Consider the following 72,089-nt stretch of genomic DNA (forward strand, 5'->3'; position numbering starts at 1 on the left):
AAGCATATTATACAGGAACAAGAGTTTTGGGTAAAAACGCCGATTTCGAGACTTTGTAAAAACAATTCTGTTAAGGGTACAAACATGAAATTTAGAATGTAAGGAGATGTCCCACAGATGTACTCATATGCCAAATCTCACATTCTTACCTTCAACCATATTTGAGTACTGGACCCCCAAAATATGCAGTTTTCAGGCTCACTGACTCACTGACTCACTCATCAAATTGATTAGGTACTTCCCAATGAGATAGAAACGTGACACTTTGCATAAAGATACCCTATAACAATTGGAGTATGGAAAAAGTCCAAAATCTGAGGAATGTGCTATGGGAAATATTTTATGGGCAAAAAACTGTCCTTAGCCAGGAAAAAAATCGTTTCACTCACTCACTTATCAAATTGATTAGGTACTTCCCAATGAGATGGAAACCTGAAACTTTGCATAAAGGTACTCAATAACGACCTGAGTACGGAAAAAGTCCGAAATCTGAAAAATGTGCTATGGGAAATCTTTTATGGGCTAAAAACTGTCCTTAGGCAGGAAAAAAATCGTTTCACTCACTCACTCATCAAATTGATTAGGTACTTCCCAATGAGATGGAAACCTGAAACTTTGCATAAAGGTACTCAATAACGACCTGAGTACGGAAAAAGTCCGAAATCTGAGGAATGTGCTATGGGAAATCTTTTATGGGCTAAAAACTGTCCTTAGCCAGGAAAAAAATCGTTTCACTCACTCACTCATCAAATTGATTAGGTACTTCCCAATGAGATGGAAACCTGAAACTTTACATAAAGGTACCCTATAACGACCTGAGTATGGAAAAAGTCCAAAATCTGAGGAATGTGCTATGGGAAATCTTTTATGGGCAAAAAACTGTCCTTAGCCAGAAAAAAATCGTTTCATTCACTCACTCATCAAATTGATTAGGTACTTCCCAATGAGATAGAAACTTGCAACTTTGCATAAAGGTACCCTACAATAACCTGAGGATGGAAAAAGTCCGAAATATGAGAAATGTGCTATGGGAAATTTTTTATGGGCAAAAAACTGTAATTAGCCAGGAAAAAAATCATTTCACTCACTCACTCATCAAATTGATTAGGTACTTCCCAATGAGATGGAAACGTGAAACTTTGCATAAAGGTACCCTATAACAATTGGAGTATGGAAAAGGTCCAAAATATGAGGAATGTGCTATAGGAAATTTTTTATGGGCAAAAAACTGTCCTTAGCCAGGAAAAAAATCGTTTCACTCACTCACTCATCAAATTGATTAGGTACTTCCCAATAAGATAGAAACTTGAAACTTTGCATAAAGGTACCCTACAATAACATGAGTACGGAAAACGTCTGAAATCTGAGGAATGTGCTATGGGAAATTTTTTATAGGCAAAAAACTGTCCTTAGCCAGGAAAAAAATCATTTCACTCACTCACTCATCAAATTGATTAGGTACTTCCCAATGAGATAGAAATCTGAAATTTTACCTAAAGGTACCCTATAACAACCTGAGTATGGGAAAAGTCCGAAATCTGAGGAATGTACTATGGGAAGTCTTTTATGGGCAAAAAACTGTCCTTAGCCAGGAAAAAAATCGTTTCACTCACTCACTCATCAAATTGATTAGTACTTCCCAATAAGCTAGAAACTTGAAACTTTGCATAAAGGTACCCTGTATTAACTTAAGTATGAAAAAAGTCCGAAATCTGAGGAATGTGTTATGGGAAATTTTTTATAGGCAAAAAACTGTCCTTAGCCAAGCAAGAAATCGATTCGCTCACTCACACAACAAATTGATTAGGTACTTCCCAATGAGATGGAAACGTGAAACTTTGCGTAAAGGTACCCTGTATTAACTTAAGTATGAAAAAAGTCCGAAATCTGAGGAATGTGTTATGGGAAATTTTTTATAGGCAAAAAACTGTCCTTAGCCAAGCAAGAAATCGATTCGCTCACTCACACAACAAATTGATTAGGTACTTCCCAATGAGATAGAAACCTAAAACTTTGCATAAAGGTACCCTATAACGACTTGAGTATGGAAAAAGTTCGAAATCTGAGGAATGTACTATGGGAAATTTTTTAGGGGCAAAAAACTGTCCTTAGCCAGAAAAAAATAGTTTCACTCACTCACTCATCAAATTGATTAGGTACTTTGTAATGAGACAGAGACGTGAAACTCTGCACAAAGATACCTTATAATGACTTGAGTATGGAAAAAAATTCGAAATTTGAGAAATGTTCTACGGGAAAGATTTTATGGGAAAAAAACTTTCCTTAGCCAAGCAAGAAATCGTTTCACTCACTCACTTATTATGTTAATTAGGTACTTCCTAATGGGATAGAGACGTGAAACTCTGCATAAAGGTACATTATAATGACTTGAATACGGAAAAAGTCCGAAATGTGAGGAATGTGCTATGGGAGTTATTTTTAGGCGAAAAACTATCCTTAGCCAGAAAAAAAATCGTTTCATTCTCTCCCTCATCAAATTGATTAGGTACTTCCTAATGAGATAGAAACGTGAAATTCTTCATAAAGATACCTTATAATGACTTGAGTATGGAAAAAGTCCGAAATTTGAGGAGTGTTCTACGGGATAGTTTTTATAGGCAAAGAACTGTCCTTAGCCAAGCAAGAAATCGATTCACTCACTCACTCATCAAAATGATTAGGTACTTCCCAATGAGATAGAAACGTGAAACTGCATAAAGGTATCTTATAATGACCTGAGCATGGAAAAAGTCCGAAATGTGACGAATGTGCTATTGGACATTTTTTATAGACTAAAAATTGTCCGTAGCCATTAGGTACTTCCCAATGAGATGAAGATGTGAATGTCTACACGAAGGTAGCTTATAATGGCTTGAATATGAAAAATATCCGAAATTTAAGGAATGTGCTATGGAATTTTCTATGAGCAAAAAATTGTCCTTACTCAAACAGAGATCGGTTCATTTACTCACTCATCATTGATTAGGTGCTTCCAAATGAGATAGAGAATTGAAACTCTGCATAATGGTACCTACCTTATGTAATGACATGTGTAAGTACAGGTTCCAAATTTAAGGAATGTACTATGGGGACTTCTTATGGGCGAAAAACTGTCCATAGCCATAATTTACTTCTTAATGAGATAAAGATGCGAAACTCTCCATAAAGGTACACTATAACGGCTTGAAAATGAAATTTGAGGGATTTGCTACGGAAATTTTTTCATTAGCAAAAAAACTGTCGTTACAATCAGAAATCGGGAACGATTCCGTTATTGAACACATCATCTGCATAGTGATAATGTTGTCAATCGTCTGAGTGTCGAGTCGGTGTCCTTCTCGTGGTCTATTGGCTATCACGTGCGCCTTTGGTGTATGGGATCCTGGGTTCCATTCCCGGTGGATGAGCCTTTGGAATCTTAACTCTCCTCGATGTTTCTGTGTTCGTGTCCTTGTCGTTCTAGGTTAATAGAAAAATGAGCTGTTACTGAGAAAAAATCCGTTATCCGGATAGCGGTATAGTGTACAAATATACGGGATCCTTATGTTTACTACAGAAATCAATACTTAACATATGTTATCCATATGCTACATACGTACTGCCCTCTTTCCCGCTTAGATGTTACACAATGTCGTTGCAGGATGTCTGACATCTAACAGTCTTCCGTACATTACGTACGTCAGCTATAAGTTACATACGGCCATCTGTATGTGAGATCCTGATCGTATACATAAAGTATTTTCGTTCGTGTAGAAACTACGTTTATTCGGAACACTTATACGGAAAGTACGTTCAAATATACTTTTTCAGTTATACGTTTAGTGTACGTTAAGTCCAACAGCTACAGGATTTACACATGTAACAAACGTTTTTACGTACGCCACATACAGTTTTTCTGAGTGTGTGAGTAAAATAAGTGAGAGCTAGTAATAAGTAGTTAAGCAAGTTAATTGAGGCACGTTCTGTGAATCAGTTAACTTTTAAAACCGTGGACTAAGACACGTACATACTGCCGTAAATTTCGTGGTTGGAAACCCAGACAAGGAGAGCCAATATTTTGTCTTTTTTCGGTGAATATTTTTCCTTCATTGCAGTCATTGGTATTAAATAGATATTGAAATTAATTTGATAAGTAAGATAATGTTGAGGTGAGAATGTTTAAAATTAATGTAGTTTTCGAAGAAATGAGAAATCCAATTGTTCGATTTTATGTGAGACTAGCAACAAAATGTAACCGATTTCGCAAATATACTAGTGCCAGAGTTACATTATAGTTACCACAGTCGTTATGTAAAAATGTTCTTGATACTTCGTGTCTCCATCTGTGAACAGTGTGAGAATCTCTTACGTATAAGCCTTTTCATCAACAGTGAATTTCGTGCCTTTGCTCTGCATATTTCCTGAATTTGTCCTTCGGGGGTTCGCCCCCACACCCTCGCCTTTGCTCGTCCTACTTCCTCACACCTCTTAAGCTTACAATTCCCGAATTTCAAGTTTCTTTTCCTATTTCAACTATCTAAAAGATAAGATTTTGTATTCCAAGAAAACGCCTATTTAAATAATATGGTGATTTCTTCATCTCCCTTTAGACTCCTTAAAAATTAAAAATATTCAATTTTAGCAATTTTCCTGTTGGTTAGTCCTGGGAGGCTACAATCGTGCCAAATTTCATCATTCTAACCCTGCCTGAAGTGCCTAAACATTTTGGGGTGTAGAAGACGTCCAATATAAATAACATAGAAAAGTTTTTCTGTTCCCTATAAAACCACTCTAAATTTATATATTTTCATTTTTACTGACTTCCTTAGGCAATACTAACGAAAACGTTGAAGTATACCGAATTTCACGTTTGTATTCTAATTTCAAGTATCTAAAATATGAGATTATATGTCCAAGAAAAGGCCTATTTAAATAGCATGGGGAATTTCTTCATCTCCCCTTTAGACTCCCTAAAAATTAAAAATATTCACTTTTGGCAATTTTTCTGTTGGTTAGTTCCGAAAAACTACAATCACGTCAAATTTAATCATTGTAGCCCTACAGGAAGTGCCGTATAATTTTGGGGTGTAAAAGGTGTCCCATATAAATACGTACCATCGAAAAGATTTTTCAGTTCCCCATAAAACCACTCTAAAGTTGGAATTGTTTATTTTTACTGATTTACTTAGGTAATACTAATGAAAACGTACAAGCATACCGAATTTCAATTTTTTTATTCCAATTCCAAGTTCCTAAAACATGAGATTATATGTAAAAAAAAAAAAAAAAAAAAAAAGACCTATTTAAATAACATGGGAAAATTCTTCATCCCCCTTCATCATTTCAACTTTCCACGTCAACCGGAAGCATCCTTTTAATTTATGTCAGTTCATGTAGTTCTATATACAGTTAGAATATGTTGGTGGCAAATATTATTAAGTTTACAAGCTAGTTGAAAGGTGTATATCATTGGAAGGAAAACCCGCGGCAGTATGAAACTGCGCAACATGCGCGTCATGTAATGAACTCCGTAATTTCGGAATGTGAAAAGGTAGAGAACAACTAGGTATATTGAAACACCAGCTATGTCTAGTGATGTAGCAGCGAAGATTCAGCATCAAGGGTTTTGGGCCCTGTTGATACTCTTCGTATTTAGGTAATGAAAAATGAGATGTTAGCGATCGTGATTTTGTAGTTCGTGTAAATGAATTGGAATCTCGTTTGGACATAACGCTCTAACAGATATTTAATAGAATAACTCCTCCCCGCTGTTCTAGTGGCTAGCATGTGCGCTTTTCTTGTACAGGTCTTGGGTTCGATTCCCGGTGGGAGAGCCCTTGGAAACTAATGTTGTATGTGACACACTATGACTCCTTTAAAAATGTACAATTTTAAATTTAAATCCAGCAATATGCCACAATTGAGAATTCCAATATACGATATTGACATGGTGGACTACAAAAAGAAGTGAAATATGAACAAAAACACCAGAGGTGCAAAAAGTGCAGCCAAGTTCGTCAGCCTCAAAAAGTGTTGAGATGAGGATGGATGAGCCAAGTTCCTTGGCCACTGCATCTGAAAGGAACACTGGAACTTGGCGCGAGGTGTCAAGGAAAATGATGTTAAGGAACCTTAGGGATAGTGGTGGTGGGCGTGGTGGGTTTGGGACCACCATCAATCTTAGGAATATCAACTTTGCTAATGCGTTAAGGCACATATACAGTATACTGCAGTAAGATTGGTGGTTCGAAACCCAGACAAGGAAAACTTATATTCCTCGACGAAGTGTCAAAGTAAATGATGTTAACGAGCCTTAGGGATGGTGTTTGTAAGCGTGGTGGATTTGGGGGTCACCACTAGCCTTAGGGCTGAAATGTCCCGGCCTTGAAACTAGGAACAGACATCTTAATGTATTCGAATATGTTAGACACTTCGCGCCAAGTTTAAGTGTTCCTTTTAGATGCAGTGGCCAAGGAACTTGGCTCATCCATCCTCATCTCAACACTTTTTGAGGCTGACGAACTTGGCTGCACTTTTTGCACCTCTGGTGTTTTTGTTCTTATTTAGTTTACTTATTGTGGCTCAATAAGATAGTATAACGTTAGAATCAGGAATAAAACAAATATAACGAAAAATAATAAACAGTTATAAAAGAAAAATGTGAATTTGTATATCTTAATGATTAAACTTTTTTTTTTTTAAAAAAAAAAGCTTCCTTCTTTATGCCATACTAATCTCTTCTCGTTCCCTGCAGTAGTAGCCAGAAGTTTCAGGTAGGGTGTCAATAAGTAGCAGGTTTCTTGCTATCTCTGCAGAATTGTTTTTATATTTTGGTCACGGAAGTCTGCGAGAGAAAAAGGTATGGAGATCACTAGCGTCTCTGGCATGTAAAAAATGAGATGGACGACTAGAACAAAGAATAGTTTAAAACACCAACTAAATTTACGTCAAAATCGTGAGATAAATGAGAAGCTACTTGAACTAGTTGACTTAGGTTTCTATTTTTACCAGCACAATTAATTAAGTATAAATTATTGTTTTCTTCCATAACTTGTTGGCCACTCTCTACATATTGAGAAATTTCTATATACTAAAGCTTTCTAAGAGCACTGAAGAGATTTGAGGAATGCCTCATCCTAAGCTAAGAGAAAATCCCAACCTATACCTCCTTGCGGAAGAGAGCGGGCAACGCCTGAGACGGAAAGGTAGGTGGTTACCGATCGACTAACACTTCGGTGCCAACGGCCTCTTCAGAGGGTGGATGAGCGGGTAGAGGTCAGTACACTTTCTTGTAATTAGGAGGGGGAAATGTCCTAAAAGGCGGATGAGACACAAGGTAGTCAACAGCATGGAGATGTGCAAAGAAAATGGTAATACTACCACATTATTATTATTATTATTATTATTATTATTTTTTTTTTTAGGAGGAACGAAGGAGGAGAATGAATGCTAAGATGACTCTTCCTAAATTAAAATAGTTTCTAGTTCGGATCTCCGGCTGGAAGCTCCTCCGAGAAGAATCATCAGAGGAGAAATAATAATAATAATAATAATAATAATAATAATAATAATAATAATAATAATAATAATAATAATAATAATACCTTTCATTTCCGCATAGAAACCTGGAGAGTACAAAATTTACGACATGCGGGTAAAGTTGAAAGTTTAGAAGTGGAAATGGATTAATGTAAAGTGAACATAGTGGGCTTGAGTGAACTGAGATGGTCAGGAAAAGGTGAGATACTATCGGGAAATTACGTAATATTCAATTCCGTTGGCGTTAAGGCTGAGAATGTCGTCACGATAGAAATGAAGAACGAAGAAGCAAGAAATGTAACGAACGTGGAATGCTGCAGTGACGGCTTGATGTTTGTAAAACTAAGTGCAAAACCAGTGGATATTGTGATAATACAAATGAGTATGCCAACAAGCGACTATGATGACAATGAATTAGAAGCAACATGTAAGGATTAGTGACACATTTACATCAGCAGAGAAGAGGTAAGATCAACGCCATAGAAAAGAAGACTTCAACAGCGTAATAGAAAAAGGAGGTAAGAATAACGTAGTGAAACCGTTTAAACTAGATAGCAGAAACGCAATGGATCAAATGCTTATTCACTTTAGTAAGCAAAATGTTATGGTGGTGGCTTAAGAAAAGAAAACTCCAGGAGATAAGAAACAATACCAAATTGATTACATTCTTATCAAGCAACGTTTCAGCAATAGTATATGAGACGTGAAGACTATCTCAAGAGGATATTCATTCAAATCACAATTCTATTAGTGGCAGAATTGCAAGAAAAATGCGAGAAGAAATCGAAAATGGAACTTACAGCGACTAAGAGGTATAGAGAATGATGTGAACGAAGACATTGAAGAAAAATCTGTGCAATGGGCAATATGGTAGGGAATGAAGAAAATAGTCGGGGGAGAGTTTGACAGATTCTACTAGACTTATTCCACAATAACATTGACATGATGGAAAAAGCACCGAGAAAACCATGGGCAACTGAAGCGATGCTTTAGAAGATGGAGAAACGCAGATGGGCGAAAACCACGGCCATCAAAGAATACAGAAAACTCGATAATGAATTACGAAGAGAGACGGACACAGCCAGAGGGAAGTACATAGTAGAACAGATATGTGAAGAAATAATGGAACATCAACGGCACGGTAAATATGATCTAATGTATCAGAAAGCACAGAGAAAGCTGAAAATACGCATGTTTGGAACCAAAGATTAATAAGGTCATTTAGTCACTGACCATCAAATAATCCTCTGTATAACCAGAAGTAACACCCCAAAACTATTGCGATCGAAGCAAAGAATGAGACGGTTGATGAAGAAAAAGGACCCAATGTATTGAAAAGTAAAACAGTACACCCTTCAAAGGTATGCAACGGAGGAATGGCACTGGAGACGACAACAGTAGTAATGGCGGTACTTAAGGAAACTTTTTGGCCCCTGGGTCCCTGCCTCAGGACCCATGGTCCCTGGCCGGGGTCAATGACCTAGGGGTACCTAGGACCACCCCCTAAAATTTGGCAGGGGTACATAGGACCACCCCCCAGGACCCATGGTCCCTGGCCCGTGTCAATGACCTAGGGGTACTTAGGACCACCCCTCTAGATTTTGGCAGGGGTACATAGGACCACCCCTTAAATTTTGGAAATTGCCAAATCTAAAAATTGGGTGTGGTAGCCCAGGACCACAGTATGTACCTCTATCAGTATTGGGTGTCTATGTCGTTCCCTTTTATGGGTAAAAAATTGCCAAAAATTCAAATTTCGGGGTTTTTTGACCTAATTTATCCCCTTTGATGAGGTATTATTATCCTATATGGTTATATGTGCATATACAGGGATTCATTACCTTTCATAAGACATGGGTATATTAATGCACCCCTTTAAATTTTTGGGAGGTGTACCTTGGCCCACCCCTTCAATTTTGGAAATTGCCCAATTTCAACATTGGGTATTATAGTATAGAACCCTAGTATGTATTACTATAAATTTGGGTGGTCCACTTCGTTCCCTTTTAGGGGTACAAAATTGCCAAAATTTTAGTACAACCACATGTTTGTTTTTTTTTTTGGTTCATTTTTATTCCCTTGGATGAGGTCCTATTACCTTATATGGGTGTATACAGGTGTTTATTTCCTATTGTAAGACATAGGTACATTTGTGCACCCCTTTAAATTTGGCAGAAGTGCCTTGGCCCACCCCTTCAATTTTGGAAATTGCCCAATTTAAACATTTTGGTACAATAGTATAGAACCCTAGTATGTATTACTATAAATTTGGGTGGTCCACTTCGTTTCCTTTTAGGGGTACAAAATTGCCAAATTTTTAGTACAACCACATGTTTGGTTTTTTTGGCTCATTTTATTCCCTTGGATGAGGTCCTATTACCTTATATGGGTGTATACAGGTGTTTATTTCCTATTGTAAGACATAGGTACATTTGTGCACCCCGGCAGGAGTGCCTTGGCCCACCCCTTAAATTTTGGAAATTGCCCAATTTAAACATTTGGTATAATAGTATAGAACCCTAATATAGATCACTATAAATTTCGGTGGTCTATCTCGTTCCCTTTTAGGGGTACAAAATTGTCAAAATATAAACGTAAGCATTACTTTGTACCACGTGTTTGGTTTTTGACCTAATTCATTTCCTTGGATGAGATCCTATTACCTTATATGGTTATATGGCCATGTATAGGAGTCCATTCCCTATTATGAAACATAAGTACATATGTGCACCCCCGGGAATGGTACCTTGGCCCGCCCCTTAAATTTTAGAAATTGCCAAATTTAAACATTTGGTATCATAGTACTGGACCCTAATATATATTACTACAAAATTTGGGTGGTCCACCTCGTTCCCTTTTAGGGGCCTTTTTGTTCCGCTTTAGGAGTGAACATGGATACCTTGGAATCGTCCCGAGTTTGATTCTTGGAAATGTTGAGTTTAACGTCCCCGCGAAAACGGTGAGAAATGATAGGACGAAACATGAACTTACTTGACTGAGGATTGAAGCAGGGACCTCATACAGTAGAGACAAGCACTGATCCATCGTACACGTGTGTTGATTACTATGCAATGGTCCCGAGTTTGATTCTAGGTGTTAGTTTCAGGAAATGTTAACGTTCCCTTGAAACGATGATGAGAAATGAGAAACATCATAAACTTACTTGCTTGCGGATTGAAGCAGAGACCTCACACATCAGAAATAAGAGCTGAGTCACCATGGCCCATTGAGAAGTTCAGTTTGTTGATTACTATGTCATGGTCCCGAGTTCGATTTTTTTTTGTGTTAGTTTAAGAAATGTTGAGTTTAACGTCCCCTTGAAACGATGATGAAAAATGATAGGAGGAAACATGAACTTACTTCGTTGTGGATTGAAGCGCTGAGCCGCCGTACTCCATTCAGTGCGAACAGTTTCGCGTATGAAAAGACGAGCAGATTATGTTACATTACACATTTCAGTGCGAGCAGTTTATACTAGGTTTATGTTTCATATAGAAAGATAGAAGATCTGCGTTGTCATCTTTTTTACTTCGTGTGCAACTTTGACCTTGAAGAAAACCTTGTTGACTCAGTGCAAAGCATTGACGTATACACATAATCTTATTGTTTAGTTGGCTGTATTTAGAGATGAATCAGACATGTAAGGTTGCTGGTTCGAATCTAGTTGTGTTCGCTGTAACTCAGGGTCTGAGCGATACTTACCGAAATTTTTCCAGTGTTGCCAACACTATCAGAATGAATCGATTCATTTAGTCGGAGCAGTTTCGTGACGAAAACTGATTTTTGTTTTGCACACAAAAATTTTTCTGAAACAGAATTTTGTTTGTACATAAAAAATTTTTCTGAAACAGAATTTTGTTTGTACATAAAAATTTTTCTGAAACAGTTTTTGTTTTGTACACACAAAAAAATTTCTGAAACAGAATTTTGTTTTCGTACACAAAAAATTTTTCTGAAAACATTTTTTTTTCGTACACAAAAATTTTCTGAATCAGTTTTTTTTTCGTACACAAAAAATTTTCTGAAACAAAAATTTAGTTTGATTTTTTTCCCGCAAAACATTGATTTATTTTATCGGTAAACTGATTCAGAAAAAAGAAATTGAAATTGCAGTACAGGAAAAAGAATTTGATTTTAGGATGTGAAATAAAAACACAGAATCATGTTTTTGTACATTTATTTTTAGCATGTGAAATAGAATACAGAATTTCTTTTTCTTCAAAGGAAGACGTGTCCGTGACGGGTACAAATTCTGTAAAGAGAAAATAAAACATATGAATATACATGGTAATATTTATTTTGTTTCCTGTGAAAGAAGAAAAACAGATTATTAACATCGAACTAACTGATCAAGAGAGAGTGAGGTGAGAAAAGAAACGCAAATGTGACGTACCTGAATTCCTTTTTTTTTCTCCACGGGTTTCTGCAAGGTGATGTCATCTGAGTTTTTGTCTTCGCTGTGGCCTCGTTGAAGCATGTCCCGTGTTGCGTTGATTCTTTGCCCCGTCTTTGGGAGGTGATGTTGGTGGGATTAGGGGAAATTATGGCTGTTATTCTGTTCTGGCTTTTTTATACCCATAGGGCAATGTCTCGTATGTGTTTGGTATTAATCGGCGTTTTTTATAGTTGAAACTGTACTTCTTTTCTTCAGGTTTTGTGACAAGATGATGATCGTGGGTTCTGTAAATTTTGTGCGGCTAATGGAGATTTTTTCACTCGATTGATTTATGATCATTTGCTCCAGACTATTAAAATTTAACTTTTGACTTGCAGTATAATTGAGTGTGAATCCACGAATTTTGCATACATAACTGGTTGATTTCGTGTCGGGGTCGTAGATTTCCAAGGCGTACTGTTTTGGACCACCAGACACGAATTTTTTAATGTATGCTTTTGGTCCAATTGATTCAAGTTCATTTGACATTGAACCAAGAAATACTTCTGGTTCTATTGTGGGCTCTGATGGTCGCTGCGTGAATATCACGGAATCTGTATCGAAATATAATACTCTTTCTTGCAGCAGTTCTAAATATTTGTAGAGTTCCAGACGAGCTTGACACGTTGTAAATGCTCCAAGGACAACATTAGCATTGTGATTTTGTACTGGAACATCATCTTCATACTGCCAATAAAGGTATAACAACGAATCATTAACAGGTAAAATTTGGTTGACTTTTATGTCTGGAGCAGTTAATTTTTGATACAGTTCTTTGGGGTCGTTAATGATGGTCGTTTGGCTGAAATTGTCTCTTATAGCGAGTCGTCCCCAGAAGGCATTCAAACAGAGCTTTGCAAGACTACGACGTGCTGAATTTGTCATTATATTTGCTGCATCCAAAGTTATGCCTTCCCGTTGTTGTACCACTTGAATATACTGCTGCTTTTCTTCTTCGGTGACGCAATTGGCAGGCCAACCAGAAGCTTCCAGCTTAGATTTCAAAAATGTGTTAATGTATTCGCTGAATAATCCGCCAGTCTTGGTTTCTGGATCATATACGGTGATGTCGTAATCCCAAATTTCGTAAATTTCAATGACTTGATACCCAAGTTCAATGGCATTTTGAATTTCATAGGACACCCATGTTCCTGTTAGACTTCGTTCACTGTCCGAATGTGTACATTCAGAATCTTGATTTAATGCTGTGGCAGAGGCAGCACAAAGTGGAAACAACAACTTCTTATTTGAGCGAAATGGCAGCACTGGATGAAACACATTTCTGCTAGGCAAAATCTTCAACTTGACCAATCCGTTGACATCTTGAATGTCGGGCATTTCTGGATCTCCCTGTAGATATATTCGTGGATGCCCTATTGGATACCGTCCACATTTATTCACATAAGGATACAGGGAGACGATATCCAAGAATTTTATTTCTTCGCCTTCATTTTCATTTGCGACGTGATACAATTTAATGGCATTAACACGGCCACCATAGAAGCTGTCTCTTGGATTTAATGGTGTCTTATTAGTATAAGGATGTGTGCTTAAAGAAGAGGCCAATGCTGGATTGGATTTTAACACTTGACGAAATTCACATTCCCACATTTCATGTACTTTATATCCCATGGATCGTAATAATTTCATTTTACGCTGTGTTCTCTCGTAGCGATAGTTCATTGTTTCTTCGGAGTTCTCATAAATGGGTTGATCACGGCCTGTAGGGACACATAGAGGACATCCATGGAATCTGCACCCTTCAAATTCATACACGTGTTCCTCTTTAGTGACGGGATCTTTGTAGTAGCCGTCCAGATGAAAACCAGCAACATAAACTTCTTTGCCTTTGGCCGCATGTAGAATTGAATGACCCTCTTTTTCTTCCATGTAGGCAAGCCACTGCAAAGCAATCCGTGACTGATTGTTTCTGTGACGGTATCCTCGTGCAGGAAGAATGCTAATAGTATTAGGTTTTAAGAAATTTCGTCGAAATACTAAATTGCATGCACTCGCCAAAGTGATAGCCTCCAGGAAAGGATTAACGTGAGTTTCTTGTTCAAAAGTGGTCATGAAAGATATACAAGCCATTCGAAGTACGTTGACGTCCTGGACACAATAGTTTACCAATTCTTTTTGGAAAATAAACGTATCGTTCTGGTGTTCGTTGTACCATGTCATGAATTTTTCTCGTTCATCCACTTTCATTTCATCTGCACCATGATAATGGATGTCCGGTAATTTTCCCACATACGTTTGATTTGCAGCAGTATTAAAAAAAGTGTGGAAAATATCCTTTGGTCGCTGGTAAATGAAATGCCTTGGATAATTTACTTAAAGCCATTGGCATGAAATTTAAGGAGTCAATAAACGATAAGTGATTCACTTTCATGCTTAAAATTTTTGCTCCGTTCAAGATCAAAGTAGGTTTCAATTCATGTTCTTCCACTAAAGATTTAAGAATAAAATGACCATCATATCCCTTACAGTTATGTGCCAAAGATACAATAAGTTTGATGTTGGGTCGTGGTTGACGTAAATACGCAAGAAAGGCATTGATCGGATCATCTTGAAAAATATGTTCTCGCTGTCCACAAACTTCACACGGATGATGTATATCCTCATCTTGAACACAGTTGTAACATACTTGTTGGGCCACCAGTAAATTGGGCTTATGAATGAACGTGTCTTCATCGAAGAAAGTATCCTGTGTGGCTTCGATATCATAGAAGACAATCATAGCCTTCTTGGCATGTAACACTGATGGAACTCCAGGCTTTAATTGAGTCGTATCAGGCTTCATGTAGCATTGGTGGGTAGACGTAACGTGTTTATGGCACACATTACAAAAATAATCAGTACAATCATGTTTTCTTTCCCCTGTATGGACAAACGAATAAATGCGTAGACATTTGGCACACTGTTTCACCATCTTGCATATTGGCTGGCCCTTATGATATGGTACAGTCAGATGATTTGTATAACATGTTTCACCATAAAATTCACGATTGCACTCTGGGCACTGCTTCTCCGTATTGGTCTTACTACATGGCGGTTTCTGCAAACATTTTTCACACATGGCCGAACAGTTCTTGACGTGTCTATTAAGATGATCATATTTTTTGTGGCATGCAACACAGTAATAGCTGGTAGAGAAAACGGCTGTTAATGACGTGATGATGTCATAATGTGAATTGATGCACATTAAATTGATTGGAATCTTGTCTTCGCCACCAGGCCCTTCATACAGAATATCTTCTCCGGAAAAACTGGTGTATACGGTAAGTTTATAATCGGTTAAGTAGCGTTGCAATTGTCGTAATTCTTCCACAGATCCCCCATGGTCTAAATTCACTGATGATCTGGACAAAAGTTCATGTACGTCAGGGAGAACGACACACTTGCTCTGTTTGCGATATTGATCGTAAACTTTTTTATTTGTATCCTTATATTTCTTTAGGCCAATAGCAATCACAATTGCATACGCTAAACATTTCTTGTCGGTGTTTTTTACACGTAAAATGCCTTTCTTGCACTTTAATAATTCGTCGTTTGATAAAAGACCTCGACGCACCAATCCAAATCCACGGGGCACATCCACATGATGAAAATGGACAATGAACGGTTCGTTCATGAGAAAACTATCGTTACTTTGAAGGATGCGATCAAAGGAAGCCCATAAAGTCTCCAGTGTCAAATTACTTGCATGCCGGAAAGATAAATAAAATGGCTTGTTCTTTTCATCGTGGGATAAAATCGACAATCCAACCATCGATGATTCGTCGACGTTTTCCAATAAATAATCCAACATCTGTTGAAAGGAGGCCTGAACCCACTCCACAATATCGGTGCCACTGGCCGGAGCGTTAATTTGAATTTCCAGCATTCGTCCTTCAACATTAAAACGCCGATAATGTCTATTGATTTCTCGCAAGACAGTAAAGCCAGAAGTAGCCATATTCAAATAGGAAAAAAGGTAAGGTAAGCAAAAAGGAATAGGCAAAGAAAACAAATATCTAAAACGAGAAAAAAGCACGAATTAAAATTGAATTCAGAGATCACTACGTTATCAAAATGACTACACGATCAATCCTAAAAGAATGATCATATCTCAAATAGTTCTACTACTGAAACGTTTTATTGTCGTCATACTGGAAATCAAACCCGGACCAACATCAACATGTAAATGACCTAAGTTTCTGTAGTGATAAAAAGAATGAATGAAATTGTTTTTCTAACTGTGCTGAAAGAATCATTGTAGTAGTAAGCATTTTTCCTCTGACACTGAACTTTAAAACGTATGACGAACATGAAACGAAAACAAAATCTCATGCGCTTGCTTTTTCGAGCTAAGACAAGAAAGACTCGAATTCGTTTCTCGGCGGGAGATCAGATCCCACATTAAACTGTAGGTCCACGTCTCACGTTGTAGGGAACAAAATCGTGCGTAGTTTCTTTGTTTACTTTCAGAAACTGAGCTAAGTGGTTAGCGTTACGTTCCTCTGGCACGGGTTCAACACCCAGTATGCGATCAGATTCAACATTAAGCTGTATTCCTAGCCCCACTACTGAAGGGACGCTAAAACCAAAATCAACAATTTTCTCGTGCCTACTTCTAATGTGTGGGATGTGGCCCGGGTTCAACACCCAGTATGCCCTCAAATTCAACATTAAGCTGTATTCCTAGCACCCCACTACTGAAGGGACGCTAAACCAAAATCAACAATTTTCTCGTGCTTACTTCTAATGTGTGGGATTCCTGATTCGATCCCCGGTCAAGTAAGTGAGGGTTATTCTTCCATTTGCTAAATATTTCATGTTAAAATAAAAACAGTGATAATAATGTTATCCTCATGCAAAAACACTCCATTGATGTTAAGAAAACGCGGTCGATACTTACCTCAAATTCAAGGAACGGAGTAAAGTCACGCTGTCACTAGAGGTACACCTACGTTCATTCACGATCTTCGTGGAAGTAGGACTTCAAAAATGAAATTAAGAAATTTATTTAGATCTAAAACGTGTTCAACTATAAAGTGACATCACTATCAGCCAATCAGAAACGAGGAAAATGAATCAATGACATCACGGAGAACCAATGAAAACACAGCTTTCATCATGTATCATGAGCCGAAACGTGATGTAAGAAGCAATCTGATTGGTTGTGACATTATTCACGTTTTTTCTCCTTACACATCAATCGTTACGACATCTAGTATCGCAATTTTGATAATGACATCATACCGTTGACTCGTTAGTTTCTTACGACATTCAAATTACCACATCTAAATGTGATTCATTTTTCTTAAACTTGATTGAAAAAATGTAACACTCATCGATATGTTACGAAACTGTCTTTGACATAAATGTAAAGTTGAGCTTTAAAAGTCCGTCAGCTGAGAAAAAATGCTGATGTAGTATAAGCAGATTCTGCAATTTCACAATAACAAGCTTCTATGCGTAACAACGAGCAGAAATGTGTAGTAATGTAACATAATCTGCTCGTCTTCTTTCCATACGCGAAACTGTTCGCACTGAATGGAGTACGGCGGCTCAGCGCTTCAATCCACAACGAAGTAAGTTCATGTTTCCTCCTATCATTTTTCATCATCGTTTCAAGGGGACGTTAAACTCAACATTTCTTAAACTAACACAAAAAAAAATCGAACTCGGGACCATGACATAGTAATCAACAAACTGAACTTCTCAATGGGCCATGGTGACTCAGCTCTTATTTCTGATGTGTGAGGTCTCTGCTTCAATCCGCAAGCAAGTAAGTTTATGATGTTTCTCATTTCTCATCATCGTTTCAAGGGAACGTTAACATTTCCTGAAACTAACACCTAGAATCAAACTCGGGACCATTGCATAGTAATCAACACACGTGTACGATGGATCAGTGCTTGTCTCTACTGTATGAGGTCCCTGCTTCAATCCTCAGTCAAGTAAGTTCATGTTTCGTCCTATCATTTCTCACCGTTTTCGCGGGGACGTTAAATTCAACATTTCCAAGAATCAAACTCGGGACGATTGCAAGGTTCACTCCTAAAGCGGAACAAAATGCCCCTAAAAGGGAACGAGGTGGACCACCCAAATTTTGTAGTAATATATATTAGGGTCCAGTACTATGATACCAAATGTTTAAATTTGGCAATTTCTAAAATTTAAGGGGCGGGCCAAGGTACCATTCCCGGGGGTGCACATATGTACTTATGTTTCATAATAGGGAATGGACTCCTATACATGGCCATATAACCATATAAGGTAATAGGATCTCATCCAAGGAAATGAATTAGGTCAAAAACCAAACACGTGGTACAACGTAATGCTTACGTTTATATTTTGGCAATTTTGTACCCCTAAAAGGGAACGAGATAGACCACCGAAATTTATAGTGATCTATATTAGGGTTCTATACTATTATACCAAATGTTTAAATTGGGCAATTTCCAAAATTTAAGGGGTGGGCCAAGGCACTCCTGCCGGGGTGCACAAATGTACCTATGTCTTACAATAGGAAATAAACACCTGTATACACGCATATAAGGTAATAGGACCTCATCCAAGGGAATAAAATGAGCCAAAAAACCAAACATGTGGTTGTACTAAAAATTTGGCAATTTTGTACCCCTAAAAGGAAACGAAGTGGATCACCCAAATTTATAGTAATACATATTAGGGTCCAGTACTATGATACCAAATGTTTAAATTTGGCAATTTCTAAAACTTAAGGGGCGGGCCAAGGTACCATTCCCGGGGGTGCACATATGTACTTATGTTTCATAATAGGGAATGGACTCCTATACATGGCCATATAACCATATAAGGTAATAGGATCTCATCCAAGGAAATGAATTAGGTCAAAAACCAAACACGTGGTACAACGTAATGCTTACGTTTATATTTTGGCAATTTTGTACCCCTAAAAGGGAACGAGATAGACCACCGAAATTTATAGTGATCTATATTAGGGTTCTATACTATTATACCAAATGTTTAAATTGGGCAATTTCCAAAATTTAAGGGGTGGGCCAAGGCACTCCTGCCGGGGTACACAAATGTACCTATGTCTTACAATAGGAAATAAACACCTGTATACACCCATATAAGGTAATAGGACCTCATCCAAGGGAATAAAATGAGCCAAAAAAACCAAACATGTGGTTGTACTAAAAATTTGGCAATTTTGTACCCCTAAAAGGAAACGAAGTGGACCACCCAAATTTATAGTAATACATACTAGGGTTCTATACTATTGTACCAAAATGTTTAAATTGGGCAATTTCCAAAATTGAAGGGGTGGGCCAAGGCACTCCTGCCAAATTTAAAGGGGTGCACAAATGTACCTATGTCTTACAATAGGAAATAAACACCTGTATACACCCATATAAGGTAATAGGACCTCATCCAAGGGAATAAAAATGAACCAAAAAAAAAACCAAACATGTGGTTGTACTAAAATTTTGGCAATTTTGTACCCCTAAAAGGGAACGAAGTGGACCACCCAAATTTATAGTAATACATACTAGGGTTCTATACTATAATACCCAATGTTGAAATTGGGCAATTTCCAAAATTGAAGGGGTGGGCCAAGGTACACCTCCCAAAAATTTAAAGGGGTGCATTAATATACCCATGTCTTATGAAAGGTAACGAATCCCTGTATATGCACATATAACCATATAGGATAATAATACCTCATCAAAGGGGATAAATTAGGTCAAAAAACCCGGAAATTTGAATTTTTGGCAATTTTTTACTCATGAAAGGAAACGACATAGACACCCAATACTGATAGAGGTACATACTGTGATCCTAGGCTACCACACCTAATTTTTAGATTTGGCAATTTCCAAAATTTAAGGGGTGGTCCTATGTACCCCTGCCAAAATCTAGAGGGGTGGTCCTAAGTACCCCTAGGTCATTGACACGGGCCAGGGACCATGGGTCCTGGGGGGTGGTCCTATGTACCCCTGCCAAATTTTAGGGGGTGGTCCTAGGTACCCCTAGGTCATTGACCCCGGCCAGGGACCATGGGTCCTGAGGCAGGGACCCAGGGGCCAAAAAGTTTCCTGAAGTACCGCCATTACTACTACAACATACCAGCAGATTTCTTCAATGCATTAGGAGATAATGTAATGAAAGTACTGACTTCACTTATTAACAAAATCTACCTGAATGGAGAATGACAAAATAATTTTCTTGATATTACAATGAGAAGTTGATTGCGCTCATATTGAACAGGCTGCTGGAAAGTAAGATAGAAGAGACGTTGAAGGAAGATCAGTTTGGATTCTGGAAAGGAAAAGGCACCAGAGATTCTATTGGGTTGATGAGAATTATATCAGAATGAGTTTTTGACATAAAGGAAGAGTTGTGTTTATGCTTTATCGACTGGTCTATTAGACTGAACTTCTAGAACTCTTAAAGAAATCGGAGTCAATTTGAGAGACCGACGACTCATTCGCAACCTCTACATAGGACAACGAGTGAAGTTGTGCTTGAATGAGGGAGAAACCAATATTGTGGATACTGGACAAGGAGTCAGACAAGGATGTAGTATGTCGCCCATATTATTCAACTTATGGTAAATGTTTAATGATGAAAACATACCTTCTACCACATAACTCAAAGTGCAATTTCTTCAATAATATCCTAAGATCATCTTTAATTATTTCATATTATTTATATATCGTTTTACTCTTATTATTCCTAATGTTCCTTAATGATTTATCATTCCAATCAGCTAAGTTATTCCATTCTCCTCAACACACAAATATCAGAGAACTCAAGACAAATATTTTTTTGACTTTTCGTAATGATCATGTTTCTGCTCTATAGATGCAGTATTCAGGATTTAATTCCTTTTTGTAACTCTGCATGCAGTGGCTCGCATATGTACTTCTCATTATGATCTTAAAGATATTTCATCATTTCTCACTTTACTTTTTACTTATAATTTTTACCTCATACCTAAATATTCAAAACTAACCACCCATATTACTTTCTTTGCTCACACTTCTAAAATTGTCCCAGCCTCAATCACTTCATCCACTGTTGCTGTAATCTTTTTCATATTTATTTAATCTTAAATTATTTTCGCAGTTTTTTATCATTCCTGGTTTCTTGTTAATTTTCAATTCAAATTTCCCAAACGCAGCCGTATCACCTCAAAAAGCAAATATACTATACATAGGTACTAGTCTTTCTAGTTCCTATAAAATAAACCTATTCCCTAGTCAATCTGCTAAGTGAACCCAGGTGCTCTTCCTCGTAGACACTATGTAATCTGACTTTCCAGGTCTCCAGATCTAAGCCTTATCGAGCACACGTGGAGCATGATGAGACGGCGCCTGACCTCAGGCAGACTCTGAAAACGACAATTTTTCAAGGCACACAGCCTACAGCACCTGAGTGGCTACCGGACAATTGTCTGTTCGCTGGGAATAGTTACAAATTCTATTAAAGTGAGGCCTGTACTTACCATTGCCTTGTTCTTCAACACTAACTTTGTACCAGATCCGTGAATTCCTACTGTGTGTTTGTAAAAACGGTTACGCTACGCCAATGTAGTTATAGAGTCCGCATATATTTTATTTAATCTTTAGCTGAGGAAAATTTAACTCTCTGTAAGAAGTCATAGGATGATTCTCCTCATTTGATTATAAAATCCGAATATTTCTTTTCCTTTCCTTCTACTATATTCTTAAAAACGCATAAATATATCATCTACCTTTTCATTCTTCATTTCACTATATATTCTTGAACTTGTTGCATAGTATCTCAATTTCTTTGAATTCTCCTTTACTTTTCCAATGTTTTCTTTCCATCATCTCAAGCTGCATCTCACTGATTAAAGATTATTTCCATCTGTAGTTTATATATTGTCGTAGTACTTTTTCATGGCCTGCTTTCTATTTCCATTGAATTTACTTCCATATGCATTATTCAAATTTCTCTATTCTTCATCTTGTCACCTTTATTGAATTTCCCTCTCTTTGTCGATTTCCTTACTTAATTACCAGCTGAACTTTTCTACACTATTCTTCAGTGCGACTTTTTTCCCCGGACCGTTTTTTCTATAGTTTTTTGTACTTTTATTTCCCTAACTCTGCAACTTTCTGAATATTTTACCTTTACAAAGTTCAAAATGCTCTCACAACTAGTGAATACCTTATCTTTCTCTTATATTTTTCTTCAAAATTCAAAACAAAACTGTTTTACCTCACAATCTTTAAACTTTTAAATACCTAACTTGTTTCCTACTTTCCTTCCTACATATTTTTTTCAGTGCATTTCCACTTCAGTGTGCACAAGATTGTGATCTGACAATCTTTACATTTTTTCTAACTATTGGCGCTCAACGTTTTTGTCTTGACATAACCTTATGTACTTTAATACTATCCATTAATTGCATCTTTTTACTTTCAACATACCACAGCATTCAGAAGACTTTTCCTTCTTAAGTTTCATACAAATATATACACAGTGTGCTGCTGCTAATTAACAAACATAACACATGTGTTTCTCTTGTTTATTTCCTTCTTCCATATAAGTACTTTCAGCCTTCATATAGTTCCTCTTCTACAGATAATTTTGGGTGAAACCTGTCTCCTTTGCCGAAAACGCCCATGATAGAGATATAAAGCTTTTTGTTACATCATGAGAGCTCGGGGCTATCATCACCAACATCTTATTGGGGCTGTGTGGCAAAAAAAAAAGAGTTTATGGCCGTTTTATAGACCTTTCTACCTTGTTTTAGTTCTATATTAAAATATTTCATTATTTTTATCGTCTTTCATTTGATTTTTCTAAACAAAAATCAATCACAAGATAGTATAGTTATATTGTACGTGATCGATTATACTTATCATATCTTGACTAAAATTGAAATGGTGATAGAACTTCACGAGCTTAGTACACATGAGAAACATTATGCTCTGCAGGTTTTTGGTTCTTGAGTTTTTGGAGTTATTAATTTATAATGTTTAAATATAAATTGATATTCGAATACCTTGTGATTATATTGCGTCTTAATCCCTGAAGAAGTTGTGGTTTGTAATTTGCGAATGATTGCATAACTGTGCTTGCAGCAAATATATCAATACACAATTTTATTTCTGAAGACGTTATTATAGTCATACATTTTGTAGACTGAAGTAAAGAAAAAGCAATTATTTCCAGAATATTTATACAAATGAACGATTTCATAATAAAATCTCAGTAACTCACTTTCTAGAGGAATCCTTCAACTATAGATGTGCTTTCTGAAGACATTGAATGTTCGTTTTCTTCCTGTCATATGGCCACTTTTGTTGATGCGCTTTTCAATTATACATCAATTAAAATATCATATGGTGGAAAAAATGGTTTCGAAATTCGGAAAATGCCATAATGGATAAATACACCACCGTGAAATAACTAAATAGATACTCGAAAAATCAATTTGCTCACTATTACGTGCCAGTGAACAGAGGAACCCATTCCTGAGCCTTACTTAGGACTTGATGGAGACCCATTTCGAAGCAAATAAAGCTCCAGCCCAGGAGGGAGGCATCTAGTAAGCCATCAATGATGTCCTGTGACAAATGGTAATGTTCGTCACAGATTACGTCAAGTAGCTTTTGTTGGTATGCAGGTTTGTCCAAGTTTAGTTGTGGAAGACGACAAAAAAATTTTTATGTGATTCTTATACTGTAAATGTCTGGGATATAGAATAGTTTGAATCCAGTTTTACATCTTACAGTTTCACCTTGTTACATGTGCCCGTCTCTATGAATCATGATGTTCTGTGTGTGGTGGGGGGTATGGTAGTGTATCTTGATAGTAACTTATTTTCTATGTGATAGACTGGTGTGACTGTGTTACATCGCACATTAAAATTGTACTTACGATGGTATCTTCCTTGTAAGCGTCTGTGATATCACAAAGCAGAGAAAATTTCAGCGCATTTTTGGCTTGTACGAAACATCTTTACTCCTGTGCTCGAATGTCTACGTATAGTGTGTTTATATTTGAAAGAGAGAGAGAGAAAGAGACGCTTCTGCTCTGACAGATGTGTCAAGTACACATAAGTGATTACAAAGCCTATACAAGAAAACGAAGATGGAACAAACTTATATCGTCACTCTCAAACATAAGATTCTTCTTCAAAAACACTGCATCTGTTCTAACACGGTTTTTTTTGTAACTATCTTAAATATAGTCTAATACCAAATTTATTCCCCCTTATTAATTATCTTTCTTATATTTCCAGTGTTAATATATTAATCGTATTATTATTTTTCCGTTATTCTCTTTCAAGTACATATACTATTGTATTATATATCTTTTATCTTTATTGTTACATGCGTAGGTTCTTGTGTTTGGTAAAATGTATCAACCTTTCCTTATTTAAATATAATTTCTGAAACATTGTGTTTTGCTATTTGTGATTAAGATTGTCCACGGGATGGGATATTTTGAAATTTCACACGAGGCGAGAAATATCTCGAGTCGCGTTTGCAACTTTTCACACAAGCATTAGATCTCAAACTCCAATAATAAATAAAATTTAGATGTTGTTATCGCTCACCCTTTGTGGACCTCTCGGATTTATATACCGAACAAACATAGAAGCATTCCTTTTTTATATATAAGAATGAATGGAGGATCCTAGACGTTAGGTTTGATGATCAGATACTATAGCAAAGCTTGAGCTTTAGTATCCAATAAGAGAATAGATAAAGGGTTTCTGAAACAATATAAAATTATTACTTTATGTCATATGCCAGTGATGGGCAAACTACGATCTGCGAGCCAGATGTGGCCCCCTTGAAATATTCTATCCGACTCGCAACTGAGAATCAGTGCATCCGAGTTTGAACTAGATCATGAGAAACTTTAATACTTGATAGTATTTACTAAGTTTGCTCATCACTCGTCTATACTTTTATAGTTAGCTATTCACTTAAGACGCCTACTTACGATTGGAAGAAATAAAAATAATAATCAAGGAAAACACTGTATATCCGAAAGCTTGATCTGAAAATATCAGGTCAAGAGTGTAATAAAATAGATACCAGCAATCGAATTGCATTAATCGGTCTTTCAATATATAATTTATTGATCCAACGTATCCATCGATAAAACAAGCGTCAACCAATCACATATTTTATTGTGTAGTCTATACATTTGTAACTTCTTTGCTTCTGCTCGTATATTTGAATTTCACCTGCTCGGTGACCTTCATTTGTCAAATATAAAAAGAATGGTGGTCAAAATTACGTTGATTTATGATAATGCTTTTCTTCTTAACAAATGACGAAGGAACCACACTAATAATCTAGATGTCCCTCCCCTTTCCTTACATTAGACAGTAGGGGAATTCATCGCAAGTATAATGTAGATACTGAAGGTTGGTACGGGTGACACTCTCTGACTGTTAATGCACTTTCTTAAAGAAAAGATATAGTGAAACAAATGACCCCATAATGTAATTCGATATGTTACAGTTCACGATTCTGAATGTGGCTTTTAAACAAAATAAATGTCCCAGTTTCCATTAGGGAGGAGAGAGGATGACATTTATTAATGACACAATTTATCAAAGATTCATTTAGGTCACTAACATAATTAAGTAACCACGTTGATCTTTTTTTAGGTTATCATTTGAGACAATGTCACTGTGTCGATAGTGAACATATAGAATTATGTAGCAGTGATAGGTGTCTTCGTAACAGTATTATAACGCCCACGAACAACCTGCGTTTATTCTGTGAATTTATTTCTATAAAAAAATAAATCTATAAGCTAAATGTAATAATTCATGAACGACAGCCGTATGACAATTTCACTCTCCAACATTGAATTTCTCTCCCGAAAAGTAATAGGGGACTCGGACAGCTTTTCCTTTCCTGTTGAATTCGAAAATGACATTCGTTACTTCGTATCAGGCCTCGACTTTTAGGAAATTCTCCTCTGAGAAGTCCTCGGATTTAGCCTCACATTTCGTTTTCCTTTTGTTGCATGGTATAAAGATCTTTGCCTTGTCTTGTTCAATACAATTTGAACGTTCGTGGCCGTGTTTTCCGCACTGTATGCAGATTTTTTCCTCCTCCTTGCAATGTTTACTCACGTGACCATAGTTGATACAAAACATGCATCTTGGGATTGTTATAAAGTCCTTGACTCCGTGGACCTCATACATCAGATATATTTTACCTTCTCCAATCAGCTTCCTTCTTATACTAGCGCTCGTTTCGATTACGAGATGGCATTTGCTTTTGTTCTTGGGTCCTGTTCTAAAGCGTGGTTTTATTTCCTCTTTCGCTTTTTCTATGTCTTCTCCCTCAAATTCTGTTCAATTAATGTTTCCACCAGCTCTTAGTTGGTGTATTCCGCTGGAACATCATATACTATCAACAACGTTTTTTTTTTTTTTCATTTTTGGCTTTTCGACTTTAACCATCTGATGCAGGTTTCTGTTATTCATTATCTTAGTCATGTTTGCATTTGAGTCAGTCTCGACAATTAATGTATTTTTCGTTTCTTTCATTGCTGTTATTTTTAATTTTTCTTTAGCGGGATTTACTAGTCTGACAAAGTTCGCCTTAACTGTGGTAATATTTTCATTTTCTTTTGCTTTCATGAAGATGGTAGGTTTCTGTTTGTTTTTTGGGTTTTCAATCATTTGGGTTCCCTTGGTTGTCTGTTTTAGCGCCTGTTTCCTTCCTGCGATAGTTGCATACAGTGGTCTTCCTTCTACACTTGTTCCTTTTTGTTGTTTCAGTTTCTTAATATCTTCCTTCAACTTTTCGTTTTCCTCTTTGAGTTCTTTTATTTTCCATTTTTACGTGACTATTTAACCCTTCTACTTTTGAATGTTTTATTACCCAGCCAATCAGCTTCCTGTTAATGCTACGTGTGAATGAAGAACTTGCTTTACTTTTCTTGACAGCTTGTTCTACAAAACTTAAAGCTGTTTCATGCTCCTTTAGTAAATCTTCCTCTTGTATTTTGGCTGATTCATCCTCATCTTTCGTCTCCTCTCTATCACTTCCAATTTGGCTGTTATTGTTATAATCATCTTCCATGTTGTTGTTTATTTGTTGGGGTACCATCTTTCCTTTTCTTATTGTTCTTGTTGTCTGGCGAATCTCTCCCTCTTTTGTCGTTCTGCGATGATATTCTTCCTTCTTCCTTGGTTGATTTATCCATTATGTTCGTTCTCGATAGATTAGGCCTACCTTCTGGTCTTAAACTTGATATTTCCCTTTGTTCTTGATCCATTTAATCAAGCATTTCTGTGTGGAGTTATTCGAATGTATTGGTCGCCGATAAATGTTTATTCCCTTTTGTCTTTTACCACCCAGGGGGAGAGCCTCCCTAGGTGGGAGCAAAATTTCGTTTAAGCTAATGGATTTGGACCTGTCTGTTGTTATAGTATGTAAAATTGTTTCTTATGCAGATACCATATAACGGATTCACTATAACGTAATGCTGGGTGCTTACCATTCGCAAGCTTTTACCTTCCTTAAAATTGGCGCCAAAAATGAACTATCCCTAAATGCCTTTAGTAAACCGTGAAGCATCCTACTTCAGTCATGGTCTGGGGTGTTATCGCTATCTTCGGGTCGGGAAGACTGCATATAGTAGAGAGGACAATGAAGCACGACCAATACCTACAAGTTCTTCAAGAAAAACTGCTTTCCCAGATTGTACTCTGGTTTAATGACGTACAATTCATCTTTAGGCATGATGGAGCCCTTTACCACCGGGCGAAACTGTAGTAAAATTCTTCAAGGACAACGAAAGGTGTTCTTCCGTGGCCAGGCACTAGTCCTGATACGAGCCCAATTGAAAACGTTTGGAGCTTTATGAAAGAAAAGCTAGAGAAGAAGCACATTAGAATCAAACTTCAATGGATCAAGGAGATCAACAATTATGGTATCACGATGCTGAATTGAAGGCAAAATGTGCTAAACTCGTACATAGGATCCCACAAAGGATAAAAGACTTAATAAAGAATAAGGGATTTCATAAGAAATATTAATCTTTGTATGAGAGATAATATTCTTGTAAGTATTCAATTTCATTTTTTGTTTACTATTTGCATATACGCGTACACACTTTATAGTAATTATATTTGAATGTTACGTATGCATTTGTTTTATTGATATTGAAAAGCATATGCCACACCCACTAGAAATTACGACAGAGCTACAAAGTAGTAATTTGGACTAAGATCGAAAGTATTTTCTCACTTAATATTGTAAGAACAGTAAAATATTCAGAAACTGAATGTTGAGTCTAATAATTTGAACACGTCTGTAAATAAGAATGAGGTAAGTCTAAGCTTTTTGAATGTAGCAATTTTGTCGAGGGCAGCCACGAAAGAACTGGCGCTTGTCGATGTTGATTAGTAACAGTTCGCAGTTACAATAAAACTGCTTCAGTAACCAAAACACTCACTGACATACCTGCACAGGATCCGTCTTCAACGAATTAATATTTAGCGCTGCAGTAGTCACGTAGCCCTCCATTTAAAATTTAATATATTTTACTGTAATTTTAATTCAGCTAACGTTTATAGTGCATGAATTCCATGTCAATGGGTTATTTACCTACTTTTAGAAGAAATAGGAACTATTAAGGTAATAAAAATAATAAATTGTAATAAAAACAGCAATTACTGAAATATGGAAAAATGTCTCCAGAACTATTGTCCTCCAATTGTGCCGATCACTCTAGTGTTAGGTATGTTTCTTGCATAAACAATTTCACCTCGACGACCTGGTAAAATAACAGAATGCTTCAGCAACTTCTCCTTGAATTCACACATTTTACATTCCTGATTACCACTGCCTCGGTCTTTTTCTTGAATTATATATATTTTTTTTTTCGGATAGAACTTGACATTTATACATTGTACTCCTTAATTATGAGCGCTGGACATATGCACAACTGCATGAAACCTTTCTCATGTACCATGTATGCATTTTTTCAATGTTTCATTTCCACTAGGTCAGTGTCTAGTCATTTCTTGTAGAGTCTTTACGGCATAAGTTGTGGTACATCATTTCGGCTGCTATAAGATCCACTTCTCAAATCTGTAATTGTAGTGATTCATTTTCCTTTCGAATAACTGTCACTTAAATATTATGTTCAGCAATTCTAGTGAACACATATCAGTAAAGTTTCCCATGAAACATCCTTTCCCTTTTCTCGTGATCCTCATTTTAGCTCTATTTCTAGAAAAATATGCACTGCTTCTCGTTAAATAGGATATCTGCCACATTGTCGTGCAGCAGTACGCTCCAAATATGGTAAATCATCAACCAAGAGCGTACAATTTTCCACCACACGTGATTCAGCAGACTGACTTAGAAGTCGTGGCAATTTTGTTTTTACGTCGTGGCAAACTTTTGTAGTGTCGGCGATAGACCGTGTTTGTTTGTCGTATTCTGTAGGAATTTGGATGCAAATTGATGTTAAGCGGTGCAGTTTTGCAGTGTCCCTCTTTTGCAGCAGTTGTTTGACCTGAAAATTTTTATGGAAGCTTTTTTTCGATGAAATTTCTCATCATGTTAGTTTCCTCTTATGCGTACTGTATTACACAGACTTTTCGATTTTTCTCAACAGCAATCACTTTTCTTGTTGCAATTGTAGTCTGTCTGACTGACTCTTTTTTGTTTGCCATTCTTCTTCAGAATAACTGATAACACGTGGATTTTAGGGCGAATATGCTTCTATTATCAACTTACGGACAGACAACAACACAAAGAATATAACAGATTGCTTAATATTACGGGAATTAAAAAACTACATTACATACTACTGTATATTAATTGCGATTATGTGTGTGGATATGCAATATGAATACTGCACTATGCAATAACTTCGAGAGTATTTTGATAACCTCACATACCAGTAGACATGTTTGAAAGTTGTATTCATTGTAGAACATCAGAACAACAAGTATTTTCAAAAGAACATAATGTAACCGCACAACATTAAAATTATTGCTTAGTAATATTTTCTACTATACCACGGACCAACAAACTATAAAACCTTCCTGGGGACTTTCTCGGTACTGGGAATCTGTCATAACGTAACAAATGAGAAAATCAACCAGAGTAATTTGTATCACTTGTTTTCGATAGAAACTTAAAACAGAACTTTTATACAAAATCACACTTACAGCCGTGTGTACCAACGAAGATTAAAAGAGCGTTCACTTAAACGCGTTCAACATTAAACTTTCAAGTTTAAACGTGGTTCCCGGACGCTGTCCCATGGACTGATTGGGCCATTCTTCTTAGAAGAAACAGTAAACAGTGAGCAGTACTTGACTATGCTCCGGAATAACTTTGTCCCGCAGTTGCTTGCTACTGCTTTGCGCATCAACACGCAGTGGTTCATACAAGATGGAGCCAAACCGCACACTACGAATGTGGTCTTGGATTTCTTACACGAAATTTTTCACATGTGCGTTATTTCTGATCGGTTTCCAGACCGGTTTTATGCTGTACAATCTTGGCCATCTCATAGTCCTGATCTTAACCCATGTGATTACTTTCTGTGGGGATATTTGAAGGGAAAGATTTTTCCGAAACATCCCAACAATTTGGTAGAGCTCAGACGACTTCTTGTTCAGGCTTGCAGTGAAATTGATGAAAACATGTGTCGTCGAGTAGTGAATAATCTCAGTGTTCGATTAAATGCAGTTCTGATCAACAATGGATATGTTTTGAATTAGAACATTTCTCCACAGTACACTCTTTCTTGTGACGTGCATTTCTTTCTGTTTCTGATTGTGTGTTTTTATTTAAAAAGAAAATAGTGGATCATTTCGTGCGCCTCCCTGTACATATTCGGTCATGATTTTTAAGACCACGCCCTGTGTTACATTGCAAATGTCGCTGTTTTTCATTCCGATATTCCAGCTAGACGTGTACCAACAATTGCACCTCTTTGAAAGTCTGTCAGGTCTAACATACTGATCACTGACTATACCTGCACAACGCCCACAACCATGCTGGCTCTCGACTAGTATACAGTCCACACTGTCTGCAGCAAACAACAGACGGTCGATTTATGCAGTGTTTCCTTATCAAGTACCTGTACCTATAACACAGATATAAATTATTAAATTACATTTTTCAATTGCAATACATAAAAATGAACAACAATATTAACCGTTTAAAACAACGAATACTACCATTGCTTTATATATTGTAAATCACACACTGCATATTGCATACATATGTAACTTCTTAAATTTTATATAACAGTGCATTAAATAAATAAAAATACATTTCTATGCGTTTTTAATTATTCTATCACAATTTATTCATGAATATGAAGAGATTATGTCCCACAAAGACTTGGTCCCTCTGTTGTTTGGTATGTCTTCTATGATATATATTTCGAAACCGAAATCTGTGTTATAATGACCTGGGCTGGTGTGGGAATATCTATCACTGTGAGGAATCATATTGCAGGATGGTTTGTGCACATGACAACTGCATGCGGATTCAAGCAGTAATCAGCCCACAGTAACAGTAGGTCGCGTCATCATAAGCTCATCGTTGCACAAAACACAAAAACCTTTAAAAAAAGTGGTACATAATTAAGTCATAAAGTTTAACTAAGTCATAAATCTTGCAATATTTTAATACACATCATACACATTATTACAGTACAATGAAAGTATAGTCCCTCGTGTTGAACTGTCTGCATCCACCTTCCTACCTGTTCCTCGATTCCGCATCTTGTTCTTAGAGGCAAAGACGTCAGTCATACTGCTGTTTCGACATTCTTCTTGGTTGGTGAACCATCGTGATTTCATCAAGTGTGTCATGGACCGAAATAGGAAGTAATTCAGAAAGGTAAAGTCAAAATGATATACCAGGTGTGACATTCAGTTCAGTGCCGTTAATCCTAATAGCATTCCAAACATTTAATATCAAGTAGTAATATCAACAGGTAGTAATCAAGCCTTCAAGTCTGTTTGTAAGCTTGCACTAGCTTGCATTCATGCGGCTATAGACGGTTATATAACTAACTTGCTAGTTCCTCGATTGCAAGCTTGTTTCAGACTTGCCAACAAGAAATAATTTAAAGTTACCCTTAAAATCCCTTTAAACTGACACACCAGTCAAGTATGACTTAAAATTTACACTTTGCAAAGTCATATATAGGGAGAATTTCTACTGCTAAGTCTAACACTGAGAGTTTTTGCGCAGCCTTCAATCTTCTGGTATAAGCGTAAACAAGTTTATATGTCAAAGCTATCTCGATTCGAAACATGACTTAAAATTTACACTTTGCAATCACATACACAGAGAGTGTCTGTAGGTTAAGTACGTACCAACGAGTTGCTGTTCTGTGGTTTATTACACTTTCCTCATTCGCATAACAAAATGTTTTGGGTTGCTGCCTCAGCGTTAAGCGCGAGTTCAAATTCATACAGTAACAGTTCACATACAGATGTTGTTGAGTGGTCATTGTCACTAAAAACTAACTGAAGATACTGACAAATTGACGGTGTCAGTGTTAAATAGTCCGCTTGCCACACTACCCCGTGGGCCAATTTGACCGTGTACGTACGATTGATTACGGCATATACACATGCCTGCTGTGTGGGTTCTAGAGACATTGCAAGATTTATGATTCAGCCTTGTATAACGATGGCATTCCTTATACGATCCAAGTAGTTTCATGTGGCTTTATTTCTTACAATGCCAAAAATTATCCCCCGACTCAAGTTTGTCACTCTATAACACTCCGTTGTTTGACATCCTCACCCTATATATGTACAAGTATTCCCTAGTTATCTATTAGCAGTAGTTCATCAAAGTTTGTCGTGTGCAAGCCATGCCTTGTCATATAGTACATAACGTTCCATCAGGTTGTAAATCTTTCATCATTAATCTTTCTCTAACGTCGGAGATGCTCGAAGTTCCTCTTCCTATTTTCCAAGAAGTTAAGTATCCAGTTGCTAACTTTCCTGCTTATTTCTTAATTTTTGATTTGCTATATTTACTGCAAGTGAGGAAAAGACAAACAAGAATCTGCCAGATAATAGTATATTTGGCTATATATACAGCTCATAAATAACCATTTCTTCCAGGAAAATGTATACACACGTTCAACTAGTAGCGGCAACGAAGAACATTATTGGCGGCACAGAAGCTCTTTGTTCTCTCTCTCTCTCTCTCTCTCTGCGAAAAGACAACAGCCAGATAAGTACAAGCGTTTTAAACTTCTATTTAATTCAATTTTATACTCTGAAACAATTTTTACGTTAGAAAATTTGTATTTTGATATGATATTTATACTACATAGTCCAATTTAAACATATCTGGCACCATTGATAATATTTAATTATAACAATTTTCTACTTAAACCTTTCAAAATGAAACCGGCTATTCGAATTCATGTGTGGGTCATTTTGATTACGGTTTATGCTGTAACTACCAAAAATTCTATAATTCAAACAAATTTAACATTACGACAACATTAGTGATAAGGTAACTGCAGATATATACGCCAGTGCAGCTAAATACGCCAAGTGTTCACTGCTGAGACGTTTCCAACGAAATCCGCTAGAATGCACCTCTAATATGTACCACGATCTTAGACAAGTCCGATTTGACAAATTTTTCGGGAGACAGCGCTGAGACCGTCACGATATGCAGTATTGTTTGCTTCGGCAAGGTTCCGTGGAAGCGCATTATTGTTTCAATAGAGGTAAGAACCCGTTAGTAGTATCGTGCCAACTCAGAACATTGTCGATTGTTTACAGCAATGCATGCCTTATTTCTTATCCGTCTAGGAATGTTTTGTAAGTGTAACTTCAGTATTTGTGATTCCATGGCTACTTAATCAATACCAAGCATGGTGCAGCGAAACACGTCAGGGCTTGTGTTGGACTGACTGCAGAAAACAAAGATGTATCATATGTTCCATGTAATATCGGTGTAGTTTCCTTTAAAATCACGGTACAGTGACTCTGTTTGTTTATCTTCTTATGGACTAACACTTTTCAGTTTGGAACTTCATTTTAAGTTTGGAGGTAAGCGTGTTTACATTGTATCTTTTTATCTTCATCTTTCACTTTAGTTATTCTATTTTTGTGCTGCAGCCGTGTTGTGTAGTAATATTTGAGTTCGTATAATACAGATGATGTAAGCAATTGCAAATTTTATTAGATTTCTAGTAGTATCCTAGACTTGACGTAATTACCTGCACGTGTTGGTAAGTACGTCACTTTGTAATACTTTTTTTTTCTTTTACCTTGAGTACAAAATAGAAGTGAGTCCCATCATTGCTACATTTTTTCTACACGCGGAAAACACTACTCTGCAACGCACATGTGTTGTTCTTTGTGTTTCATGAAAATTAAGGCCATAAAAAACCCAAGACCCTTAACATGGCGTATTTACCTGCACCTATCTTATAATCGTCTTGACAGTAACGCTGTGACTCTAATCATTTATAATCCAAAAAGGTTGAAATGGAAAAGAAATAATTTACTAGGGTTTATATACGTCCCGTATTTTGCGGAATTGTCCTTTGGTACGAGGTTGTGCCTTGACATCCCGAAAAAAATTCTTTGGGACGCAGAATTGTCCCGTAGTTTGTGGATGTGTGTTTAACGTTCTCATTATCTTAAATTTAAAACATACAATTGCCAAGAAATCGATAGCTATGATCATAGAAATGTCATATCAATTGGCATAATGGTGTTATGTTCCGACAATAGCGTCACTAACATACACAGCATAACTAAGCACGACTTTAGTAATATGACACTAATCTGCTATCAATTAAAATTAGTTTTATTATTTCATGTGCCTTCAAAACGCCGAAAAGAAAGTATTCTTACACAAAGTATAAGAACTAAAAGCCCTTTATAATATGCCATATAACTGTGATGGAAAAGTGTCAGGTATTATTCAATCTGACTGTTCTCCTACTTTTTTTCAAAAATATATGAACCCCAGAATTTATCCGCAACCATATCATCTTGTTCCTCTTCATGTAACTATCCACTGATACATATTTTATGTTTAAATGATATCTTTGTGAAACAGAGCATACAATTTAAGAGTTAATGATCATTTATGTCTATATCTCATTTATCATAATATGCAACATATTCCTACTGAATGTCATAAAGCAGAGTTTAAGATATTTCAGGGTCAGCTGCACCAATAAGTCGCATGGTTCTCATATACCATCCTTTTCTTTAGGTTTACACAGTAATTGCGTATTCATCTGAAAGAAAACAAAAAAAAAAAACAAAATATGTAAACGAAGAAAATTTAGTGTAGAGAAGAGGAGTAGTTGCTAAATATTAACTTTTTTTTTAAACGAGGACGATTATGAAAGATCATTTACTGATTGAAATCTAGATTATTTTCCAATAGAGTAAATTCCAATGAACTTTTTTGTTATTGTTAATTATTTTATATTGGACTTTCGAAGAAAACTTATTGAAACAACTTATTGACCGTGCCAATAGCGACTACTCTCAATCATGACTTTGTTTTTTTTCAATTAGAAATAGGAAAGAAAGAGAAGAAAATAGAAGGGTAAGAGAAGGAGGTAGGTAGAGAAGAAAGAAAAGAAATAGGGTATTTTAATAAGAAACAGATTACTGGATAATTTTGGAATTATAGTAAGAAGTTGAGAAAGTTGTTGAAAGATGAATCATTTTAAATGTTATTAACAACTAATTAATTTTGGAATGCTTTGGAATAGACATATGTTTTTTTATACCACCCAGACCTAGCTTCAGGCACCACGATTGTGGGGTTGCCCAGGCCTAGACCTGGAAACGAGAAAGGTGAAATTTAATTTTTTGTAATGTTATTTTAACCGGTGATTGATAACCATTCAGCATTTGAACTTTGTTCTCTAGGATTGACCACACATATGAATTAGCCAAGGAAAAAAAAAATTAAACTTATAAACTTAATATAAATTTATGTATTGTATCCATAAGAATTTTAACTTCCTGGAAGAAAGATGTTGTATTTAGGCTTATTTTGCTACTTTTGTTTTACTTTTAGAGCCGATTTAAACCATTAGTGATGGTTTTTTATGATCTAGGTTATTTACCGTAACATATTTATTAAAATATGATATATATATTACAGACGTTAATATGACAAAGGATATTACTAAAATTATTTAAATTAAATTTATTATGCATTTACACGCTTACTCACTTAGGACAGTGTATATATGTTTAAAGGAAAATTAACTAGCTATAAGGGTACAAGTAGTTTATTACATTTATAGTGAAAAGAGAAGACAAACAAATAATTATGAAAAAAAATATTAAAAGCACAAATTCTTAGTTATATATTAATAGAGTACATAGTGTTATATTTTAGTAAATTTTATATATTTAATTATATTGACAAAAGAAAAGAAAAAGGAATTATAACATGTATTATATCTTAGGCATGCTAAAGCAAAATTATGATTTGCGACATATGCAAAGAAGATACTTATTTTACTTAAAAAAAATTGGACAAAGAGGAAAGAAAAAAAAACTTTTAAGTGTATTAGAACTTATAAGTTTTTACCTCACATTGGGTAATAAAATATTAATGATTTTGAGCGTTTAAATCACAAATTACGCATTATTCATAGTGTTTAAAACATTTTGTTTTATTTGATTTAGTTTGTGGTTATTTATATATTTATATATATATTTAACTATTGGTTTACAAAACCATTTATCGTTTATATTGGGTTTGTAACTCGTAACAGTTTATGTTTGCAATTGCACATTACGACGCTTTACCCATCTAGGGAATTTTGAGAAAATAACTTTTACTAGAGGATGTTTTTTTTTTTAGACGATTTATTTTCAAACTTATTAATCGAATAATTTTAAATTATTTATCCAACACTGGGACACGTCATGAGACCTTTTATTAGGATTACTTGCGTATATGTTTATATGCATGGTTTGGATTTAATTAAAAAAAAAAGAAAAACGATTTTCCACAGGTGTACGGAGTATGAAGGTTTTTAAATTGAGGATAAAAAAAAAACTGCTTAAGTTATAGGATACATATGCAGGTGAGAAGGATTTAAGGTGCACTTTCTACAATGGTTTTTGGTTGGTAGTTTAGGGATAATATTTGTTATGATGTGGGTTACGTTTAGACCTGCCGTTACTTTCCAATACATGCCATTACAGAATTACATGAGGTATCATTTACATTTATTTAAAAGAAAAGGAAAATTATTTGAATGCACGGCGTTATTTATGACAAAATTTACATTTTTATATTTGTTGGAAAATTTACTGGCAAATTATAGCAACCAATACACGTTTAGGGGGAACAGACACGAGCGCTTTTATATATATTTATAATACATTTAATATTATACTTTTACTATAAAATTATATTTGTATACTAAGTACATATACATTTCGATGTATTTATTTTTTTTCTTTATATATATATATATATTTTCATATTCAATAAATGCGCACACATTTAAATTAATCACCCCAATAATAAAATTTTTACAAGGTTGCAAACATTGTCCAAAACAAATGACTTCCGACATTACATATGAAAAAGAAAATCGCTTTTTTACCTGATACCGCGCATTTATAAATTTTTAACTTTTATATACTAAATTTGTGCTTAAATAATGGAAAAAAAAAACTTTGTGAGGCAGGCACGTAACACAGAGCATTTTTAAAAATATAACTAAATAAACCAAAGTATAATTTTTGGGCCCAGATCAACTACAAGGTAATTGAAAACCAAAACAGAAAGGAAAGTGACCAACGGATTACACAAAAAAAAACTTAAGAGGAACGATGGTGAAAGAACGTAATCGAAGTGTCGTCAAATACTAAGTTTTTGTTCATTTTAGCGATAGGTCAAAATGTGATGGAGGACCTAATTATTATTTACTTTATTTATGAGTCGTGTCTTGCAACGTTTCAGCTGATAATTTTAGATTAGAGTTGTAAGTTAAATAAATTGTAAGCAACAAGTTTAAAATCGGGGGGGGGAGGTTGAAAATTTGAAAAAAAAAATTTTTTGAAGTAATGAAGACAGAGAGAGAGATAGAGAAGAAGGAAGACGAAGAATAGGGGCGCCAAAGACTTAAGTGAGAAATAACTAACGCTACAAAGACAGTAGTTGAATTTTTATCTTAACAAATCCATAGCCAAAATATACTTAGCATGCCAAAAGGGTGGTTTACTCAAATACGTAGACTCAAGAGGCGCCCTGCTGCCAAGGATGCAAGTTTTGTGTCCATCAGATTTCAATCCCACAAGAGTTTGGTTGTAAGATTGAAATCCGATCCCCGTATTTGGCCCAAACCAGCAGGTTCCCGGAAATCGTCCGGAAGTTTAGGGTAGGCGTTGATTTAGAATTTCAAAAAAAAAATCATCCGACCTTTTGGAAACTAGAAGATTTCAGAATAGTAATGAAATTAGAGTAATAGCTAAGATATCCCTAATGAGAATTTGCCAAAATAAAAAAAAAATTAAATAAACTGAATTTTGGATCGGTGACTTTTATTGCCAAATTTCACCGATGGCTACCCAGCGCAGACATGCCACAGTCTGGGACGTCGTTAATTTCCCTTATTTAATTAAACTAAGAAAAGACATGAAAATACTTAAGGGGACTAGGGGTCGACGTCCGGGTACGCTATAAATAAATTTCAATAACTAATTGTTTTGATTTTGTAACCCTATCAGAAATGTCGCCTCCATGAACATTATAAGCTAGCCTGAGTAGGTAACGTGAAGAAAAAAAAAATCTCACGGAGTGGTGCATTTTATTTTTAAAAAACCGACCAGAAAATATAATTTACTACAGCCCTGTTGTATAACTGCTACTGTTTTCTCATAATTTATTATTCAATATGTTTAGTCAGCGATTATATGATGCTACCCATTTTATCAGATGGTATTACTATGGTTGATTACTATTATGACACATAAAACTACAAAGTACTACCATAGTCCGAATATATATATCGCCCTACGGTCCGTGTGATATTATGGTGCAGGGGTCGGAACCTGAGATGTTTGTAGCTATACGTTTCTATTCAATATCTATATATCAACACGCGGCGAAGTATTCACTGGGCTACTATATATTTAACTATATGGGTGTTCTATATTTTATATTCATTTACTACAATATTCATACACTTTATATTTATATTCACATTAATATTTATTTGCCACGACGCTATATTTTACAAACACCCTGTTTCCTCTATTTACGCCCAGCCTATTTACACATTTTATTATAATACTTTAAAATCTATAATCACTACAAACATTTTCCCATTCCGATCACCGCACGACAACCTCACTCGAACCCAAGACTCTTTTACCACACACACAATACTATGTAATACTCGGTAGCTTTATTAGGAACGAAAGAAAAAAAATCCTATGTATGTTCACTGAAAATAGAATTATCTGCGATAATGTTTAATGTTTATGAAATTCTGCAGCAACAATAAGCTTCTGCAGCCACGAAGAAAAATGAACATCTAATATAATTTTAAAGCGAAGAACTAGCATCATATCGCCCGACTTCTGTTAAAAATTTACGTATTGTTTATTTATTTAAATATTTAGATTTTTAGACTAGGCAGAATGTTGAAATTTTCAGAATATATTAATTTTGGGTCACTTGACCTAACTGTACATTCATATGGGCTGTGAATTATACCTTTTAGGTTTTATTTTGAAAAGAAAGGTCAATTTTACGAAATTTAAATCACTAAGCACATCGACAGAAGAATGGCGGTTAGTACTGACTTTTGACACTAGGGCTAGCGACGATATAATCAACCCTTGAACAACTGAATGTGACCTTGTACACGGAATCATTATACTATATTACGTTTGCTATTAAATATCGTGTATGAGTTCACTTAATGACGGAATAATAAAATATTTATTGCATAGTAAATACTACACTGTCCAACACACTCTTTCATTACTTAATTATCACTATTACTGATACTACATTACAAATATACACATACTACTCGAACTACAAGACACATTATGCCACATTCATACTACACACTACATTAATACATGTTATACTAATAAATATACACAGAAATCATTCAGATTTTACCATGTTAAATTGGCTCTATGAAAGGTAACGAAAGGAAAAGAAATGAACAGGGCCAACTGGCTCTTATATTTACTAAATCATATTCTTGAAATCAACCTGTTTAATTAATGCCCTGAGGGGACCTATTGGAGTATTAGCTAACAATAGGACCCCTGCCCTGAAGGGGCAGGAACCCGGAACAAACTACATGTTTAACTCATCCCGCTGGAAGCCGTACTCCCAATTTGGGAGTCAGATAGGAGCCCTTACTGTAATTTACACGTGCATTGTGATTACTGGACTGATTACCACAAAATTAAATACCGCCATGTATATATATGAAAAAAAAATCACGTACTAACTACATAAACAAATCTCTATATGGACAGGTTTTGTAACCCTCAATTAGCAGGAAAATCGGAAGGTGAAAATATGATGGGAAACACTGATCTTCAGAACCGGTTTTAGAAAAGAAAACAGAAATCACAATACTTCTGAATCCTGTCCATATCGATCGGCAGATGAAATCATGGCGTCATTATCTTATGGTTCCTATCTTTGCTTTTTTGTCCAGTTTTGACTAGGAAATTTAACAGTTTATGGCTCCTCGGACTTCCAGTGATTTTCTATACGTTAATAACGTCACAATATTACCTTTATTTGTAGTTTCTCTCACTCCGTTGCGACCTTTTAAGCTCGACGATCAAATTCAGTGTCTTCAATGAGACGTTCCGGCATGGAATGGAATAATTGCGCCCTAATATCATAGCGTGGGTTTATCATCCAATCAAAACTAAGCATTTTGGCGGTGGGGCTTTGAAACGAATAAAATTTGGTAAAATCTGGATTAAACTAGATTTTAGAAGGACCTAGGTATCTAAAAGAGAGGTGAAGGGTGGTCCTGAAAATTCTGTTGAATTTTAGATTGGTTATTTGATCTGGAAAGTTCCGTCCAATAGTGGATCTATATTTTTGGATAGCACTGACACCGTAAGAATTGTAATAATCCATTTACATATCCATATACAAAACTTATAACTAATTTAAAATATAAATAAAGGTATTGATTCCCAAAACTATAATTCCTAAAGAATTTTTTACAGTTTTTCCATGTTAATTTGAAATAGAATAACAAATAAAATTACGGATTATCTGAACAGCCAGAAATTTTTTGTTAAACGTCAAGTACAGTCGGTGCAAAAAATTTCGGGCACCCTCCTATTAAAACATAATTTCACTAGACTGTAATGGCATATTACAGTTCCCCGGCGTCGTTAAAAAAAAATTTTGTTTGAATAACAAAATTTTATTGAATAGAATTAACATGTATTAATATTAATAAACTAACTACTCACTTATACTCTCATACACTCAAATGAGACAGTGTAACATTCACTTTGGGTATTGAGATAGAAGTTCCCGTTTTTTATCCTTAGTACAGTTGAAAAGTTTAAGGTTCTGGAAATTGTGAGTTCCGATACTTTTACCTTTTAGATTGTGTAATACAGCGCAATTTTTTAATAATTTAACTGCTAAAAACGGGCCGGTATAGACTTTTATTTATTTTGCTGACTCATGCTTTAGAAGTGAGGATAAGTTATGCAGTTTCAACATCACTAATTGCCCTTTTAGCAGATTTATAGCGTTTGACGACTGTTTAGTATGACTTTTTAATTTTACCTTTACTTCAGCATATCGGAAACGGTTATCTACGGAATCTAACTTTTTGGGCCATGGGAACACTTTCCTATAGCTATTAACGGCAGAATAACTAAGAAAGCGTTTCGCAGGCGTACAGCCAATACTGGAACAATATGAATTATTTAGGAGATTTTGAATTTTTACTAAGTACTTGTGCCAAGTGGTTTGATCCTTATGACACCATAATCTAACTAACCTATTGAGTTTTTTATGGCTACGTTTCGTAACGCCGTTAGCCTGCGGGGAATAACTGGAAGTTTTTTTATGTTTAATTTTGTATTTGTTACAAAAGTCCTGCCATAACTTAGATTGGAACTGCGGTCCTTTATTGGATAAGAATTTCTGTGGGTAAGGCAATAGATGAAAGTATTGTTTCTTTAATACGGTGATTATTTCCTTAGTATGAGCCTTTTTCAGTGGGAGGAAGGTAACGAAACGAGAATAAATATTTGTTAAAGATAAAATATAATAATATCCCTGACTGGGTGGCAATTTTCCAATTAAGTTCACCCCCAGAGTCTCATGGGGTACGGTGGCTTGAATATGACATTCCTGCTTAGCTATAGCACGGTTTGTAAACTTTGTTTCGGCACATTTTATGCAATTTCGTATAAAGTTTTTAATCGTGGTTTTTTGATTTTTTCAATAAAATATAGCTCGACAAAAACGATAACACTTTTGAACTCCAAAGTGACTAGTAGAATGGACAACACTGATAATTTGGGGTATACAACTTTGCGGTATCACTAAGAGCTATTTCTGAATACGTAAAGGTTTAATATAAATTAACCCACAGTATATTGTTACTCTGTCCAGATTATGGTTGTTTTTATATTGCTTTAACAGGTTTTTACATAATTCATTTGTTTGAATAAAGTTTAGATTAATATCAGCATCCTGCGTTTTGGTTAAAAAATGAACATAATGTGTTTCGGGCTCAAGCAATATCTCAGGTGGGTATTTACTAATTGTGTCGGCTACAAAATTTTCTCTGCCTGGACAGTGTTGGAAAATTAAGTCGAATTTCTGCAGTTTCAATAGAATGCGGGTGGTTCGTGGCTCAAGGTTCTTTTGGGTGAATGCATGTGTGACTGCCGCGTTATTTGTATGGACATAAGTAGTACGACCCATGATATACTGCTTAAAATGTTCACAGAGGAACAGGACTGACAGGAGTTCCAGCTGAGATATTGAAAGAGACAACTCATAGGGTTTTACCCGTCGACTGGCATATTTAATGACGTTAGGATTATTTTTATCTGAAGGATATTGTGCAAGTAGGCCAGCCAAATTTTCCATGCACGCATCACTATGGATGTGAAAAGGCAAGGAGAAATCTGGCTGACTTAATGCAGGTGGATTACTAAGAAGAGTTTTCAGTTTATTGAAAGTTTTTAAGGCTTCGTTGTTCAGTACGAATTTTTGATCCTTTTTCAGGAGTTGATACAGATTAGCAGTGAGACCAGAAAAATTTGGGATAAATTTTCGCCTCCATTCTATAAGCCCTAAAAACTTCTGTAATGCTTTTTTTGGATTTTGGTACTGGAAAACAACGAATTGGCTCATTGAGTCGAGGGTCAACCCTTATTGTTTTGCCACTAATTATATGTTTTAAAAATTTGATTTCCCGTGCAAAGAACTTACATTTTTTGAAATTTAATGAAAAATTTGCTTGTTTAAAGATTTTGAAAGTTCTCTCTAAATGAGCCAAATGCTCTTCTTTAGTCGTTGATTTTACTAGTACATCGTCTAAGTACAAAATAACAAAAGAACGGGTCGAGTCATTAAAAAATTTTGTTATTACTGATTGAAATACAGCAGGACTACTTTTCAGCCCCTGTGGCAGAACAGTGAGGCAATATTGCCTTCCCTTGTACACAAAACTGGTGCATTGGTAAGAGTCTGGGTGTAAACTGATCCCATAATAAGCACTTGACGCGTCAAACGACGAAAACCACATTGCCTGAGAAACACGGTGTAGTAACTCATTGATTGGTTCTACCTGCACCTGTGGAGATATAATTTTTGAGTTGGTAGCCCTCAGATTTAAAACTGGACGTACACCGCCAGAGGCCTTCCGGACGACATGAATAGGATTTTGATATGGAGACATTTGTTTTATTGCTATTCCCAACCGTAACCATTTATTTAACTCTGCTTCAAACTCAGGTTGTATAGCCTGAGGAACGGAATAACATGGTTCAACAACTGGTTCTTTATCTTTCAACTGTATTTTATAGGGAGGCGCGTTAACGCGGCGTGGGTACTCAGAGAAAAGAGAACGGTACTTTATTAATAATTTCCGAAGACCTAATTTAATCGGTGATGGTAAGTCATTCCGAGTGACAATATATGAATCAATCTCTTGTTCCGAGACATTGCATTCGGTGCCCAGGAGTGGATCCAGCTGATCTTCCCTGTTAACCCCTCCCTTGTGGAGAGGTGTCACTGCACAGGCAGCTTGACAAGTTAAATTGGGGTCAAGCATGGGTTGATCCACCACCGGCCATCCTGATTTACCGATTGCAATCTCTTCTACTGGTAATTTCACTAGCATTATATTTGGTTGATCCGTGGGAACGACAACAGTGTTTCCTAAACTATCTTTCATTTTGATCTCTTTTTTTTCCCGGTCAATGATACAATGGAATTTATCTAGAAACGGACATCCCAGTATTAGGTCCGTTCGCAAATACTTTATGACGAAGATGGCTATTTCAAATATATGATTTTGTATGTTTAGGTTGAAATTCTGAACGCCCTGAACCGAAAAACTCTCTTTTCCAGCGAAAGCGCCAAGTGTAAGGCCCGTGTATGGTCTCAATTTAGCGGATGGAAACCGTTGCTTTAATTTTTTCCACACCTCCCAGTCCATTAGGCAGAGCTCCGAGCCACTATTTATTGTAGCGACAAGTTTAACGCCGCCGATACTTCCTCGTAGGCTGGGAGAGGCAGAAAAATAGCGTTCTTCGCTTGAAGCAAAGGGTTCCTCATTTATAACAAATTTTATAATAAATTGTAACGAGTCCCGAAATGATGAATTTTGTGTTCATAACTTAGATTTACATTTATGGTTAGTTTGATTTTTCAAAATAATGGGGTATATTTTCCCGCAACTATCCTCCCCCATTTCACCAGGTAGTTGCGGAATTAGTTTGTCGATTTGACAGCGGTCTCGCGACTATCAATCCCTCGAGTGGCTAGAATTCCATTTTTGCCATTAGTTGGTATTTGCGAAGGGGCAGAATTTTGAGATTTACTTGCACAGTTATTGTTAACATTGCCGTTTTGACCATTACCGTTTTTTCTTTTTCGGTACGCCCCGTTAAAGTTCCTCCTATTATCGTCCCTATTCGGGTTTGATTTCCCCATTGTGCGGTCATAGGGGCGATAACCCCGGCGATTGTTAAACATCGGTTGGTTACGGAACAGACGTTGACCATTATATTGATTGCTTTCTGAGCCACTCCCACTTGGATAGCGAGATCCAGCTTGGGTGTAACTCAGAAAGTCCGTTTGGCAACTAGCCGTTGCCTTGCTTTTTACGGGTTTCACAATTTTTGCCTGTTTGGCGAAATACCTCTTTGGTGGGCCTCCAGTTTCTTTCCCACACAGGGCAGCTAGGCGTGACGTAACTTCTCGCACCGTTTGGCACAAGTGGGAAGCAATAGCCCGCGACTCATTTGGTGGAAGAGCGTTCACTATGATGTTTACTAGTTCGGCTTGCGATGGATTCTCTGCAATCTGGTAGTACAGTTTTATGATCTTCCAAGCATAGTCCAGAAGGGACCCATACTTGGCTCGATCATATTTTAAAGATTGGAGGTTGCGTTTCTGAAGCCTCTCTATATGTTTATTGCAGTATTCTTCCTTGAAAAGGATCAGGAAATTGTCAAACGTATGGATTCTATATTTAATAGAAGCAAACCACGCGCCTGATGCTGCAATTAAAAGTTTTTCCACTATTTGTAAACGTTTTTTATCGGTCAGCCGATACATTTCTAAACACTGCTGCAATCTACGCAGAAAAACACGAGGCTGTCCATTGGTAATATTCCCATCAAAAGTGGGAAAACGTTCGATGTCCCTCAGCGAAACCTTGGAACCCATACTAACATAAGCAGGGGAATAGTTAGTGGGAATTAACATATTATCCTGCACAATCGGAGTCGTCACCGGATTTACCACCGACGACGTAGTAGCGGTGTTATAATTACCCATGTAATTAAAAGGGATTCTATTGGTCGTATTAAATATGTTGGGCTCCATCCCCGGACCAATCGCACCCGTGAACAACGACTCAGAATGGCACCCATCTCCTCTTCCCGGCAACACGCTATGTGATTGAATACCTCCATGTAAGGAGGGAGCACTCACGCTAGTGACCGTAGTCGTCACAACACTCGACTGATTCGGCACACTATTGGAATTGAACCACGACTTTGGTTTCGACCGATGCATGGGGTAGTGCGTCGCAATATTCCGTGCATCAACTGACATTAAATTTTCTTTTCCTGCGCTACATGTAGTTGTTATCGCAGGTAATATTTCTGAGGAATCGCTACCGGGGAAAGGATAGGTTACTTTTGATTTTTCGCGACTAGATTTTGTCATTTCTTGAATATTTGCTATCTCGTTTTGAATTTTCGAAATTTTCTGGTTAGTTACTTCCAGTTCGGTTTTCAATGATAAGTCCGACAAGGTTGACTTTAAACTATCAATTTCGGCCTGCTGTGTTTCTAATTTATTGTTAATCTTGTGCAATTTGGTATCTATTTGTTCGATTTCAGAATTTACATTATCTAATTTACCCTCAGTCTCCTGCTGAAATTGCTTTAGGGACTGTTGAGCCTCGCATTTGACCAAATTAATTTTAGTAGACGTTTGCTGCCTCAATGTGGTTATTGAGGAAGCAAAGTCCAAACATATGTTGTTGATTTTCTGGGTTAATACCTCGAATCGAGATTCGGTTTCTCGTTTCGAGGTGTCAAATTTCTCATTTATTTCACGTTTCATCTCCCGGCTATTATTATCTATTTTTTCATTTATTTCGCGGCTATTTTCATTCATTTCGCGTCTCATTTCCAGGCTATTTTCATTCATTTCGCGTCTCATTTCCAGGCTATTATTATCTATTTTTCCATTTATTTCGCGTTTCATTTCCTGTAGCATTTGCTGCAATGAAAGGAGGAGAGCGTCATTATTAGATGACCCAGTTTTTTTTTTTTTTGCTTTTTTTTGGGTTTATCACCAATTGGATCCCCATCTTTTTCATCATCATCGAGGTCAGATATCTCCACTGGAGATATTTGGCCTCGGTTCTTCGGGGTACTAAACCCTCGCTCACCGTCCGAATCGGGATGCTCATTTTCTTTTTCAGAGGATAAACTCATGGGTTTATGCGACTGGTGGAGCTTCCCCTCACATTTTTTACAATATTTAACTATTTCACCAGCCCGGACCTTTTCTGCATTTTCAGCAGTATCCTCTAAATTGGTACAACTGAAATGAATCCATTTCAGCCCACATTTGTGACACCTCACTAGCCTACGGGAGACGCGAGCTCTTTTCTCACTACTTTCTAATGTACATTGTGTACATGAGACTTCCGCGTTTTCGTGTGATACGATTTCTCTATTGGTTGCCATAGCTTACACCCAAAAAGACACAATATAAATACATGCAATTATATACTTATCGACTAACAAGACTTATTAATCAGGTACTATTCATAAATTAAGGGACTCCTATCTAATTCCCTCCTTGGGTCAACTTCCAGCATTTTCAAATTTTAGAATTTACTTTGACAAATTCCTTCATTTCCCCCTTTCTACAGAGAGAGACAAAGATAGCAGAACAGCCAATGACTATAATTATTTAATCTCACTGTAACTTTTTAATTATGCACCTTTTGTGGCCAAGTCAATATGTGCTTGATTCTAAACAGTGTTTAATAAATAATTTCAGATCCGTTACCAGGGAAAACAATTGTTTCCATGGTAACTATCCTATGTCAACGGTCGCCAATATTTGAAAGAAATTGGCGTGATAATTTGTATTGTTCAATAAGCATTTTCAGATCCATTACCACAGTAAACATGGTTACCATGGCAACAATCCTGTCACGTGTCGCCAATATTTGAAAGAAAACAAAAAAAAATATGTAAACGAAGAAAATTTAGTGTAGAGAAGAGGAGTAGTCGCTAAATATTAACTTTTTTTTTAAACGAGGACGATTATGAAAGATCATTTACTGATTGAAATCCAGATTATTTTCCAATAGAGTAAATTCCAATGAACTTTCTTGTTATTGTTAATTATTTCATATCGGACTCCCGAAGAAAACTCATCGAAACAACTTATTGACCGTGCCAATAGCGACTACTCTCAATCATGACTTTGTTTTTTTTCAATTAGAAATAGGAAAGAAAGAGAAGAAAATAGAAGGGTAAGAGAAGGAGGTAGGTAGAGAAGAAAGAAAAGAAATAGGGTATTTTAATAAGAAACAGATTACTGGATAATTCCGGAATTATAGTAAGAAGTTGAGAAAGTCGTTGAAAGATGAATCATTCTAAATGTTATTAACAACTAATTAATTTTGGAATGCTTTGGAATAGACATATGTTTTTTCATACCACCCAGACCTAGCTCCAGGCACCACGATTGTGGGGTTGCCCAGGCCTAGACCTGGAAACGAGAAAGGTGAAATTTAATTTTTTGTAATGTTATTTTAACCGGTGATTGATAACCATCCAGCATTTGAACTCTGTTCTCTAGGATTGACCACACATATGAATTAGCCAAGGAAAAAAAAAATTAAACTTATAAACTTAATATAAATTTATGTATTGTATCCATAAGAATTTTAACTTCCTGGAAGAAAGATGTTGTATTTAGGCTTATTTTGCTACTTTTGTTTTACTTTTAGAGCCGATTTAAACCATTAGTGATGGTTTTTTATGACCTAGGTTATTTACCGTAACACATTTATTAAAATATGACACATATATTACAGACGTTAATATGACAAAGGATATTACTAAAATTACTTAAATTAAATTTATTATGCATTTACACGCTTACTCACTCAGGACAGTGTATATATGTTTAAAGGAAAATTAACTAGCTATAAGGGTACAAGTAGTTTATTACATTTATAGTGAAAAGAGAAGACAAACAAATAATTATGAAAAAAAATATTAAAAGCACAAATTCTTAGTTATATATTAATAGAGTACATAGTGTTATATTTTAGTAAATTTTATATATTTAATCATATTGACAAAAGAAAAGAAAAAGGAATTATAACATATATTATATCTTAGGCATGCTAAAGCAAAATTATGATTTGCGACATATGCAAAGAAGACACTTATTTTACTTTAAAAAAAATTGGACAAAGAGGAAAGAAAAAAAAAACTTTTAAGTGTATCAGAACTTATGTTTCTACCTCACATTGGGTAATAAAATATTAATGATTTTGAGCGTTTAAATCACAAATTACGCACTATTCATAGTGTTTAAAACATTTTGCTCCATTTGATTTAGTTTGTGGTTATTTATATATTTATATATATATTTAACTATCGGTTTACAAAACCATTTATCGTTTATATTGGGTTTGTAACTCGTAACAGTTTATGTTTGCAATTGCACATTACGACGCTTTACCCATCTAGGGAATTTTGAGAAAATAACTTTTACTAGAGGATGTTTTTCCTCTTAGACGATCTATTTCCAAACTTATTAATCGAATAATTTCAAATTATTTATCCAACACTGGGACACGTCATGAGACCTTTCATTAGGATTACTTGCGTATATGTTTATATGCATGGTTCGGATTTAATTAAAAAAAAAAGAAAAACGATCTTCCACAGGTGTACGGAGTATGAAGGTTTTTAAATTGAGGATAAAAAAAAAACTGCTTAAGTTATAGGATACATATGCAGGTGAGAAGGATTTAAGGTGCACTTTCCACAATGGTTTTTGGTTGGTAGTTTAGGGATAATATTTGTTATGATGTGGGTTACGTTTAGACCTGCCGTTACTTTCCAATACATGCCATTACAGAATTACATGAGGTATCATTTACATTTATTTAAAAGAAAAGGAAAATTATTTGAATGCACGGCGGTATTCATGACAAAATTTACATTTTTACATTTGTTGGAAAACTTACTGGCAAATTATAGCAACCAATACACGTTTAGGGGGAACAGACACGAGCGCTCTTATATATATTTATAATACATTTAATATTATACTTTTACTATAAAATTATATTTGTATACTAAGTACATATACATTTCGACGTATTTATTTTTTTCTTTTTCTTTATATATATATATATATATATATATATATATATATATATTTTCATATTCAATAAATGCGCACACATTTAAATTAATCACCCCAATAATAAAATCTTTACAAGGTTGCAAACATTGTCCAAAACAAATGACTTCCGACATTACATATGAAAAAGAAAATCGCTTTTTTACCTGATACCGCGCATTTATAAATTTTTAACTTTTATATACTAAATTTGTGCTTAAATAATGAAAAAAAAACTTTGTGAGGCAGGCACGTAACACAGAGCATTTCTAAAAATATAACTAAATAAACCAAAGTACAATTTTTGGGCCCAGATCAACTACAAGGTAATCGAAAACCAAAACAGAAAGGAAAGTGACCAACGGATTACACAAAAAAAAAACTTAAGAGGAACGACGGTGAAAGAACGTAATCGAAGTGTCGTCAAATACTAAGTTTTTGTTCATTTTAGCGATAGGTCAAAATGTGATGGAGGACCCAATTATTATTTACTTTATTTATGAATCGTGTCTTGCAACGTTTCAGCTGATAATTTCAGATCAGAGTTGTAAGTTAAATAAATTGTAAGCAACAAGTTCAAAATCGGGGGGGGAGGTTGAAAATTTGAAAAAAAAAATCTCGAAGTAATGAAGACAGAGAGAGAGATAGAGAAGAAAAAAGACGAAGAATAGGGGCGCCAAAGACTTAAGTGAGAAATAACTAACGCTACAAAGACAGAAGTTGAATTTTTATCTTAACAAATCCATAGCCAAAATATACTTAGCATGCCAAAAGGGTGGTTTACTCAAATACGTAGACTCAAGAGGCGCCCTGCTGCCAAGGATGCAAGTTTTGTGTCCATCAGATTCCAATCCCACAAGAGTTTGGTTGTAAGATTGAAATCCGATCCCCGTATTTGGCCCAAACCAGCAGGTTCCCGGAAATCGTCCGGAAGTTTAGGGTAGGCGTTGATTTAGAATTTCAAAAAAAAAAATCATCCGACCTTTTGGAAACTAGAAGATTCCAGAATAGTAATGAAATTAGAGTAATAGCTAAGATATCCCTAATGAGAATTTGCCAAAATAAAAAAAAAATTAAATAAACTGAATTTTGGATCGGTGACTTTTATTGCCAAATTTCACCGATGGCTACCCAGCGCAGACATGCCACAGTCTGGGACGTCGTTAATTTCCCTCATCTAATTAAACTAAGAAAAGACATGAAAATACTTAAGGGGACTAGGGGTCGACGTCCGGGTACGCTATAAATAAATTTCAATAACTAATTGTTTTGATTTTGTAACCCTATCAGAAATGTCGCCTCCATGAACATTATAAGCTAGCCTGAGTAGGTAACGTGAAGAAAAAAAAATCTCACGGAGTGGTGCATTCTATTTTTAAAAAACCGACCAGAAAATATAATTCACTACAGCCCTGTTGTATAACTGCTACTGTTTTCTCATAATTTATTATTCAATATGTTTAGTCAGCGATTATATGATGCTACCCATTTTATCAGATGGTATTACTATGGTTGATTACTATTATGACACATAAAACTACAAAGTACTACCATAGTCCGAATATATATATCGCCCTACGGTCCGTGTGATATTATGGTGCAGGGGTCGGAACCTGAGATGTTTGTAGCTATACGTCTCTATTCAATATCTATATATCAACACGCGGCGAAGTATTCACTGGGCTACTATATATTTAACTATATGGGTGTTCTATATTTTATATTCATTTACTACAATATTCATACACTTTATATTCATATTCACATTAATATTTATTTGCCACGACGCTATATTTTACAAACACCCTGTTTCCTCTATCTACGCCCAGCCTATTTACACATTTCATTATAATACTTTAAAATCTATAATCACTACAAACATTTTCCCATTCCGATCACCGCACGACAACCTCACTCGAACCCAAGACTCTTTTACCACACACACAATACTATGTAATACTCGGTAGCTTTATTAGGAACGAAAGAAAAAAAATCCTATGTATGTTCACTGAAAATAGAATTATCTGCGATAATGTTTAATGTTTATGAAATTCTGCAGCAACAATAAGCTTCTGCAGCCACGAAGAAAAATGAACATCTAATATAATTTCAAAGCGAAGAACTAGCATCATATCGCCCGACTTCTGTTAAAAATTTACGTATTGTTTATTTATTTAAATATTTAGATTTCTAGACTAGGCAGAATGTTGAAATTTTCAGAATATATTAATTTTGGGTCACTTGACCTAACTGTACATTCATATGGGCTGTGAATTATACCTTCTAGGTTTTATTTTGAAAAGAAAGGTCAATTTTACGAAATCTAAATCACTAAGCACATCGACAGAAGAATGGCGGTTAGTACTGACTTTTGACACTAGGGCTAGCGACGATATAATCAACCCTTGAACAACTGAATGTGACCTTGTACACGGAATCATTATACTATATTACGTTTGCTATTAAATATCGTGTATGAGTTCACTTAATGACGGAATAATAAAATATTTATTGCATAGTAAATACTACACTGTCCAACACACTCTTTCATTACTTAATTATCACTATCACTGATACTACATTACAAATATACACATACTACTCGAACTACAAGACACATCATGCCACATTCATACTACACACTACATTAATACATGTTATACTAATAAATATACACAGAAATCATTCAGATTTTACCATGTTAAATTGGCTCTATGAAAGGTAACGAAAGGAAAAGAAATGAACAGGGCCAACTGGCTCTTATATTTACTAAATCATATTCTTGAAATCAACCTGTTTAATTAATGCCCTGAGGGGACATATCGGAGTATTAGCTAACAATAGGACCCCTGCCCTGAAGGGGCAGGAACCCGGAACAAACTACATGTTTAACTCATCCCGCTGGAAGCCGTACTCCCAATTTGGGAGTCAGATAGGAGCCCTTACTGTAATTTACACGTGCATTGTGATTACTGGACTGATTACCACAAAATTAAATACCGCCATGTATATATATGAAAAAAAAATCACGTACTAACTACATAAACAAATCTCTATATGGACAGGTTTTGTAACCCTCAATTAGCAGGAAAATCGGAAGGTGAAAATATGATGGGAAACACTGATCTTCAGAACCGGTTTTAGAAAAGAAAACAGAAATCACAATACTTCTGAATCCTGTCCATATCGATCGGCAGATGAAATCATGGCGTCATTATCTTATGGTTCCTATCTTTGCTTTTTTGTCCAGTTTTGACTAGGAAATTTAACAGTTTATGGCTCCTCGGACTTCCAGTGATTTTCTATACGTTAATAACGTCACAATATTACCTTTATTTGTAGTTTCTCTCACTCCGTTGCGACCTTTTAAGCTCGACGATCAAATCCAGTGTCTTCAATGAGACGTTCCGGCATGGAATGGAATAATTGCGCCCTAATATCATAGCGTGGGTTTATCATCCAATCAAAACTAAGCATTTTGGCGGTGGGGCTTTGAAACGAATAAAATTTGGTAAAATCTGGATTAAACTAGATTTTAGAAGGACCTAGGTATCTAAAAGAGAGGTGAAGGGTGGTCCTGAAAATTCTGTTGAATTTTAGATTGGTTATTTGATCTGGAAAGTTCCGTCCAATAGTGGATCTATATTTTTGGATAGCACTGACACCGTAAGAATTGTAATAATCCATTTACATATCCATATACAAAACTTATAACTAATTTAAAATATAAATAAAGGTATTGATTCCCAAAACTATAATTCCTAATGAATTTTTTACAGTTTTTCCATGTTAATTTGAAATAGAATAACAAATAAAATTACGGATTATCTGAACAGCCAGAAATTTTTTGTTAAACGTCAAGTACAGTCGGTGCAAAAAATTTCGGGCACCCTCCTATTAAAACATAATTTCACTAGACTGTAATGGCATATTACACATCATTCCCTCCAAATCTACGTATGAATTTTTCACTCACACATGCCATTTTAGCAACTTAATAAGATCTATTAATTAGTGTCTGCCAAACTTTAACAATATTGTAGATTTTTTTTTAAATCTTGTCTTTTCAACCAATAATAATACGTTGCCTTCTCCTGGATATTTAATGATGTTGTGGCACGTGGTCGTAATATATAAGGAAACAAGTTTTGCTATGACCTGATTTTTATGTTCTTTTTTATATCTCAAAGTCTGTGCCCAAACATTGACATCAAGCAACATTGTAGTCGTTATAATGGTTTCCTGATATTTTGAGGTTATACGTCATATGATACTGCCAGTGTCCAATTGATAATAGCACAGATAAATTCTGTTTACAGCTTCTTCGTAATTGTCACGGCTTGATTACGATGCTCTACAAACATGTTTCATAAAATGCAATTTTTCATCTAGTCCAAGGCCTGAATAGCGTGTGTTGAACCCTATATACCGTGCTTCTCTGAAAATAAGATCTAACTTTAAAATTTGCCCTACTAGAGCTTTTCAGGTTACTCCTAACGTAATTTCTATTCTAAGAATAAGCCCTAAGCTCCAAAACATGATTCAATAATTACAGGACTTGAAACGGATTACTTATAAAAACTTAATTACTGATCTCCTTCGTGACTAAGCTGTTAGCATACGCTCTTTGGCGTGGGAGACTAGGGTTCGATTCCCTAGCGGGATCTCATGTAGTTTGGATTCCATGTTAATCAGTAGGTCCCGTCTCATATAGTCTCCTGCTGAAAGGGACGTTAAACTCAAAATCAAAAATCAAATCAAACTTAATTACTTCTTCTATGTGCAGTTACCAGAAGGTTATATTATTTTATCTACCTAGGTATATGTTAATGTTAACATTAGTCACATCTTTAAATAGGTAAATTAATATTGTTATATTATCTCGATAAACCTCTCAACAAAAATTATTTGAGCTTTTACCCCAACAAACAGATAACATTGAGTTGAGCTGATTTTGAGTTTAACGTCCTGTTCAGCAGCGAGGTTATATGAGACGTGGACCTACTGATTAACGTGGACTCCGAACCACTTGAGCTCCCGCCGGGAATCGAGAGATAACACTTTGGTGTCAGTAATAAGTGAGTACATTTTGATAAAATTAGCGCTTGATATCTGTTATATAAAAGCAATTATCATTGTTAATGCAAACATTTCCTATATTAATGAATACATACCGCTAATCAAAACACCTAACTGTTATATTAATAGGCGTTTCGGTCATAAACTACATCACTATCCCTACAGAGTACACTAACTGTATAGCCTATGGAACCCGGAGGTTCAAGGACAAAAGCTCTGAATTAAATTTTGTTCTCTTTATGTAATTCAGCATATTGAATAGCCTGTACAGTACCTTAAAATTCTGTATATGGAAACCTTTTGGACATTTTCCAAGTTTTCTTAAAAACATGTTTTGTAAAATGCCAGCTTCTACACATGTAGAGTGTACAATCAGTGATGTCAACCTAAAACATTATAAAATCCCATTTCGAGAGCCAGATATTCCCAATTTGCTCTCAAAATTTCCCACGATATATTAATTACAAAATTAAAATTTAAAAAACATATAAAAATGAAATTGTTGTGTATATATTACCACAAAAACAACCATATTTTATGATCAGAATTTAATATTTACATAATTCCTTTGTGTCAAAATGTAATAATGGACGTAAGGATACTAGAAGAACTTTATTCTCTAGCCATTTTTTGTAGAAGGTTTTAGAGGTTGGTTGTTTCTTATTCTGAATTGTACTTTTTTAAAGCTAATTATATTCCTTGTATTTAAAAGTATCAAAACGCAATTTATATTTCTTGGAACTTATTTTCTGAGAATCATAACTTACTTTTGCTCTATGCATTTCCCGGTACCAAATTTGTGAATTACCACTGATTTCGAGATTATTAAGGAACCATTGGTCTACTTTGCGCCTGTAAAGAATTTTTCTGCTGTTGATGAAAATTCCCAAATTTGCTGCCAATTGTGATGAAAAGTCCTTTTATCCCTTTTCGAAAAATTAATGGTTAAAAATTCTACAAAATGGGATTTTTCCCACAGGTTGGCATCACTGTAATTACACGTTATTCACGTATTATTGTTTCATAAAGTCAGCGCCACCTAAATCAAAGCTTATTCTGCACTCAGCAATATGTTGTTATATTCATTTCTTTGTGCGTACTTAACAGACAACAAATGTTTTCATTGCAATCAGTATCGTAATTTCAAACGTCGTTTTTCGAGGGGGGAGGAAAGGTTCTCTATCGACATAAGTTTCACTTTTTTTATTATTATTAATATACCTTTTCTTAAAACATATGGATTTCTCAAACTTATGAGGGTACTAATTATCTGCATTTCTTCCCCAAATGACTCCAATGGTTGAAGTAAACTTTAACAATTCTGATTGTAATATTACAGGATGTTACCGGTAATTTGCATAGGGATGTCGATCGATTTTAGGAATAACATTTCAATACATAAATCCGCAATTTTAAGAGGTAACACTATTACATCTTATTGTATAACCGAATACAATTGGTAGTATGAATGCTTACTGTGATCTCTAGACCCGGGTTCCGTACATCATTCTTTTACACAATTTTAAGTACCTGCATCAGTGTTGTTCGTACCTCGCTGACGTATGTAATGTTTCAACGAGAGGTATCTGATAATAAATAATCAAAGGTTTACCGAATGTTAGTCGAAAAATTCAAATTATTATTTAATCAACCAACTAGAAAAAATTTGTTTTGTAATTGTTTAAATTCATATTTTGTATGCAGACTTTATACAGGGTGTTTCGGGAGTAAACAGACACACTTCGCATACGTGTTCTGGAACCTTAATGCAAGAAGAAAGTTTATCTTCGACTTCAGTCGAAATATTTGGGTCTCTCTAATTACGGAGAATGAGCGAATTTAGAGTAATTAATAAAAATTGTCCTGCGGCGGATACACTGGATAAAACAACCGCCCAAAATAGAGATAAGCTTTCTTCTTGCATTTCAACACTGGTGTCCATGAGGAACGGGGAGAATGATGAAAGCAGTGCATTGAAACTTTAGGGATTGAGAGAAACTTAACTGATACATTTAAATCAGTTAGAAGCAGGAGTAAAAGTAAATCTGAAAAGATGAGGGGACGGTAGGTAGCGGCATGACGCCACACGGTTCCTCCTGTCTATCTTTGCCCATTGTATCTTATTAGGAACGGGGGGACGCTGTACATTGTTTTTCGAGGTGGGGGGACGTCGTCCCCCCGTGTTTCTCTGGTTAGAAGCTATATTTTTTACATAACAAGAATAAAATCACCCATTGGGTACAAGTGTATAATTAAATTGCACCCTATGGAAAATGAAAGCCAATCAGGTGCTCTAAAAGTAGGTAGATTTAGTTGAAAAAAATCAGAAGTTCTCGTAACAGGAAAGAAAAGAAAGATAAGTACTCCTAATTTCAATGTAGATTATTCTTACGTGTAACCGTAATTACACATGACCATGTTTTGTAGGATATTTAGAGCGTATCCGGTATACATAAAAGTTAAATATTAGTGTATTATTCTGTCTTAAATGTTTGGTGATTGAGTCCGGCCTTTGAATTTCGAGAGACAAAACTAAGATGTTTTAGGGCCAATCGAGATTGATAATTCTACGCTGAAAATTAATTTAAAAAACTACCTACATGAATATATGTTGAATAAACTTACCTGTAATTTACTTGAAAATTGATTTGTTTTTAAATTTTTACTGTAGTTTGATTCGATCGTGTCTGTTTCGATTTTTTTTTTTTTTTAATTAAAGATAGTCTGATAGAAGCCATTGCGTAAAAGTGTAAAGCAAAAGTTAAAATCAGAATCATTACGATTTTTTTCTAGTCTTCACATCCTTTATTTCTGTTCATCATCCTTCACGTGCTCATTTATTCTTCTTTCTTCACTTGCATTAGTGTACCCAGAAATTTTTGTTGGGAAGTGTCCAAACTTTGAGATGGGATTCCAATACTACAAGGCACTATGTCTATGTAGTATTGAAGGGGTATTATTCAGCACTCGAAAAGATAAATAATTCTAAAATACTTCTACTGGTATTTTTCAGGAAAAAATGATAGAACTAGATTGTTTTTATAAGAGAAAATGTACAGATGAAGTGTCAAAATCAAATTTTCGTGCAACATCAATCACTTTCCTGATAAACAAGTGAGGCTATGTGAGACATGGATCTATAGCTCAATGAAGTTTTATTGAAAAAGTGTACAAATATACATTGAGTTTTTTTTTTCGGAGTGTGGTCCGAACCCGGTGAACTTCCCGTGCGTGCGACCCTGACTTAGGACATCATAACCTCACAATTAATTTCAGTATTTGTTAAGCTTTTAATACCGTGCTTTATTTCTTTTTAAAATTTAATTAATAATAATTTGTCTAATATTTTTTTTTTTTATTACAAGCGATGGAAGACAACATTCATTATTCCTAGCCAGAAACTGGTTCTGTCACAATTTAATCAGGAATTGAAGAAGAACGGACAGCAAGTCCAACAGCTTAGTGATATGCGCATGCGCATTTTAGTCGTTCCTGCTTTTCAATGCTATATCTGATTCTACTTTGAAAATTATCCTCGTATATGATCGCATACGTAAATATGTATACGTGTACGTAATCTTATATACTAGCCTATAACAGTACACCAAACAAAAGTTCGACCTTAAATTCTACAAGATCAGGTTAGTGTATACTCAAGAAAAAGAGGAGTCGTTTTGTATCATTGCACAAGTTTTTTTTTTTTTTTTTTTCAATGACGCTAAAGAAATTAGGAACAAAAAGTAACCGATTTCCGAAGGATCCTTCTGTTGCTTATTGACAGCTGCTGTAGGTACTTAGAGAGGAAGAGGAAGCAAGATTAAAGAAGATTTTTCACGAGGGAGAGGCTAACGCCCAGTAACGATCTCAGGAGATTTCTTTCCTCCCTTTTTTTCTTTACACTTCTTTTTTTCTTTTCTACAAGTAACTTCGGTTTAGAAGCACCTTGATTATCGCTCCTTCTTTCTCTGCTTCTACGTAATTATTGGAATATTGATATCCGATATCTCGTCCATGGAAATAAAATTGCCATCGAGAAGAAAAATTAAGAAACTTGTAGATAATATCACTACGTAGCCTTATATATATATATAAAAAAAAAACATATGATGCTCCCGATATTTTCTCTCTCTTTACAGAACTGCATACCATGAATACCAAAATGCAAATCTAGAACTTTCTCGTAGTTATATGGTTACGGCACTCGTTTTTGGTGAAGAAGATATATTTTCGATTCTCGAAGGAAGCTCAGGTAATTTGGTTTCTATGTAAAGTTAGAAGTTCATGTCTCAAATAACCTCTATTCTGAAAGGAATATTAAATTTCAAAAACAAATCGTATGTGACGGAGTCAATAGAGTTTACCATCTCTTTAAACAGCAAGGCTATGTGAGACATGGATCTATAGTTCAATGCAATGGTTCTGAACCTTTTTTAACAGAATAAACGTCCAGGACATCACAACTAATAAGATCTATTATAATAATGAAACCTATTAATTTTTATAATGATTTTATATGACACTGAGCATTATTGCTACCGCTGGAGTTGTTGACTGGTATAGTCTGTCTCGATTTTAACTAATTATTATTAAATTCTTTATGATTTTTAAATTCTAAAATTTCACAACGCATCTTAGGAGACTGCGTGACATATCAGTGTGTCGCAACACGTCGGTTGTGAACCACCGGCTTAACGTGATATACGAACCAGGATCTCCCATGCCAAAGGCGAATATGCTAATCATATAGCTGAGAGTGAGCTCTACTCGTCTACTGTAGTCCGTTCAAAATTAAGAATGTTCATTGAGGCTTCTGAGATTTTACTTTAAAATATGGTTTCCTACAGAATAAATACAAGAACTGCAATGATACAATATTTCTTTCCAATCCATTAACACATGAAAAATGTGCGATTTGTAACCTCAACATATGATGAATATGATTTCTAATAATACGTATGATTTGACGATACGATAAGTAAAAGGTGGCTTCTGTTGTGAATTTTGTTGTTATTTATATACAGTGCAAAAAGAAATGTGGTATGTTCTATTTGAACCGGGCACCTTGGGCTTCATTTCGTAACGGTATACATCAACGTAACACAAAATTTACTCTTAGTTGGTAACATACATAGCAGTTATACAAGTAATTAATATTTGCACATTTTGCGTTGCTTTGTGAAACGCAATTTTTTGCAAACACTGGTACGGAATTAGGTCTTCTATTATCTCTATAATCTTCAAACACTCTCTGCAAATCTCTACTCTGATGGGGAAGAACTCGAGAACCAATAACCTGCACATTATAACGTTTTAAATGTGTACTAATCTTGTCAAGGTTCTTTCTTCCGTACCAGACTTCTCAGATATTACGAAACGTAACACGATGCAAAACTTCTGAAAATGAATTCTCACTGCGGTGCTTATTCTCTTCAAATGATTGAAAACGAAAATGCAGATTTTGTGTTGCGTTATAGTTTACGATAATCGGCATTGCAGCTATAATTATTTATTATATTATTTGCGTTGTGTTGTCCGCAAATATTGCGTAAACCGTTGTAGAATGAAGCCCCAGATCAAATTTCGTGAAGACGGAATGAGCTTCATCCTTCGCGTATTGTTTTCGCGAATATTGATCTAAGCAAAAAAAAAAAAAAAATCCAATTTGGTGGCCAATAACATGGCAACTAAAGGTCTCCACTTCATCACGTTTGAAACGAGTTAGACCTTTATGAGCTCAATCAGCACATGAATTAGTTTGTTGTGCAGATTTTCCGTTCCCGAGTTATTTGCCATTATATTTGAAGTTTGGCCATAATAATAATAATAATAATAATAATAATAATAATAATAATAATAATAATAATAATAATAATAATAATAATAATAATAATAATAAGTTCAAATCGACACTTTGATGGTAAACAATTCGAGAACCAAACGTCTTTGCAACATAATATTACATGCAATTACTTAGCATGTAAAGATTTATCAGCATGCTAAATTTCGTCAAGATCGAATGAGTTTCAACAATCACGTGTAATATATACGTACTGTACAATTGGATACTATCTTTGTGATGGTTTCAAAGGAAAAAAATCAAATGAGGGAAGATAAATAACATGTTATCAAATATAGTCTAAAAGGTATTAGCTCTTTGCGTACTAGGTAGTAGTGCTCTCAAACGGGTCGGGTCGGGTCAAGTCAACTCGGGTCGGGTTATCGGGTCGGGTCAGTCGGGTCAGTTCGGGTCGGGTTGTCGGGTCAGGCTACTCGGGTCGGGTTGTCGGGTCGGGTCAGTCGGGTCAGCTCGGGTCGGGTTGTCGGGTCGGGTTATTCGGGTCGGGTTGTCGGGTCGGGTCAATCGGGTCAGCTCGGGTCGGGTTGTCGGGTCGGGTTATTCGGGTCGGGTTGTCGGGTCGGGTCAATCGGGTCAGCTCGGGTCGGGTTGTCGGGTCGGGTTATTCGGGTCGGGTTGTCGGGTCGGGTCAATCGGGTCAGGTCGGGTCGGGTTGTCGGGTCGGGTTATCGGGTCGGGTTGTCGGGTCGGGTTATCGGGTCGGGTTGTCGGGTCGGGTTATCGGGTCGGGTTGTCGGGTCGGGTTAGTCGGGTCAGTTCACTTTGGTCAACTGAGTTTAGGTTGAGTTTAACTCGGCTGGAGTCGAAAGCTGCTGTTTTTCACTAGCTGCCTAATTAAAAATAGCAATTTTCAATTGATTTTATAGAAACCATAAATCTATTTTGAACACTTGCAGCTAGTGTTTTTATGATAAATGCTTATTTTTCTACTTGTGTGTACTTTAATTTTTAAATGTGGAAGATTGATTTTACCAATCGACTGTAATATTAATATCTACGCCAATATGGAGTCTGGATTTAGAAGAAAACTAGAAGTTGTTTAAGCAACGCCAAAACAGATATTGGATATGGATGACCAAGCCCAAGCAGGGCCGCGGTGGCTCAGTGGTAGAGAATTCATCTCTGGTGCATGGTGTCCAGTAGCGTAGCTAGAGTTTTTTTCAGGGGGGGGGGGGCAATGAAGGGCCCAAGAGGATTTTGAGGGGGACATCTCCAATATATATATATATATATATATATATATATATATATGTGTGTGTGTGTGTGTGTGTGTGTGTGTGTATTTAAGGTGAATGTTTCCATCTTTGTTGTTCATGATTTTACTCTTTGAAAAACAGTGAAAATATAAGAATTTAGTACCTCAAACAACTAGGATTCATTAATGCAATTGATTTCTAATATAAGTAAATAGTTATTTAATCATGGCGTTTAAAATATGTGTAGCTGGTTGACTTAAGTTGAAGCAAATACACTTTTACAGGTAAAGAAAATAACTTATAGGTTCATGCCTCTACTTGAAGAGGATCTTTCTATTCGTGTGGGCAGCAGCAAACATATCCACAACTTGTTAAAGATCTAACGATTTAGCAATTTTCTTCTCAAAATAAAGTAACACTAAGTTTTTCAACCTATCATGAGTCATTGAATTGCGTACACAAGTCTTTAATCTTTTCAAAGAAGAGAATGATCTTTCACATGTAGCACTAGAAACTGATATAATCACAGAGATGACACCTAGCTTGTAGGTTTCTAGGAATGCGTTTTTGTAGACACAAAGAAGATCAACGAAATTCGTTAAGGAACCAGCTTTCGTTTTCTTCTCGTCTTCATACAACTTAATTGTTAGAGCAACCCACATTATGCTTTATTTCTTGTTTAATTATGCTTTTTTTTAAATTATGCTTTATTGTTAATTTCAATGATTATTTTACATTAATCGTGTATAATGTATATTTATTATACATTAAATATTCTAAATATCTTGATCTATTTATTGATATTTTTTTGCAACTAGTTTTTCTCATATTTAATGAACTTTCTACTTAATTCATTGTAAAGAGATGTGCTTTGCTCGAATAAATTTTTTCTATCATTTGTGTGCGCCTTACAGGTACATATATACAGAAAGGGAAAGTAAAAGATGCCACCAAAAAGTACAGAAAGTGCTTAAGTTCAAAAAGTAAACATAACAATACAGTGACGACGCCAGAAGGGGGCAAGGGGGGCGAGCGCCCCCATAGTAGCTACTTTTGCCCCCCTGACTGCCACTTAGACTGCCCCTCCAGACTCGTACAATCTTTAAACATTCTTCACGTAGTATTTTATATCAGTATCATAACCAATCTCATTGACAAATTGTAGTCTACTTTCCATGAATTTACTATGTGGCAGATTAATCCTCAAGCTTTCTTCTTTGAGCGTCTGGGTATGCACGCATATTTCTGTTTTCTAATTTAGCCCCTTTTGAGGTAAATTTTAGTTATACTTCTTTCTTATGATTTTTAATAATTGTGCCTAGCGAACAATAGTAGATTTGGTCGACTTGTTTTCTTCTCATTGGATCAACTTCGATTGGAAACAAAAGAAAGGTAAAATCAGTTACGTAACTTGTTTGTATTTATCCAGGTTTGAAGTTTTCAGTTTCATATTTTGTTTTATTTAAAACTTCTTTTTTCTGAAACATTATTCTCGGCTTCCAGTATTCAGAGGATGTGCTTATAACAGCTTAGTTTGCAACTACCAGGGCTTAATTTTTTGAAGGAGATAAAAAGAGTTGTGTTTTCCCTTCCTGCAAATGATAATAATAAAGTTATGGAAGAAATTGATTCCCAATAAAATGTATTGTCAGAGTGCTGATCTTTAGTTAGTAATTGGTTTATACTAGTGCTCCTTTACTTATTTTGTTTCAAAGTACTGACGTGACGTCTACCATATTGACTAGGAACTGCTGAAAAATTCGTAGCCCAACCCGGAAGGAGTGCACGTGGATTGGTGAAGTTTTACTTCTTCTTCTCTTCCCCCGAGAGTCAATATACTACCTTGTACAGTGCTCCAGCTTTTGCAGAAAAGTTTAAAAAAATCTAGATTTCCTCGCAGCACTGTTCGTAGCACTACCCCTATCAGATCTAAAATGGCGTCTTTCAAGTGTTATTTAAGTTTGAGAAATAAGTACACGTAATAGTTAGACGGAGCTAAATCTGCGGAATAAGAATGATGATCTAGACATTGAAATCCTAGATTATGCAATGTCAGTTATGTTCGCAGGGGCTTGATGGACAGGTGTATTCTCCTGAAGGAACAGAATTCCTTTCTTTTCATTTTCCGCAGCGTTGAACTTTGAATTTTTCTTTCAGTTTTGTAAGTAATGTATAGATTCTGGATTAAATATCTTACCATTGAGGAGGTAGTCTACCACTCCATACTTATACCAGAAGAATGTTCCAAACAGTTTCTCAACCTACTTCTGTGTCTTGAACTTTTTGGGGCGATGGAGAAATGAGTGCTATTACTCCATTGACTGTTGTTCCGATTCAGGATCATAGTGGTACAACCATATTTCATCTATGGTTACTATTCGTCAGCGAAATTGATCAGCATTACGATCAAACTGGGAGAAGACTTCTCTTAATGCCGTTACCCTTTTATTCTCCTGACATATATTTTGGGAACCCATTATGCCGAGAACTTGCGCATACCCAAGCCATTCTGAATTATGCTACCGACGAGTTCCAAAGAAATGCCCAGAATCTCTGACACAAGTTTTGCTGAGAAGGTAAAAACTGAGAAAGCGGGGTGCAGACCTCAGACTATAATAAATATATCGTGAGTTTACTATACACTTTAAAAACTATATAAAGAATAGCTTAAATTATTTTTGTCACACAAAAACTGGGGTGGCCTAGGCCCTCCGGCCCCGGGCTATATCCACCATTGGCTGAAATGCTGCAATTTTCAAGAATAATGTCACAAATTGCATCCATGATTCCAGGAAGAGTCATTGCTTTTAATCATCCTGGATGTAAAGCATAATTTGATGAGAAATTGCTACGTTTATAATAAGCCACTTACTTCTTCACCACCATATATAACGGAGGAGAGTCCCGTGGTGTTTCACTGATTTCCTAATTAATTTACTTCGGTGACTTTCCTTGGTGGAACAAAAATGTTATAACAGTAAGGATCTGGATGTTCGTGAAATTATCTGTTTGGGCACACATAATCACTTCAGAGGCCTGAGAAACAATAAGAATGTCATTATTAATATGAAACTTTATATTTGTATATACAGAGATATGTTTTTCTAAACTACGATTTCATTTTTCTACCTAGTACCTACACTCCTTCTGGATTGGACTACGACATTTTCAGCAGCTCCTCGTAAATTCTCTCTCTGGCTATATATATATATATATATATATATATATAGAGAGAGAGAGAGAGAGAGAGAGAGACGTAGCATATAGACGAATGTGTTACTTGTAGCATACGCGAAAGTAATTCAATTTATGTTTAGGCTTCAAAATTTTCATTGAAAAATATTTCATGTGCAGACGTTACTTATTTGTTAGTTACAAATTTTATTTGAAATAAGTTTAATTTATAATCATATAGATCTAACATAAAAACAGCAACGAAATACACAATGTAATGTAAAATAAGTCAAACGTAATAAATATGTCATTTTTGGTATGGCAAATAGCCCCCCCCCCCCCGAAAATGTATCTGCCCCTCCTTTGCCCCCCTAAGAACTTAAAGCTGGCGTCGTCACTGTAACAATATAGTATGGAGTTCTTGCATACTATTCATTGTTGGCAGAAAAATTTTTTCTTTTACTTTTTTCTTTTCTCCACATCAAAGGATTTCACCGAAAAGTTTACAAAAATGAAAATAAGATTTTCATTGTTGCATTGTTATGTTCTCAATGATTTTGCATTGTAAATATTGGCTTTAAAAATATTAACACAGTATGTTAAACTTTCAGTTAAAGAGAAATTTCCAAGAATTGTGCTATATATTTTAAATTATGCTTTATGCTTTATTTTCTAAAATTATGTTTTTAAAACTAGTTTCCCAATGTGAGTGCATTTTGGCGTTCACCCAGTGTCGTGATCATAGTGCTCTCAAACGGGTCGGGTTGACCCGACCCGACTCGGATCGGGTCGGGTCGGGTCAACTCGGGTCGGGTTGTCGGGTCGGGTCAGTCGGGTCGGGTTGTCGGGTCGGGTCAGTCGGGTCAACTCGGGTCGGGTTGTCGGGTCGGGTCAGTCGGGTCAACTCGGGTCGGGTTGTCGGGTCGGGTCAGTCGGGTCGGGTTGTCGGGTCGGGTCAGTCGGGTCAGCTCGGGTCGGGTTGTCGGGTCAGGTTATTCGGGTCGGGTTGTCGGGTCGGGTCAATCGGGTCAGCTCGGGTCGGGTTGTCGGGTCGGGTTATTCGGGTCGGGTTGTCGGGTCGGGTCAACCGGGTCAGCTCGGGTCGGGTTATCGGGTCAGGTCAATTAGATCGGATCACGGTTCGGGTCAGTCGGGTCGGGTCGGGTCATCGGGTCGGGTCAGTCAATTCGGGTCACGGGTCGGGTCGGGTCGGTCTTCAACCCGACCCGACCCGACCCGTTGAGAGCACTACTAGGTAGCATTAGAGACTCAAAAATCACGGTATATAAGTCGCAGCGGGCCAGGCACAGCATCATTTCACAGCTGACAGTTGAAGCTAGTACATGTGCAAAGACTGTTGGAATTCTTATAATCAGGGGTGAGCAGGCCCCTTGCCAGCCCCAAAATTTAGGAGGGGGGGCCCGACCCAATCACATTATACTTCATCACCATATTATAGTTCATTTGCAAGCCTACCGTGAAATACCGGTATTATGGGACCAGCCCAAATATAGGGGGGCCGTCCCACTCTTGCCCCCCGTGGATACGGGCCTGGGGGTGAGGTATTGCGCCGTGAAGATTAGTGAACTTTTCTCAAAACTGCTTTACATTTTACAGTTTAATTTCAATAAAGGTGTAAATGTCCGTGAAGAATTTCTGCTGTTGATGGGCAACAGAGCCGTAGCTACAGATTTCGGCGCCCGGGACGAAGTAGAATTCGGCACCCCTTATTTCATCATACCAAACTTTTTTTCTAAGTATAAGGAAGCAGTTTTTGTTGTTATGCTACACGGAATTTTTATCAAGCTGCTTGGACGGACCATTGCAACATCCAAAAACGATCATTAAGTATTCTTTTACAAATAAGAGCTGTTTTCAACATTCTTTTTTGGACTAAAACTTCAGAAAACTAATTTTGGTTCTATACAAATCCACTTGGAGAATAATTATGGAACTTTATAATTATGGAATTTCAAAACATTAGAAACTATGTGGTTTTAAATATTCGAAATAGGTGATAGCATTAATTTCAAGTAATAATTGTAAACTTTTGTCTGTATATTACCACACAAATAGCATTTTAATTTTGATTCGTTAAATACCAGCAGTTAAATGGGTTGAATTTGTTAATGATAGACTCTTTTATTACTCTTAAAGGTTGGCGATGTGATACTATTGTTTTAAATGTGCATGCTCCAACAGAAGATAAGGATGACGATATGAAAGACAGTGTTTACAAAGTAGTAGTAGAACGGGTATTTGTCCAACTCCCACCATACCATATGAAAATTCTATTAGGGGATTTCAATGTGAAGGGGAAAGAAAGTCTGCATAACGAAAGTAATGACAACTGCTTTAGAATCGTGACCTTTGCAACATCCAAAAACCTTATCGTGAAGAGTACAAAATTCCCACGATGTTCATAAATACATATGGACATCGCCAAATGGAAGAACACACAATCAAATTGATCACCTTTTAGTAGATAGAAAGAGTAGCATAATTGATGTTCGGTCGTTTAGAGGACCTGACCGTGACCCTGATCACTATCTGGTAGCAGCGATAATAAGAAAGAGGTTATCGTTGAATAAAGGAAATATTCAACATCTAAAAACGAAAGAGGTTTAGTTTAAAGAAATTAGAGAAGAACCAGGCTAGAGGGAAATACTAGATTGAACTGTCGAACAGATTCTTGGTTTTAGAAGGTTTTGAGAGTGTTGAGGATACTGGGATTCAAATTAGGGATAGCAGTAAAATTTCAGCAAGAGAAAAAATGGGGCGCTCGGAAATACATAGGAACAAACGATGATTCGACCAAGAATGCATTAAACTAGCGGAGAAGGGAAACAGGCGAAACTGCGTTGGGTACAAAATTAGAACGATATCACTAACAAAATTTCGTTGACATCAGATGGAAAACTTCCAAAATGTATAGAACAAAGAAAGGTGATTTTTCGAAGGCTGAAATTAATGAACTTGAAGATAATAGTAAAAGAAAATCGAGACATGTATAAGGGCATCATCGAAACTCGCGCGTATAATTTAAAGAGAGATGACGAAAGAATTCTCACTGATACAGACGACATCTTGAACAGATAGAAAGATCTCTTTGACGATTTGCTTAACACGCAGCCAGAAACTAACATTCGTGGGGAAAGAGAAATTCCGACTGAGCTAATTTTAGCTGGAAGGGAAAAGTTTGGAACAATATACACAAACTCGTTCTTCTAACTGAAATAAGAAAGAATTACCACAAGAGTGAAAAGAATGAATCCTTGTTCTAATTCACAAGAAAGGCGACAAAACAGATTGTAATAATTATATAGGCATTTCTCTACAGTCAACATCCTATAAAATCCTTTCAAACATTCTATTAGCAAGATTGATCCCATACGCAAATAAATTATTGGAGATTATCAGTGTGGATTTAAAAGAAATCAATCAACTATCCATCAGACATCTACCATTTGACAAATACTCGAAAGAAAATGGAAATACAATGCCCCAAAGGCTTACGAATTTTTTAGAAAAGAAATATTTTATGTACAACTTTTTTGCAGAATTTGGAATATCGAGAAAGCTAGTTAGAGTAATTAAGATATGTTTAAATGAATCCCAAAGTAAAGTTCGAGAACGAAAATTCATGTCTAGGAGCTTCCACGTTGAGAATAGCCTGAAACAAGGAGATGCGTTGTCGACATTTTTATTCAACTTTATTCAGCATGCTATATAAAATAAGGAAAATTAAAGATAGCAACCAGAGCCTAGAGTTGAATTGTATTCACCAAGTTATGGTGTATGCTGATGATGTAGATCTGATAGATAATAGGAGAACAATAGAAAGAGATGCATAGGCCTTATTAAACGCTTGCAGGTTCAGAAGTAAATGCAGAAAAAAAAAACTAAATACATGGAAGTTCGCTGGGATCGTAATACTGCAAATTATGAATGTGTCAAAGTATCAAATAATACTTTTGATAAAATGGATACTTTCAAGTGCATAGGAGCAAAATCATATCCACGAAGAAATTAAATGTCGACTGAATGCAGGAAATTCGTGTTATTATTCAGTTCAAAATCTTTTGCCGTCGCTAATTCTGTCGAGGAATTTGAAGCTAAAATATACGTATGAAAGGATAATCATGCTTGTTGTTCTGTATGGTTGCGAAACATAGTCACTTACTTTGAAGGGAAGAATGCAAACTGAAAGTATTTGAGAATAAAATCCTGAGACGAATATTCAGACTCAAAAGAAACGGGAATGGGCAATGGCGGAAACTTCGTAACGAGGAATTGGAGGAATTGCATTATTTATACCCTTTATCAAACATTGTTAGAGTCATCAAATCTAGGATGCTTAGTGTGGCAGGTCATGTAGCGAGAATGGAAGAAAGTAGGAACGCTTTCAAAGTTTTGACTGGAAATCTAATAGGAAAACGTCCATGAGGAAGGCCTAGGCCCAGATGGGAGGACAATATTAAGATGGATCTCGCGAAAATCTAAAAAGTAATACAAAGTAGAAACTGGATCCACTTGGATAAGGATAGAAGTCATTGTAGAAGCTTTATGAAAGCGGCATTGACTTCCGGGTTCCATTGGTCATAGATTTAGTTAGTTCACGGTAAAAATAAATATATTTTGTGAAATATACCGGAAAGGAGCCTTCTTTGTGAATTTCGATCTAGGAGAAGAATTATATATATATATATATATATATATATATATATATATATATATATATATATATATATATATATATATATATAGTGGCGGCGATTGGAAGTTAAAAGTGAGGGGGCAAGACATGGTTTGAATATTTGTATATTAATGTTAGTTTCCCTGGTTGCTTCTAACATTTTGTTTAATAAAATATTGTATAACTAATAGGATACTATCTTTTTCAGTTAAAATACCGTATATCGTATTTCATATTTTATTAAGTAAATTGACAAGAGCAACGCAAGTAGGTACTTGCCCTTTGTAATCTTGAAACACAAAACTGTAAGAAGAGATCTGATTCCTTACTCATGAACGTCTTAAAATACTGTCTGGAAATTTTTGTGATCAGATTATTTAATAACAAATTTGCAAAACAAATACATAGAAAGAATAATATAAATCATAGTAATGAATAATGAGGCCTGTTTTGTAGAAGTTATATTGGAACTGGTTATTAATGAACATATATTTCTAACTCCACATATACAATTAAATGTATTTTATTACTCTTCGAAAATGAAAGACAGTAAATACTACAAGCATATGCTACGACACTTAAAGAAATATTTACTTTTGTAACTTTCCAAAACGTGTTGGTTGCCATTAGGTAGTTTTCACTTTCTAGGAACGCATCAAAACACAACAATACCTAGAATCACTCCACACTCCAGTTATACAAAATACAGAGGTTGTTCAGCCTACGTTTGGCCGATTTCGTTCCTTCCCCCTCCCTGGCAGAATGGACTCACCCGATCTGGCTCGTGGCGTCCTGCAGTGTTGTGTAGTGGCTTCCTGGGAACGGAGTTGTTTTTTTCCGCTCGGACGACAAAAACACATAAAAAAGAACCATTGCTGTTTGTGTTGTGTTAAATTTGTTTCCAAGTGTGTGGGTTTCCGCTCTGAGACCAAAATGCCGCCCAAACTAAGCCGGTTTTGAGAAGGCTATTTTGTGGGTCTTTATGACACCCACTTTAGTGTTTCTGTCATTAGAAAACAGTGCAAATAAGAATGGTTACAACATCAGTTTAAGTGGAATAAAAAATGTTATTAAAAAGTACAAGGGCAACGAAGCTCCACCATTTGGATCACCAACGAAGTAGCGTAGGAAGTGGGAATGCACCAAGGCCACCTCCCTCCACCATGCAGAGAAAACTTCGGAAAATGGCAATGCAAGAAAATCCGCCAACGCAAAGGTGTATGGCTAATCGTCTTGACGTGTCTTTGGGGACTGTGAGCCGGACGTTACACCATCAACTCAAGCTGGAAAAAGTCATGAAAGCTTGCGGCCATCTTCTCACGAATGCCCATCAAAAGGAACGAAACTGTAACGCCCGGAAGCTGTACGAACGGCATCTGGCAAAACAAAGGTAGATGTACGTCGTAACGCTCGATGAAGCATGGATTTACCTTTCCGACTGCGGTAAACCGAGATCCATCATGTAACGAGAGAAAGGCGCCAAGAAGTTCAGAAGATGGGTCCTTGATTGTAAAGAATCCTTCCCAAAAGAGTTCATGGTCGTTACTGGCTACTGTTACCGAGGTAAACTGAAGATTCGTAGAATGGCAAAGAACTGCAAAATAAATTCGCAGTAATTTCAGGAACAGATCATGCGACCGATCTATGAGCATGAGATTCCAACAATGTGCCGAAATAACGCCAATCTGGTGCGCATTCACATGAAGAATGCCTCATCACATACCTCACGATCGTCTCTCGCATTCTACAGGAAGTTGGAGGAGGCAAGTGGTATAAAGGTGATACCTTTTAATTGGTACCTGTTAAATCTCCAGATGCAAGTCCTATGGACTATTGTGGATTTGGATTGCTGAAACGGGCTTAGGGAAGACGGCGTGTGACAACTGTGGAAAGAACTTTGGAAAGCTGTGCAAACGGAATGGGACAAGATTACCCTTCCAGTTCTTCAGAGAAGCCTATTACAGTG

Source organism: Thermobia domestica, chromosome 1 (genome assembly GCF_964235325.1).
Source record: "Thermobia domestica chromosome 1, izTheDome1.hap1.1, whole genome shotgun sequence".
Taxonomy (NCBI): Eukaryota; Metazoa; Arthropoda; class Insecta; order Zygentoma; family Lepismatidae; genus Thermobia; species Thermobia domestica.